The sequence below is a fragment of the Vidua macroura genome, chromosome 2, assembly GCF_024509145.1.
Source record: "Vidua macroura isolate BioBank_ID:100142 chromosome 2, ASM2450914v1, whole genome shotgun sequence".
In the NCBI taxonomy this organism is placed as follows: domain Eukaryota; kingdom Metazoa; phylum Chordata; class Aves; order Passeriformes; family Viduidae; genus Vidua; species Vidua macroura.
This window is the reverse complement of record NC_071572.1, coordinates 64,217,389-64,289,477: the sequence shown is the minus strand read 5'-3', so window position 1 is coordinate 64,289,477 and position 72,089 is coordinate 64,217,389.

Below are 72,089 nucleotides of genomic sequence, written 5' to 3'. Positions count from 1 at the left end.
AAAGAACAAGAGCAGTTCTGCTGACTGTACTACAATTCAACATAAATGTTGAAGTCTATTTCTTAGAAACAGGAACATATGCACCATATAATTTTTCCCTATGACTCAAGAAGAATAAAGGACTGTTGTGGCCCCATTCACAGCTATGCTTCAGAACTTGTACTTGCAGTGCTATGTTACCTTGCCCAGAGATAATTAGTCTTTTTCTTTCTGAGCTGGATCAGCAAAAGGAACAAATCCCCAAAGCATGTTTCTTCCAAAACTCCACAAACTAATCTCTGCTAGGAAAATAGAGATAAAGCAGCAAAGATGTCTCAGAATCAGCATCATTCTTTCTCTGATCCTTTCATGTGTAACATCCAAGTCATAGAAAACTTCTGTCATGTTGCCAGTTCAATTTCTCAAAGAGCACACATTCCAACCCCATGACCCTCATTATGAGACACCAGCTTTTCTATCCTGCACAAGTGAGAGCCTTTTAATTACCCATATTTTGATGAACTTTTACAGTTACAATGATAGGCACATCTTTGGAGCATGGTCAGTTTTCTTTGCTGAATGCCAAACACCTAGTCTGGTAAAGTATCAAAGTGCCATAACTTGTAAGTGAAATATTAACATATTATTTTTCTTTAACAAGCATCAAGCAATACACTTTCCTCGAACCTTGTTACATAAAATGATTGAATTATGTTATCTGAAATTTTCACACAGCAAACACACACACAGAGTCCAAGGCAGATTCTCAGGCTGAAAAATTTCATTGCTGATTTAAGTTTGACAAAGGAATAAGCAACTGAAAATGGAATCCCATCATAGAAAGCATCAGAATTCCTTAACTGTAGGCATCACTATTATCTCTCTTTTTTTTTAATTAACACCATGGTTGGATCTCTCAAGTATTTGTTTGCCTATCTGCTCAAGCACTGTCAAAATCTGTAGACACAATGAGCTCTGCTTTACACACTTTGAACCTGGGTCTGTTGTTTGCCCATGTATAAACTTCATTGACAATATTGGCTTTAAGTATTGCCATTGGACTGTCCCACCCTAGTGCAGCAAATCCTTCTGAATCTGAGCTGAAACAACTCGTTCTGCATGCAGAACAGGACTTGTGTAAAAGAATATTTTGGTCATGGTATGTTTCAGCTGGCTCAGCTGCAACATGCTAGTGGAAAAAGGGAATGTTAGCAGACTAAAGTCAGGTTCCATAATTAAAACTTCCAAATATTTGGAATAATGTGAAATCTCTTAGAGCAGTACCCCTACCACCTCCTATTCCAGTGTCTGATTGAGCTGGCAGGGGGTATGGAGCAGGTGTTTGCTCCTCACTCCAGGAGGTACCATATTCCAGCAAGTCCCTGCCATTCTCAGAGCTGTGGAACAAACCTTCACAACCCCAAGCAGCATGAGATACTTACAGCATACACCCTTTCACTCCCTCAATTATGGCAATGGTGTTATGAACTCCAGACAACCCAACACTCTCACAATTATTTGTTCACAATAATTTTAAAAAATAGCAGAGAAAATTAAGAGAAGAAACAGTGTGCTTTTTCTCCCCCCCAATCCAGTAGTCTAATTTATATGCAGAACACAGACAACAAGCCTACGTTATGCAAAATAATAGCACATATTAAATTCAAAGTTTGGGGGCTCTGTAGGTCTTGTGTACACACATTTCCTCCTGCATATTGAAGTTAACTCTAAACGGGAATGATTTTTTTATTAGCAACATTACTAGTGTTGTTTGTAACACATTTTTTTCCTGCATGGTGAAATATTTCTAACACACAATTCAGTGGAATTTGTCTATATTGAACTTTCTTAAGGAACCCTCATCATTTAAGGAAGCAGAACTCAAAAGCAGTTTCAGGAGGAGGTAAGATTGCCTGACAAAGGGTTTTTGCATAGTTCTTTCAGGAAAGTAGTACTCAACAGCAAACACCGGGTCACCGGGTACTGTTTCTAATACATAGCAGATATGGAGCACTATGACTTTCACCTACGTTTTGAATCATGCACCATTTTTGTGGTTCAACCTGAAGTGAAGCTTTCTTGCAGCTACCAGAGAATTGGCCCTGCATATTTGTCAAGTATCCATTTTTACAACCTCTTTTCCACAAATAAATTTACCAGAAGTACAGACTGCTACAGGTATAGGTCTGACATGGTTGCATGTTCACACAGCCCTTAGCATCTGGACAAGAAAAAAAAAAAATCCTGAAGAAAGGTCTATTTTGCAATAGTACAGAGAGTTCATGCTGCTCCCTATATAATACAGACTCTGTTGAATAATATGGTAAAATAAGAAGGGAAAAGCTCCCTACTAGGAAAAAAAAAAAAAAAAAAAAAAGAGAATATTTTTGCTAGCTAATTACTTTTGGTAATTCAGACAGAGGCTGCTATTCAGATACTCTAGTAGTGATGGAGTTAAACATGCAAGATCTGTACACTAGGAATAACAGATATTAATACACCTGAGTCTATTTAAAATGTTATCACGCTTCTGCTTTTGCAATTTTGCAGATATCTTGTCTAAGATACTCAAGCTCTGTATTGGCACTGACCTATCTCATTTTTCTATTTTCCATTTTTCAGTAATGGGCACATTCTGTACCTGGAAGACTTCCATTATAATAATGGTTAATTACTAATATGTAGCTTAAGCAATGACGTGAAATGAAGCTAATATTTTCCTGCCTTCAGAAGATAAAAATACTTTTGTTGCAATTTAACAGCTAGTAAATTGTTCTGCAAAAATACAGCTCTGCAGCAATTTTCATTTTATGCATACAGGTTACTGAGAAAGAAATCTTGACCTTGTTGACACATAAACCAAAATTCCCACTGAATTCAAGAGGACTAGGATTTGGTCACACAATTTTACAAAAGAGTGATTTACACACTCATTTGTGCATTCAGCAATCAGATTTTGCATCTCAATCAACAAAGAAAATAGGGAAATCTAGCTGGTACAGACCCAGTTTCCAAGAAAACAAAACAAATCAAATCAGCAAACAAAGAGGAAATAAGTAGAAAACCAAGAGAGAGAGAACAGGAAAGGCAGATGTTCCATATAATACTGGGCTAAATCCTGGCTTGTAAGCATTGCTACATCAAATACTTCAGTATCTTTCCTTCAGCTATTTTGTGCCCTAATTTGTTGCCCCAGACACCTGCTCATACTGTTACACTCAGGCACCCCACAAACACCAAGGACCTCACAGCCAGAGTATTCCACCACGCTATGAAAGCCTTGGATTCTCCATCTTTACCTGCAGTGCACATTTCCCACCCTACTGACATAAGGTACGTTTTTCTCCCAAGGCTGGTCTTCACATTTCTTTCTTTGTGTTGGTTAGAAATTCCCTGTACTAGAAAAAAGCCAAACCTACCATATTTTGGAGCATAATATATTAATAAAGGAAATGTCAGGCTGTACACTTAGATAATTAGCTTATGCTAATTGAAACTTCCATAAATAAATTGAAAAAATCAACTGCTTGGAAGTTCCCCTATGGTTAGAGAACTTGCCAGGGACAGTAGGAGACTGGGATTCCTGATCTTGCTCCAGTGCTCCAGGGAAGTTTCCCAGCCAGGCTTTTCATACTCCCATTGAGTAGTACTCTGTTTTGTAATGGGGGCTATTAACATAATTTCCCTTTTCTGTTAATAACTTAATGTTCACCCCTTTACCATGGCCAACACTGGCAGGAGCCTGTTGCTTGCTAGGCTTTCAAATACAGCTAGTCACAAAATGTAGGCGCCTACATGATAGTCGGTGGGTGGGGACAGATGCTGGCCACCAAGTGCTACAGTTTCATATTTGGCTCCAGTGCAATATAAGGAGATTTTTCACCTCCTTAGTTGCCTGCCCTTACCCCTGCTCCTCCTTACTTCTGTCCTGCTGTATGATCAACCAAATAACAGAGCTTATCCAGCTGAAAATTGCTTTTTTTTTGCTGGTTTGATTTTCAGTCCAGAGGAGGTAACATGAATGCATGAGTAAGCCACCAAAGAGAGAGACAGATCACAAAAACCGCCTAGGTCAACATCACTAGTGGTAATTGTCCACAAAACTAAAAGGGGTTAGTTTTATGATCTGCTGAAGGTCACCCAGAGTCACACTGTCACCAAAAGGGGTGTGCCAGTCCCCACTTCTTGCCACTGTTAGCATGCATGACAATGTGTGGTCAGCTGGACCTGGGAATTCACAGATACACAGACCCACCAAAGAGGTGTCAGGTCACCTTCTTTCTGTGAGGATTTATATCAGCTTAAACCAAGTATGATTATCCCAAATCTTTTTTCAGCCTTAGCTTATGTGTACCCATCTCCTTACAGCTGAGCTGCAATATCACTACATCTCCAGGCCTGAGAGAACAAGAATGGCAGACACAGATTTTATGGGATAATTGCACAATTTAATATATAAACATCTGTAATATTCTATAATTACCTGTTTCTTATCTAGCTAGAATTAAAATAAATAGAAAGACTCTCTCTCCATAACCTAGCATTTTTTTAAAACAACTTTCAAAAGAGATTTTATGCCAGTTAAAAAATAAGCCACATCTTTTAGTACCTAGAATCCTGGCATACCAAACAAAATATGTTAATTACTAAAAATCAACTGTCATATTTTACTCTTGATCTTTGCCTATAAATGGTTACCTAGTTTTTTTCTAGTATAAGATTAGATTTTTTCTGTTCTATTAAGCATTGTTAATATTTGTATGCATTGCAAATGCACATATCAACTTTTAGCAGCACTGTTAATAAGACCACCTTCAAAGACATCACCTTCAATGTCTAAACCCATCCCAAAGGGCCCTACAACTTTCTCTGTTGTGTTCCAGTTGTGGATGACATACTGCACTGCCTCCTTATGCCCTGGCGACTTGCTCATTCATTCTTCTGAGTCCTTAGAGAAGAACTTTTTCCCAGCACTTCTGGGGAACAGGAACAAAGAGCACCTTTTTAAACAGCACTTCAGTAGACATCCACCTGTACCTCCATCTCTAAACTCTTCTTGAGTCTTTTCATTCTTAACATTTGGCAATAAATTCTTCCATTTTGTCTTCCTTCCTCTACTAGCTATGACATCTCCTTGAGCATTTATTCCACTCCTTTCTTCACCACACACACATACATCTCCACTCTCAGAGGTAAGCCCCACTTTACAGTAGTGTTATTTAATGGATTTCACTGTGGAACAACATCTGTGTTCAGTTCCAGAGAGCCTGGAGATTACAGGTGAAATGCTTGCAAAGTGTGCCAGAACTCAAAATAGATGCAGCACGCTAGCAGAGTTTCCAGACAAAAGACAGTTTATGTTGCTTTCCAAAGGGACTGTAGGATCAGGCTTTAAATAGGTGAGTATTTAGGACACTACTTTAAATGAAATTAATTGTCAATTTTGCTCTTTTGTACCATCAAAGACTTGCTACTATTTTGCAGCTTTACTCTCTCTTTTTGTTTCTGAGGGATAAGCTTCATGAAAACTCCTGTCAAATGTATTCTGCACCACCAAACCAGTACTATCTCTCTGTTCACTTGTGGCCTGTAAGAGAGACCAATAAGGAACACATACACAGCCAAAACCTGAAAAGTGCATGCTTAAGGTCCTGCCAGCCACAGAAGCTAGAGACTGTTTCCTCATCTGACTTTTCCTGTAAACAGCTAAAAGCTTTGAGAGAATATACTGGGTCATTTTCTAGGAGCTAAGGTATGTGGTTCCCAAGGCTGTTGAGGGGATTCTTCCTGCTCTCTTTCCTATCAGAAATAATGAAATTAAACATAATTAGTAACAATAATAACCACTAACTTTATGGTGGCCCTATGATCTATCATTAAAAAAATTCTTAGGTAAATTAATCTTATCTAGAAAATTCCAGAGTTGCTGAGGCAGGGTACATTTGTCTCCACCTACAGGGCAAAAAGGCAGGGGAGCAAGGGGGAACTATGGGATTTAGGGAGGAGAGCTACATGCTGCTCCTCCTCCCATGCCTTTTTCCTAAGCATCACCTCTGGGCTGTCACAGTCTTGGGCAGGATACTGAGCCAGATGAAAAAAATCAGGTAAACTAAAGTACACATTTATAATTCTACATGGCCTCTAAATTACAATAAATTAACATGTCAGATTTTCTAAGTTATTTGCACCTGTTTTGAAAGAAGGTGCTATTCCTCCATTTTTACAAAGAACTGAGAGAAAGGGAGGGTAAAGATTACTTGAAAGTTGCCCCAAAGGTCTGTTGCAGAACAGGATCCACACCCCATCCTAACCTACAGCTACTGTAGGACTTCTTCCTTCATCAGGTGTGTTCTTTCCTGTATCAAGTTAGATATCTTTCTAACAGAAGACAATAAAATGCAAGCCAAAATGCATCATATTTCATGTCAATGAAGAGCATGAGGTCTCAGTCTCTCCATACTTTAATTTTTACAGTTTTCTAAAAACAGAAAGTATCAAATTTGAGAGGATGAGGGAAGGGACAAGGAAGGAAGTCTGCAACCTCTCCAAAAACTACACTGGTATGCTTGTTCTGTAAACAGCTAATATTTCTGAATCCTTTGAAAACTTATATCTCACTTCAGCCCACCTATGGTATGACAATCTAAGTTTTTCAAGTTTAAGGAATAGATAGCAATATTCTTCACAGTTCCCTGTAGAAGACCTTAAATGCTTTACCTTAATATCAAGATAAGTCTAAGAAATGTACAACTTGCAGAAATTTGCTCTAGACATAGTTTCTTTAGCAGCACTCCATTAGTTTTGCACCTCCATTTCAGAAAAGCCATACTCTCCAGTCTGAAGTAAGGCTGGAAAGAATATTCTTTTTTCTTCTCATTTAGCCTCCTTTTCAAAGGGCATTACAGTACGGTCCAACCATGGGGTTACAGTCAGTTTTATAACAAACCTGCATTTCCATTTAGTGAGCAGTGTACTTCAGCACCACAGCCAGTCAAGGTGCACAGGGTGAACGTTTTTCCAGACCCTTGCATTCTTTGTCAGAGAAATTGGAAGAGAGCACACTCACTTAAGCACCATTAACATGCACTTAAAGACCACTAACATTTTTCTCCGAATGCTGATGCAAGAAAATAATAAAGATTTAACTGTCTTAATCAATCATAGGATTACCATCAGCCAGCAGTATGATATTGGCATAGAAAAAGGTGAATATTTACATTGTGTGGCAGATAGTACTGATAATACCTTATCTCAAATTCTGTAGGGAGTTTAGCATCAACTGCAACTGAAATGACAATGAACAGAGAGGAGGGCTACTATATACTTAAGGAATGAGATACAGCAAAATAAAGGTTAGAAGAAAAAAATTTTTTTTTCCATAAATATATCATAAGGTGAACATAAAGAGTAAAACCAACTACTTACTACAAAAAACAATATCTGTACTAGTAGAGATATAAATACATCTAACAATTAATGTCTAGCCTTCTAAGGCTAGAAATCAGACAAAATATTTTAAATCACCAGTATTAGTGGTTGGTGCTGTAGTATCTTTCTGAAAGGCAAAGTGCAATTTATCAGTTTTAAGAAATGTCTCCCTGTGATAGAAAGGAACAGACTTGATGAAGTTATTTTCCTATGGCAGCCTTATCATAAAAGTGGCCAGATCCTGCCTGGAGGACTGGATTCAGCCCACTGCTGTCAGGGAATTCCTTTAGGTTGTGAAGCAGGATATTTTAACAAAGCTTTTCTACAAATGCTCACATATTGCACTCACAAATTTATTTTTCATTTTAGGAGACCCAGTATAGAGCTTCTGTGTTCTAGTTTAAGACTGTGATGTACAATTACAGCTGCAACTGAAGTCACAAGGAGCTGAGCTTTGAACACAAAATACCTTTCAGTGCTAAGCACCCAGAAAATATAGGCACTAATTATCTCAATGAGGGTATCCAAAATAAGTGGTTGTATCTAGCTTCATACCTGGGCATCCAAGCTCCACATTACTACAATGGAGATGAATCTGAACACCTCAGAAAATGCTCTGCAACACAAGAATTTTTGCACAGGGCACATCAAAGGTGCCAGTTAGAAAAAGCCTAGGGGAAAAAATGAATAATGTGGATATGAGAACAGACTTTGCACAGCATGTACTGAATCAGGCTTGGGTCTGAACATTGACTAGCAAACAGGAAAATATAGCAGCTGAATTGCTGTTCTTTCAGTGTGCACAACTCCTCTGTGCTCTGAACAAGGCAGAATCCAGGGGGAAACCCAGTGTGTGATTATGTAATTAAAGACTATATAGTGATGATGATTAAATAGTAACATGAATGAGCTGGCTGCTGTTACTATGTAGGGGTGGATGCAAATTATTCTTCTTTTCAAAATCTGCCTTGACTAACTGGGGAGAGGGATGGGAAACACCAGTTCTCTTCTGTATTCCACAAGGCTTTGATTTCCCTTTGTAACACTTATGCTCCCTTCTCTTTTACTGTCCTTGAATATCTTATCTTTCTGTTTTTGAGAAATAATGCCTTCAAGAAATGTAACTCAAACTTTATCTTTTAATTGTGTGTGCTCAGTCTTAACAGAGTAAAAAAGAAAGGGATTAGTATACTATGAGTAAGGGGTTAGTATTCTGTGAGAAAGGGGTTACTGTGAACACTGTTGCACTTATCAAAATTCCTGTGAAGGCATAGTGCTATCATTTATTCTCTTTAACCTTTATTAAAAAAATATAAATAAATCTATATAAAAGCCATTTTCATGGCATGACATTGAAAGGATTTTAGTTGACAACTGAGTTGCCTGCAGGCTTGAAAAACTGTATATGGGGTTTTATTTTCTTTACAAATTTAATTATTTAAGAAATAGTGTATATGTCTGAGTATATGCTGGGTTTGGGCTGAGGAAGTAAAAATCTCTCTGAAAAGTGTATCTCATTTAACACAGTCAATTGCAGGAGTGAAGAAAGATGTGAACAAGAACAAAGACAATGACACACATAAAAACACACAGACATACACACACAGGGTCAGAACTAGGCCAGTTAATCTATCCACACCTACTGCAGTGCACTCATTTATTTTAAATGTCTCATTTGGACATGAGTTCAAATTTGAGTGAAGAAATAATGGTCTTACTTTCAGAGATGCAGAACACAGGATTCTTGGTGAACTCGGTGCCAGGTCTTGATGTTTTATCACACCTACTCACTGATTTCATGCATGTAGGATTCACTTGGAGAAACACATACATTATTTTGTATTCATTTAGTTAATTTGGAAGATGATGATGTACTGTTTTGTTTTGCCATATAGAGCTGCTTAAAAAAAAAATCAATTCTATCCCAATGTTCAGTGTATCAATCTGTTTTTCGATACAGTTGTCCAAACAGGCTTCTCAGTGACAGCTGAACATATTTCCAATGATTATTTCTATTTTATGGTGTGAATTAGCCTTTGACAATGTAAAGTTTTTTTCAAGAAAAATTATTCTGTCATAGAAATTTTTCGGGTTTTAATTAAAAATCCATTTCAAGCATTTAGTTCAGCCTGAGCCAGGGAAAAATAAATGCAGAAAGAATACAGGAAAAAAAGCATAGAGCAAACTTGAGCCAAAAAATGCTGACAACCCTCTTAACTGTGCCAAAATGATAAAGGGCATGAAGGTTTACTCCACAGAGTGAGCTGCAAGAAATAAAAGCATTTACACTTTGGCAGGAGGATGCAGGGGACATGGATCAGGAAGGAAATACTTGATCAGGGGTCACAGAACAGGTGTATCTTTGTCAAGCAATCAGAGGAATCTGTGCTTTGGATGTTAGTACTGCACCATGATTGAGAGTGCAAACTGATTAATATTTTTCACTGTTCACATCAAAAACAAAGTTTAGTGATAAAATCCAAAGGCCCAAACCAATCTAATGATACTTCTAATTGTACCCACAGAAGAGACAAGGTGAGTACGAGAGAGCAGAGAAGTGCAAGGCAAAGGGATAGGCTCCAAACCTCAGCACCCTTCACAGGGATTGCTTCTGGCTGGTCTCTTTTATTCTCTCCTCAGAACACAAGAAAAAGACAGCTAATGTAAACAGCAAGTAGAAAGATAGTGACCAGAATAGCAATTCATCAGACAGAAGCCAAGTTGTGAGGTTCATACCACTAGTTTATATCTTATAACACAGGAAAATTAAATCCTTTTTCTTTGCTTTCTCTCCTTTGTCTACTCATTTGTCTTGCATCTTGTTCCTTGAGATGTTTTTCTTTTGCAATCACAAATATGCTTCCACTACTTCGCATTCCAGAGCACCTGGGGAAGATAAAGATATCTGTGCTACAAATTGATAAATCTGTCTGTTCAGTGAGCATTGCTACTGCCCAGTGAGCTGGGGCAATAGATAATTTTAGCAGATGAATTTGTCATCCAGTAAAGGAACAATATAAGAACAGCAGAGGCAACAAGCCTCCAGGCAAAGGAATAGTAGCATACTCAAAATTAAAATCTAAAAGGGAAAATTGCAACAATAAGGAGGATATTAGGAAAAAAAATAAAGAGTATGTAATCAGTATAATCCTTAAATGTGGTATGGCTGCAATTCATCTGACCCACATATTTTGGCTCATTCTAATAATTTATACTTGAAATGAGCTGAAGCAAAAGCCATGATGGGAGTGTAATGCACTTGCTTCCCCTCTCTACCATTTGATGGGCAGATGTCAATATTTGTTTCAACTTCTATGAGTTTTGTCAGTGTGAAATACTTCTCAGAGTTGGTCAGTTTTGTGTTGATACTTGTCAAGTGATTGGCCAATGCTCTGAACCACAACAAAACTCTGGTTAGTGTGTCCAGTGGTGGCTTTGCTTCACTTCAGCCTTATGACAAGTAGGGCAGACCTCCCTGTATCATCACCCAGCTGGGCCCCCATTCTGTGCTATGCCCTGTGTGACCTTATGATGGACTGTTAAGAACAGCTGCTTTTAGAGATGACATTTCTTATATGTGGTTTCAGAAGAGCTCTGTGGCTAACGCTTTCCACTACTTGGTTCTTTGCTGCAGAGCAGCAGTCAGTTACAACAAATGAAAGAGGGCATCAAACATATAAAATTATGTACAGTGAAAGTTTCTGTAAACCCAAGCTCACAGAGCAAAGGATTGCAGTGGGTTTTCTACAGTTACTTAGGCAGTTACTCAGCCAAACAAGGAAAAGAGCAAGTCTAATATATTAAACCTAATATTGTCTAAAATTAAGAAGGCAGAAAAGCAGTGGTGAAAGTTGTAAATAGTTAAATCCCATCACAAAACATGGAATTGTCATACTTCCCTTAAAGGATCAATACCTGATTGGTATTGACAAAAAAGCTCCCAGCTATCGAAGCCTAAGACAGGAAACAGAGCTAAATTATTTCTGTGTATTAGAAGATGTGTTAGTCATCACTGGAAAAGCCATAGTCAGAACACAGAATATACAAGAAAAGCCTCATAGAAAGAAGAAAAAGTAAACAGCCTTTCTCTGTATAGACAATGTGACATCAAGTCTACAACACAAATGTCTTATGGTCTGCTTCAGATTTCAATTCTTGTGACAAGCCTTAGCTGTAAAACTGTTCCAGAGGTGTTGCAAGAGAAACACCACAAATGTGCATCAATATGCAAACATCCATGCAAATGTACTTGTCATTGAAACTGCCTATACTAGTATGACAGAACAAAAATGTACATGGCAAACACACAGGAAGGGAGCAGCTGACATCATCGAAGTCCCCCAAGCAACAGAAATCTCTGCCTTTTGAGGATGGGGATAAACAGTGTGATTTTGCAGCAGTGATTTTTCCTCAATGAATGCATGGTCAGCTGTGACACCATGGGCTCACACAGCCCATGGTGAGCATGAAGGGCTGTTACTCTAGACTGGCTGACAGGCTGATAATTAGGTACCCAGATTAATTTACAATACCCTGCTTAGGCAGCCTTGAAGGAGAAACAGTGCCAGCTGCTGTAATTAACAGAATTCCTTGTAATACTTTTTTTGAATTGGTCTTTGATATTTTTAGAAGTAGACGACAAAAATTTTAACCAATATAGGATTATTACACAGATTATCCCTTTAAAATGAAGGTGAATGTTTGATTTTACTGAACAGAGAAATAGATTAATATATGTGACTTTGACAGAATCAAACATTTTAGTTTTTTTCTGAAGTACCTTGTGCTTTTAGGGAAATTGAAAAAAAAAAAAAAAAACAACACAAAAAAAAAACCAAACCAAAAAAAAAAAAAAAACCACAAAAAAAAAAAAAAAAAAAAATCCAAAAAAAACCAAAACAAAAAAAAAAAAAAAAAAAAAAAAAAAAAAAAAACAAGTATTTCTGTCTAGAATACCCTTGGACACACAACCTGTGTTCAATCCATGCATACTAGGAGACAACCATAGTGTTAAAGCATAACTGAAGTAACTTATGCTTGTCATCTAGAATAAGAGGACTTGTTTGAGGTCTTCATACCCTGCTGCACACCCAGTTATTTACCACAGCTCAGGGACACAGAACTAAGCAAGATACATCCTGGGATCCTGAAACTCTGATTGCAGATCTCCAATAAGCACAGAGCAACTTCAGGAGTCAAAGCACGTCATGTGAGCCCCCCGTATCGCTGCACGAGTGCTTCCACCTGTGGTGAATGTGTGTAAAATGCTCCCCCCTGCAGGTCGGCTGGCTGCTGTCAGCTAGTCCAGAGTGTTCAGTTCACCTCAGAACCTCAGTCACAGGTCTCAGCCCAAAGCACTGGTCTAGACTGCTGCTTCTGCTGTGAAGGAATTTCATATGTGCATATCCAAGCAAGTTTTAATCTACTCACTAGGTATCACCAGCAGCTAATGCAGGAAATTAGGTAACATAGTAAGCTCTGCAGCTGGATCCAGACCAGCCTTTCAGCTGTACAGTTTATAGTGCTTAACCTCACTGTTTCTGACCCCACCTCATATGCTGTAGTCATTAAAGTGAGAGTAGTACAGGTAAATCCTCAGCTTCAGCAATAGAGCAATAACTGAGCTTTGTCCCATTTTATTTAAATGCTTTGAGACACACAAAATCTGGAATCCTATGCTATTGCTCAAGATTACTTCTCTGACAATGAAATCCTGGCTCTCCTATCATCAAAGCACTAAAATACACTATACCTCAGCAACACTGATGAGAAACACAGCTGTAAAAGAAACATACAAACAGTATTTGAACTGCTTGGAGGAAAAAACCCAAAGTCACTGGCCTCTCTCCATCACTGAAATGCACTAAAATATTTTCTACACAGTCTCTACCATATTATAGCCCTAAAGGATATAACTAACAAAAAGCCTAAAGAAAATCACCAAAACTGCTTTTAGGCTATATAAATGAGCAGTAGAATAATTTCCTAAAACGATTACCAACTAATGATAGCTTTGAGGTGATAAAATATGAAGTCAGTGCCAGATCACACTCTGGAATAACATGATAATTTCTTCTCTATCTAGGTAACTGGAACAATCACACCATTTATGATAATGACTATATAAACAACCTTATGTCTCCAGACTAAATATTCCCTGTAGTTAGAAATGGGAGGAGGGAAGGGGTTTATTCCACTTGCAGAAATGCTGAAAATATATGCAAGGTACATCTGTGCTCTTGATCCTACCTATCTAAAAAACAACATGCAACAGTTTGTGTGATATTGACAGATACTAGACAACATCACTACATAATCATGTGATGATCAGATTTGTGCCCCACTTAGGAATTCATGAGGGGTAGACACCTGTGGGCCTCCCTATCTTCCAGGAATTGCATATGCATAAAAGATAATCACAGCTTTCAGTTATATTTTTACAAAATTTCTATCCAATTTTCTGTCAGAGATAACCTTGAAAATGCAAAGGAAATAAAAATGATAGACAGATTGCTAGGTTTGAAAGGATTGAGAGCTATATTCAGTTTCAACCAGAAGGCTGGAAGTGAGAAACGCTAAAAACACACACCCAAATCCAAAGAACTCGATTAAACTTGATTTATATCAAAAACCCATACACAAAAAAAAAAAAAAAAAAAAAAAAAAAAAAAAAAAAAAAAAAAAAAAAAATCCCAGCTCTCCCTTCAGATTATCTAAGAAAGCAAAGCAAGGAGACTTTTATCTGTCTAAAAAGAAGAAACTGCACCTATGACTAGTTGGAAAACAAGTGATCTGTGTCTCATAGCAATGAGGAGGGTACATAGCAATCTCATTTTAGCCAGAAAAGACTAGACAAGAGGCTGTCTTGCAGACCCCTCCCAGTCTCAATTACTATACTGTTTCTTATGGCTTATCTCTTTCTCCTTGAAGAGTTGCCCTATTTTCTTGACATAACCCAGCTTGAAAAATATTTCCCTTTTGTCTTCATATTTATGTGCCAGGGAGAAAACTGGGGAGAGTGACAGAGAGCTAGCTTCAAGTACATAAAGTGATGTTATAAAAAGAACAGGAATCAATTACTCCCCTTAATTAATGAGGACAGAAGAGGAAGTAATGAACTTAAGCAGCATCAAGGGAAATTTAGGTCAAATATAGTTACGGCTTGAAGTTTCACAGAATAAGAGGAGTTAGGCAAATGAACCAACCGTCAAGGGAAGTTAGAGTTCTCAGCAGTGGTAGAGAGCCAAGGTTAGAAATTTCCTTGGAGGACAACTGAGGAAAAATGAAGCTATCCCTATTCCCCCAATGGGAGAAGGGACAAGACGTTAAACTCAAAGCTTTTCTTTGGAGATTCACACTTCTCCTTCCCTCTGCTGTTCTTGTGTCCTCATCAACATCTTCCCCTATGTTTTCATGTCGTGTGAAGTGTTTTTCATTGGACAGCCCACATTCTTTCTATGGTCCACAGGACTATTATATCTAATGTACATATTATATGCTTATATGTATTTTGCATTTTTATTAATTAGTGCTTTTTATTAAACATATTTCTTTTCCATGCCTCATGGGTTTCTGTTGTCAGGACTTCTAATAGCAAAGAAATCCAAGAATTTGTATGGTGGAGATCCCTCATTCTTTCTATGCCTGCAGATGGAATCTAGGCAGTACCCAGCATTTCTGAGGTTTCTGAAGTTAACTGAGAAATATGTCCAGTTTGAGTTCCAAATTACTTATCACAGCTCTAAACTCTGCACACACAATCAGTAAGGTACTGCTTACTCCTAAGGAGCTTACTGTCCAGACAGGTCAGTGAAGACAAAGCACAGAGTGATGGTGTAACTTAAAGAAATTAAAGCAGGGCAAAGACAATAAGACACATTACCATGTCAATTAAGTGTCTGCACCATTAGAACACAGCAAAGTAGTGGAGAGAGTGAAGGTTCTTGTACCCTGCTTGCTTCCACTCTGAAAACTGCAGGCCTAAATGCTAAAGATAAAATATACTCATCACTTTAGGTTACTGCTGCATAGTTACACAGCTATGATTTCAGCTATCTCCCTGCTATAGCTTTAATTTAGCTAAAGAAAAGGGCTGCACAAGGGGTGGAATCCACTAACCATGAGACATACCTGTACTAACATATTCCACAATGAAAATATCACTGACCCATTTCACCACTACTGTTGACATTGTCATCTTGGTTACATATCCATCATCCCATCCACAATGACATTCTGCACTCAATTACAGCCTAGATAAAAGTACACAGATATAACCATATCTTACCTTTATTAACACAATAGTCCAAGGCCAGCCTAATGGTTAAAAGACCACAGAATTATATCACAGTTGACAATCTCACTATACTTTTCCAAAGTTGAAACTGAAATTCTGAATTTGTCCCACTACAGGACTCCAGTGACTATATATATTTATTTTTTAGAACAGACTTCTTCTATGAATCAGAACTTCACTTCATGCAACCAAGAGTCTAACCTTCTGTTCTAAGAATGAGCAAATAATAAGGACATCAAAGCAGTCATTGTAATCTTTCTTCTGTTTGTCCAAGTTTAGGCTTTCAATCAAAACCCCTGAAAATTCCAAATTCAATAGAAGGGCTTAATCAGGCAGAAACTTAACTCCTATCTTATGAGTTTAGAAAGAAAATATATTAATCAAGTATAAGTCAATCCCTGATTGATGTCCCCATTGATAGGAAGACTTTTCCAGTGTTCATATTAAATTAGGAAAATCTAGCTTAATAAAATAAAACTTAGAAAGCCATTCAGAAGCTCTGCATTGTGCAGTCAGGGAAGGTACTAGAAAGAATCTGCACCAAGTGACATTGTGTTATCTGTTCATGTTATCATTGTGGAAAAGGGCAAAGAGCTTTGAGAAAAGGAAGAAAGAATGGGAAATTTAAAGTAAATCTAAGAAGGAGACAATGAGAGGCAAAAGAGAGAAGACAGGCAGAGCGTGAACAGACATGAAAGAAGATTCTCCACAGGAAAAAAAAAAAGGTGCACAGAGAATTTAAAACTGAAGTCAGAAGACTGAGCAGAGAAGTACCAACAGGTAAAACAGCTGGAGAAAATTCTTGCTGACAGCAACAGATCTCTCTGGCACAAAGGAGAAGCAATACCTTGTGAAAAGCCAATTTAGGCATCAGAAAGTGACAGAAAGCAATTTCAATATGCAGCTGAAGGCAAGAGCATCTGGACTTGTCCAGTTACTCCATAGTATGGGCTGTACTGCAGAGAACAAAATCTGAGTCTATCTCTATGGCAGTTATTGCTTTCCTAGAAAAAAGAGGAAATCTGTAAAGGAAGAAAGTTATCACTGAAGTTGTGAAAACAGAAGCAATTATTATATCCAGCAAATTGTAAGCAGTGGTAAAAAGCTATCACCAGGCTAGAAATATTTTAATTGAATCAGAGTGAATTAATGTTAAAACACATTACAGAAAAAAATATTCCAAGGTCAAACACTGCCCTGGAAAATTAAGATATCTGGGAACTTTTAGTGTCTTCTGAGTTGTGTGACATCTTTCTCTTGTGTGGCTTATAGCTATATTAATTTTAAATTACTTTACAGCATGTTTGTCTCTAGCAGCACAACTAGTGGTCATGCAGATGATTATGAGAAAAAAAACAATAGATGCAACTCCCACTTGTGGATAGTAACTTTTTTGAGGAAAAATTAAAAACACTACTTTTACACAAATATTCCCAACACTTAACTTGTGAACTGTACCAGAACTTTTATTTCAAGATTCTGTGCAATCTGTGTAACACAGCAGATGTGCCCAGTTTGCTTTGAGACCCCTAGGCTGGGTGCCAGGCACGGTAAAGCTTGGGGAGTATGGGGTTAAGCAGCGCTGCAAAAAAGGTAGAGGATTTGTTCCCAGTCAGGACACTGAGCTGACACAGCAACATTGCTATTACTCAACCCAGCTCATTCAAAGCTAGGTAAGCTGGGGTGTCTCTGCATGGTTTAAAGGCAATCAAAGTACAGTTTGCCTAAGGAAAAATATTCTACAGACTTTTCAAAGGAGGCAGCAAGAATATTTCTACATTTGGACTTACAGCTTAATTCCTCCCTTACCTATGTAGAAAAAATGGCATTTGGAAAACCAAATTTGAAGGCTTATTTTTAAAACTCCTTTTGCAGGAGAATGATAAGTAGCTTCTTTAAGCCCATGGAGCTACATATATAGCCAAAAATACTTCTACATATTAGATACAATAATACCTATTATAGGTATTTTTAAATATATCTTTCTTCATAGCTTTACTTCATCTATACTTAAAATAATCAGTTCACCCTGCTGTTTTAAGGCCCTCATGTCTAAAAATTCCTCTCAGCATTCCACGCTGTTGTTTTTTAACAGACTTTACAATACATTCTGTCTTCCTTTCACTTGCTTTCTGTCATATGTTAGTGTAAATAACAGCAACAAAACCAAACAGTTACAATCATTCTCACTACTTGAATTAAATTTATTGCAAAACATATGGTTCATTTGCCTCAGAAACAAAACTGCACAGGCTTTTCAAACCATAAATTAACATCAGCATCATTCTAGCACAATGAGCAGAAGTATTCATACATGTAATCTTACTACTTAAAGCAGTTTCTAACTTACTGAAGGAGGAAATCTAAATTTCACAGCAGTTTCAAAACCTGGTGATAATAAAAGTTCAAACATTTTAGTTTCTCTGTTTTATTTGGATATTGCTCTTTTGGTGGAGGGTTTTTTTCCCCTCTGATTCAGCAAGCTTAGATCATAACTGGCTAGTGTTGATTTTGACTCCTGTTTGGCTATGACAATTTACCATATGGGAAATAAAATTCTTGGTAAAGCAACATTCATTCTTCTGTGTTGGAAAACATGTTGTCTATCTTGCCTTCAATGAGCTTGTTACAAAATATAAATCTGTGCAGAAATGTAAAAGGAACGAAAATATCAAAAGACATCTGGGTTATGAACACCAATCAGACCTACTTTTAACTCAGGTATAAAATTGCAGATTCAAAATTCACAATTTCTTCTAAGAACATTGTTAAATATTTAAAATGCACCTTGTTCTACCATCGGATCAGAAAAGAGCGAGAAAGCATTTTATCAGGCAACCGAGCCCTATTAATATTTTTTCTTCTGATTTTAAAAACATATTTTGTGTCACTCAATGGATGGAGAAACAGTGATAGAAAGTGCTGTCACTCTGCCAAAAGCACACACAGAACAAGACAAGTGAGAGCAATTAAATTTCTGATCAGGATAATAATTTAACTGTAGATCTAGAGACTATAATCATCTGGAACATTTGAGAAGCATAAAATATTACAAGGACTATGTTCCATAAATTATCATACACAACTTGCCACCTGAAGGTACTTCACCTGAAGGGGTGTAGCATTTTCCTACCACTCTGCCAGAGATGCTATTTCTTCTAACAACAAAAGCCTCAAGAAATAGAAGGTCACCGAGCATATAAAGAACTGTTTATGTATCTACTCAGAGCAATACAGAGAGAATTCCCAAATGCAGGGTCATCATTTCCCTAGCTTCCTTTGGCAGGGCAGTGCCTTTATTGCCCAGATACTTGATTTATCATGAAAGGAAAAAAATAACCTGATGCTTCGAGTAATCCCTTGTCCCATTCATGTACAAGTGGACTGGATGTCAGTCTCCTCATAATACATTGAATTGATACTTCAGCATGATGCAGATAAGGTAATACCTTATCACCCTATCATTACCCTAAGGTAATACCTTATCACCTTATCATCTGCATCACCCACCATAAGGCAAGTGTCCCATATTCAGTCACTGGACAATGTCATGCCCCTAACAACTCAAAGATTCAGCATAGTATTCAAAAACATCAGCAAAAGGCCAGTCCTTGAGAATTAAAGGCACATTTTTATTGACATTTTAGTACATCACAGATCTTGCTGCTCACTTAGGAAAAAGTGGTAAGTGATGATTTCTTCAGCTAAGAGAGAAAAAACAAGGCTACTTGTTAATGCATCAGGTGCAGCTGCTTTATCACAGCCATTCTGAGGCAAATAATTTGGGGTGACATTCATCTCAGGTTTTTTTAGCAGTCTAAAAAGGCAGGAGTGTAATCTAATCTATTCATTTAGCTCCACTTGAAAGTCAGTGAAGAAAGCCAGATGCCTCCAGCAGACAAGTCCTCAGTGCATCCTAAAGCAGCTGGATGGATTGTCCTCCACTAGCAAAGGAGAGACACATCATCTGTTTAGCCTCAACATCTTTTAAATTGCTAGAGATAGGCAAGATTCATCCAAATGCCTGAAGGATATTTGTCAAGTTATTTATACCTCATGCTCTCACAGAAATCTTACTTACTAGAGCTTTATTTTCTTGTCTTAGAGAAACAAAAGGAACTTAGGGACTCAAATTTGTTTTTAAAGCTCGCACATGCTGACTTTATGCATTTACTGTCCACTTGCCAGATGAGGCCAGTTGCAAGAGCAGGTAACAAGGATAAGATTGCAGGACTCTGCAGTGATCTTCACATCTGGAAGCACTTTGATTGCATATGGTGGCAGGAAGTGATAAACTACCCTCAGGCTTGCCACAGCCCACTCCAGCAGTGAAGTGAAATGCAAAAGCTTCAGAAGTGGGGTGCAGGGAGTTTCCAAACAGCCTGTAAATTCAGTTCAGCAGTGGTGAGTAGTGATTTGCTGCTTGGAATCATCAGGCCATGCAGTTGTTTTCACACAAGTTTCAAAGGACAGCTTTCTTGTGTAAAACAATGCTGCTGCAACATGGGGACACTCACAACTTGAACTTGAGAGCTGTGGGTTTTTGGCAGGAGATCTTACCAGGCATACCACTGAAAAAAACTAGTTATCACTTATTTTGATCTATTGTATGGAGCAAGTTTTCCAAGTAAATAGCATTTTCTAAGCTTGGCTATTTCCACTTCTAAAGAGCACTTCCACCAATTTTATGTGTTCAAGACTTCCATCATATTTTGCCAAAAGTGTGGTGTTTCTGCTATATTATACAGCATGTGGATCCCAATCCAAACTCAGTGAAAGACAGCAGCTCACTGCATTTTTCATCATAACACTGTGTGACAAATGTACTTATCCTGCCTTCTGAGTAACAAGACCTATTTCAAATTTTTAAAAAGTACTGTCACTACAATTTACATTTAACAATGTCTTTCTTGGCTAGTACTGGGAAAATACTGCAAGGGGAATTCACAAACATTAATTGGACTAAAAGTACACATTTGCTTTGACAGCATTTGCAAGGGTCGTTGTTTGACTTGTTCAGATATTCAGTCTGTATTTGTCTCCTTTTTTTTTCTTTTTTTTCTTTTTTTTTCTTTTTGTGAAATCACTTGTAGGAAAGCTATACCTGGGCAAACAGATAAGAAGGTTTATGAAAGAACTTTTCAGGTAGCTATGAAGCCTCTCATTTTCTTCCCTGATGAAAAAAAGGTTTATAGAATCATAGAATGGTTTGAGTCGAAAGGGACCTTAAATATAATCTAGTTTCAACCCCGCTGCCATGAGCAGGGACACCTTCCATTGGACCAGGCTGCTCAAAGCCTCATCTGACCTGGCCTTGAACACTTCCAGGAATGGGACATCCATGACTTCTCTAGACAACTTGTTTCTATGACTCACCACTCAAAGTAAAAAGAATCTTTCTAATACCTAAACTGAACCTCCTCTCTTTCAATTTAAAGCTCTTGTCCTTACACTATATGCCCTTGGAAAAAGTCCTTCTACATCTTTTTTTGTAGGTCCCCTTCAGAACCTTCAGGTACTGAAAGGCTGCTATAAGAGGCTTCCCAGAGCCTTCTCTTCTCCAGGCTGAACAGCCCCAACTCACTCTCTTCACAGGACAGGTGCTCCAGCCTTCTGATCATCTTCATAGCTCTCTTCTGGACTAATGTTTCCACACCTTTCTTATGTTTGGGGCCCCAGAACTGGACTCATCATTCCAGGTGGGGTTTCACAAGAGCAGGGCAGAGACTTGTGGTCTTGACTTGTGGTCACTCTTCTTTTGATGCAGCCCAGGATATGTTTGGCTTTCTGGGTTTCAAAAGCACATTGCTGCATCATGCTGAACTTCTCATCCACCACCAGCAAGGCTTTCTCCTCAGGGATGCTCTCAATCCATTCCTCACCCAATTTATACTTGGGATTGTCCTGACCCAGGGGCAGCACCTTGTACTTGGCCTTGTTGAAGTTCATGGAGTTTGTACAGGCCCAGCTCTGAAGCCTCCCAGAGTCCCTCTGGATGGCCTCTCTTCCCTCCAGCCTGTCAACCACAGCTTGCTGTGGTCAGAAAACCTGATGAAGCTGCAATCAATCCCACTGTCCACATTCCCATCTAAGGTGCTAAACCACGCCAGGGGTTGCTGATACCAACCCCTGCAGAACACCACTCATCAATGGGCTCTACTTGGACATTAGGCCCTTGACCACAGCTCCTCAACAGTGGCCATCTAGCCAATTTCTTACCCACTAAATGGGCCAGCTATCAAATCCACCTCTCTCCAGTTTTGAGACAAGGAGGTCATGTGGGATAGTGTCAAATACTTTGCAGAACCACAGGTTCATGGTGCCAGCTGTTCTTCCCTTTCTGACCAATGCTGAAACCCTGCCAGAGAAGACCACCAAATTTCTCAGGTACGATTTGCCCTTAGTAGAGGCCCAATCAGCTCTCACCAAACAACTCTTAAATTTCCATGTGGCTCAGCATAGTTTCTAGAAGGATTGGCTTTGTGTCTTACTAGGAAACAAGCAAGGTGAGACTGACAGCCTGTGAGTTTCCAAGGTTTTTCTTTTTTCTCTTTTTAAAACTGGGGGGTTCAGTTTCTCCATTTCCAGTCAGTGAGAACTTCAATGAACTGACACAACTTTTCAAATATGATGGATAGCAGCTTAACCACTTCATCCATCAGTTCCCTCAGAACTTGGGCTGTACAGACATCAAATCAGCAAATAAAAATAATTCTGCATGACAAAAAATAGAGATCATCAAGTAGATATACAAGCTTGTAAAAGAAAATAGTATAATAACCCCTTCATAAAGAACTACTTAGCCATTTGTCTGAAAGAGCTTTAAAATAAAGCTCCAATCTGCTTTAGTTAAGCACAAATTATCAAACTCAGTATGGGAGAAATTAGATGAATTCCTACTATATCTGCATCATAAAAAAGATTAGAGTAGGTGATCTAATAGTCCTTCCCGCCTAAAATCCTATCAATAAAAAGGAAAAGATGCTGCATTATACACATTTTCAGCAAATATTGGAAATATATAAACCAAGAGAAAATAGGTTATTTTCCCCTCAGTCAAAAGAACACTAAAAAAGAACATTCAGATTTCTTGATTCCCACTGTAAAAGAACCTTCTTGTATAACCATAATTTTTCAAAGAAAGAGAGGGGAAAAAGGGTCCAAAAGGCACTCATACAAAACATTTGCTGAGCAATTTTGAATAATGAACAAATTAGTGGGGAAAAACCTGTTTATGGATAATTCATGAACAGAAAAGAAGAAGACATTGATCAAATAAATTATTTGCTGTAAATAGTTCATTCAGCTCTGGCTTCAACACACGTTACATATTAAATCAAACAGAGCCAAACACCACAGCAATTATTTAGAAAGTACAATCTGGCCACTTGCAAACCTGTCCAGATTGCTTAAATTGTTTCTTTTTTTAGTTGATAAGTCATCTTTCCCCTCTCTCAGAGTTAGGCCACTCTTGCTTACCTAAAATACCACTCAACATTTTTCAGCTCTTCAAGCATATTTTCAAAATTGTAAAAAGTAATATTTTCCAGCTAGGACTGACCTGGGTAAAAAATTTTATTTTCTTTGCTAGGACTTGTTGTGGATGCAGGCCTCAGAGGATGCAGGTCTTGACGTTATAGGTAAATCCATTTCCATTTTCTTGTTTAACCTTATGCTTTTTTTCCTAAAATGTCTAGATGTACATTTAGGTTTATATACTATAAATCAGGTCTGCCTTTTCTTTTCCAGAGTTCAAGCAATTATTTGTATTAATATTGGTTTTCATTTCATTGAATTCAAGAAATTCTGAATAATAATTTCTGCTTAATTTCAGTCTCTAACCTACAGACTAATCAAGTCTCTCTTGTGCTCTTTATCTCAAGTCTTATTTCTTATATTCTGTAGTTCAGGCCACTTCTCCACAAACTGAATTATCTGTTTTGCAGTCTATTTCTGTCAATAAATATGAGCCATTTCACTTGTTACCCTTTCACATTGTTGAAGAGGATGGCAACAGAAGCAATCCAGATGTGTGGGTATGAGCACAAAACTCTTTAGAACTTCAGGCATGAGCCAGCTTTGCTCTGTCAGCAAAGAGAAGCACAACCCTCTGTCCCGTGTACATTCATCCCAATAAAGTAAGGTCAAAGGGTCAGTGAGACTCTGCAAATTATCTGAAAGTTGTGTCACCCTCTATGACATTTTTATCCTTAATTTAAGTATTCAAGACCTCCATGAAGAAAGCTTCCTACTTCCATATGGATCCCACCCGATCTTCACAATGTTCCCCAGAACCACTTAAGATCTTCTATAGATGCTTTTACTTACTGTATTCTGCCAGCTGGGCTTCACTATCCTATTGGATATTTTCTAATTCACATTCTCACCTTCATCTAGATGTTTGGTTTCTGTCTTTCCTTATTCTCATTACATGTGAATGTCATTTTGAAGGTGTCTATCATCCTGTGATGCAATTTCTTTCAGTCTTGGATGAAGACTTTCTAGGAGAGTTACATTGCTGCACCATATGGGTAGAACCAGTTTGCTGGAAAAGCAAGAACTAGTAATCAAAACAGGTAAATGTACAGACCAAATAATTTTGCCCTGAGTTCCATCCAGTGCAAACAAGGCTTTGCCTTGATAAAAGCTGCAACATCACAGGCAGTATGATTTGATATGGGCTGTTCTGCATAAAAAATGTATTTTCTATAGTGTTTCTTATATTTCAAAAAGATTTTATTCACTGCAATTATATTTGGAAATAAATCTTTAAAATATTTCTTCCTCTAAGTATATTTTTGTAAGAGCTCATATGCACATATATAAATACACACACAATAAATACCTAGCAAATCTTGGAAACTTCTTCTTCCTTTTACTTTACTTGCTTGTTAACAGAAAAATCCAGATTCCACATAGGGAATTGAAGATGATTTTTCCTTATGGTACAATTTGATGGAGTTGAAAGAATTCTTTAAGTAACAAAAAAAAAACCACCCAGGTTCACATCATGCTACTAAGTAGATAAGCAGACAAGAAGCTGAGAAGGTGAGATTGCTCCATTGTATTACTGACTGCACCCATCTAAACAATGTGACAGGTATCAGCAGGGCAAGTGCAAGATCCTAACCAGGCTCGGTTTTTCAGTGAAGATTTAAGGGCTAACATTTATAGCAGGTTGAACATGTCACTGCTATGTCCTTTAGCATATGCATAATTCAGAAGTCAGTGCAACTGCTATGTCTATAAGTCTGTGGTGAGTTCTAGATGTGGTGACACAACATTTTCCTGAACTAAACTCCAGGAGAGGATGAAAAGGGCATAAGATGGGGGAGGAGTTGGGCAGCACACAGAAAAATTCTTCCCAAGTATGAGAGGGAACAATGACCAAAAAAACCACAATTGTAAGAATAAATATGCTCAAGGCTGCACTTTCTCAGAACAGAGAGCTGGGGGTTATTTTGCCATACAAAAGTAAACCTTAAGATCAGTGACACTCAGTAGTTATTCAGGTGACAATAAAGATGCCTGAGCTTAATGCAGTAGAGAAAGCAAAAGCAGCAGAGGAATAAAGTGGACAGAGAAGGTGGCCAAACAGACAAGAAAAGCAGAAGCACAGCAAACAACTTGAGATGACATGCTTAGGAGACAGCAAGAGGAGACAGCCTTAATCAGCTTGAACATAGATAAAGAGAGGGACAAGTGCTTTGAGAGCACAGGCTGAAAGATCAGATCAGTAGATCTCAAAGCACATTACCAGCTCATTAATTAAGCAGCTCCATACCCCTGGAATCTGGGTACATAACTTGATAGCCATTACAAAAATCACTAAAGGTTGACAGAGAGCAGTTCAGTGACTTTCCACAAGGTCATTGAGCTGGGAACAAAATTCAAGGAGTACAAATCCTCCAGCAGCTGCTCCCAGCACCAGCCTGTCCTTTGTGCTTTTGGAACAAGGGAATTCACTTTATGAGTCCAACTGTAGTCATGATCATTGCAGCAATAAATAACCATTCAAAAACTTTTTTGAGTGTTTAACTGAAATAAATGTTACACAAAAGGGCATTTTTTCACAGCTAGCAAAGACTATCTTATACCAAACTGGTGGCAGAGCTAGAAGATAACCAGTCAGTGGCATCATTCACATGTGTCACAAATGATAAGGTAATTAAGTCACAGATTCTGCAAAACTTCCAACAATTCATCTCAGAAGAACAGAATTTAGAAGAAAAATTAAAAAAAAATGAAGAAAAGTTCTTCATTTGGTCCAACCAGAGAAAAATAATTAGTAGAAGTAATGTCTTCTCATGTGACAACAAGTTTCTCCAACTTTTCAAATTATAGTATGAAAAAATCCTTTTTTCTGTATCAGTTGTAAGGTAATTCATTATGCTGCAAACTTGTCAATCAGATCTTGTAGATCAACAGATCCTTTTAAAGTCCTAATCAAAGTCCTGATCAAAAATTCAAATCCAATTATAGTTCAGAAATGAAGTCCATTATTTTGAGTGCAGTTTACTCCAAGGACTAACCTAGACTGAGAAGTTTAGGCTACAGTCTTGAATAAGTGCAAAGTAACAGACACACAATAAAACAGATTATATGTGACTTATAAACAGGGAATTAATTGATCTGCAATCATTCTTGGAAGTTTTTTAATATTAGCTGTTTTGATTCTTTTTTCCAGAAAACTAAATTTTCTATTTCTGCAAATAATACAGTATGGCAAGGAAAAAAATGTTTTCTCTGTATGAGAGAACTGCTCCTGTCCCAAAGAAGAAAGTAGAATTAAGGTTGAGTTGTTTAGGATTATTTTGTTGGGGGTAGGTGTGTGGGTGTGCTGGAGTTTTTAAAAGCTTGAGAGTTTAGGCCTCACCCAAATTAGTAGGATTTTCTCTCAACTGCCATTCTTAACAGTGCAATAAAGCGTATTCCTGATTTTTTTTTAAATGTAAGTTGTCCACACACCATTTCTATGTTTATTTTTTTTTTCTTTTTTGAAAATCTGTCCTTCCTCCCCCCACCCAAATAGAACATCAGTAAGTTCCAGAGTCTAGCTGGGTAAGTAATATTTGTTTTCTTGTTTTTTTTTTTAATTTTAAATTTATGAGCTCTGAAGTTTCATTATACATCACCTTGTACACAAGTCTATTTAGGAAGGGATAGTTTTCAATTTAATTTCAAGCAGAACCCCACAATATAATTTATCTTCTGTACAATATATATTTTGTAGCACTGAAGGTTCACTCTCTTTTGAGTCCAAAAAAAGAACCCAAAAAACCCCACATCTGCATAGACCAAAAAATATTCAAATAATTAATGGACTTTGAATAACTTTTCAGGAGAAGCTTCAAAAACATCATGCTTTGGATCCGGTCCCATTTCTAATCTTTCACAGGGTTAAAAAGACTAATGCATTCTTAAGGTACGTGTGAAGCTGAAAGGCAATATTACCCTTGCTCAAAAGACTTTTAAGAAGTTACTATTTGATTAGCATAGCCACTTCTGGTTACTGGATCCAGAGTAGATCATGATCTTCCAGACCACACATCTGAAGACCACACACCTATTCCTGGATCTCAAAACTTTTATAGGAGCACAGACACAAAAATATACAATGGATCTCCAAACTTAAAAAAGTGTAGTTTTTCATTTACCAGGGGGAAGTAAACTGCCAACATCCAAGTAATCTTAATGGCTCATGTAGTCACACAAGCAATTGTTTCTCTGGTATTATCTAGCAGCATTCTTATGCAAAATATAAAATAATTTAGAAAATAACATTAGGTAAATACAGTAGTTGCCTACTTATACCAGGATTTCCCTGGCTGGAGGGCAGATAGATAAGCAAATCCACAGCTTTCACAAGTATGTGAAAAAGGACAAAATACCTCCTATTCTGTCTAGGAAATTATTTCTGTTTATTTCTCAGTAAAGCAACACACAATGTAATTTATCAAAACATGGAAAGAATAACACAGAGAAGCTCAATATAGCTAATGCTTTTTTTTATGTATCCTTATTTGGTAATCTTTAACATATTGTTTCCTACCCTACTTCTTCAAAAGTCAGTCTTTCTAAAGTCTTTTCCTCCCTTTTTAGAAAGCAGTTAAATGTTACCTTAAATCTAGACATTACGAGGCTCCATAAATCTCGAAAAGACTTAAACATGTGTCTAAATTTAAACACAAGACTTTAGAGAATCAAGGTTTATATAAAAGACTGTAATCTACACCAGAAAATGTTCACTGCATTGAGTATACCTTTATTTTTTCCTCTATAAAAGTCTTTATTTCAAAATATATAGGTTATACTCTCTATGTAGTATTCAATTTAAGTGGGGTTTTGTCGTTGTGTACCCAACCTGTTTCTATTTTTTCTCAAAATCACTCTCCCAGCATTCTGCTTTTCTTCAAACACTTCAAATGCATTAATCAAGCTGTCAGATTCACTTTAATACTTTTGCCAGGACAATTCTGATCTTAATTCTGGCTTGCAATACTTTTAAGGTACCCAATAAAATACATGGAGCATTTGTAATCATTGTTTCATGGTTTTTCACCTTCCACTGTGTTACAAAAATTAGCCCATTAATCATGTCAATCAAGTTTATGTGTATGATTCTCAAAGCTTTTTTCCAATCCCTAACTCCTTCAGTATTTATTAGCATGCAAACACACTTGTATAAATAGAAGTGATTTAAAATCTCTATGCAAAAGAAGATCCCAATTTTTCAACCTCTGATTTTGTCCTAAAATGGAGACAAGAATATTTGTTTCCTCAAATCCAAGAGTCTGAAAACCATGTAATGGCAAACTGAATTTTCCATATGAGGCTGGGAACCACAAGCCCCCTCTACTCCTGTGGTCCTGATCCTTGATGCATTCCACACATCCCAGAAAGCACATGCAGATGCAGCAGTGCCTGGGGAAGGAGAAGGAGGAAAGAGGTGCATGCTCCTTTCTGCTCCTCATCTAAAAGGGAGAATAATACGGACCATAACCACTACTTCAAGTGGTGGAACTTCAAGGTAGAAAAATTAATTTTGTTGGTTTGTTTGGTTTTTGAGGTTTTTTTTGTTGTTGTTGGGGGTGGGTTAGTTGTTAAAAGAATGAAGCAGTTTCTATTCAGATTAAATACAGCAAAGAGTAGAGTATTTTGTTTCAGAATTTACCAGAAATTATTTTTTTAAAAATCAGTAAAATAAATGTAAGATCAAATTGCTTTTCATGTGGAGGATTACAAAATATTTTTGCCACCAAATAACCCAGGGATCATGTCTCCACCACCTCCCTGGGCAGTCCATTCCAATGCTACACAAAACTCTGGGCAGAATTTTGACCTCTCTGTATATCTCTTGATAATCACAAAACTTTTCTGGCATTTACAGAATAACTGAGAAAGCATGCTGAAATCTTATTTGTATTCACAAGACATTCTGTCAGTTCTGAGGAGCCTGCCTGAACAAACTTGGGACAAGGAGGAAACAGAGCAATTACCTTGCTTGGAGATCTGCTTGGGAGTTGGGACTGGGTAGACTTTTACAGGTGGCTGATGACATGCAATGACTACTCTCAGAGGCTCAGCTGTGAAGAGAATGCAGGAGGTCAGTACTGAGTAACTCCTTATTCATGTCAGTCTCCTGTCAGGTATTTTCATGCAGTGTCTGAAACATAGGACATCCAATCCACCATAGTGACACAAATCTTGGCTATTGGCCCACGACACCCTCCCAAACTGCTTTCTAAGGTACTCATGTATGACTACAAGAAGAAGTGGTAGAAGTTTGCAGTGGCCTGCAAAAGATTTCAGACTTGAGTATAAAGGCACAAGAGGGCAAAAAGAACAGAGGAACAGCCCGAGGGAGGGGGCACAGGAGCTCAAGGATACCAGCACTGTCTGGCTCAAATGCCTCTAGGCCAAATCAACAGCCTATGATGATTGTGAACTTAAGGAAAACTGACAGCCCAGAAGCTGGACCTCAAAAAAGAAGTCTGTGATGCAAGATTTTTCATTTTAAATTTGACTCACGTTTATCTTTTATTTATCAGTTTACAATATATCTGGTTTTGTATCTGGACGCACTACATTTATATTTGTCCTAAACTTTACATTCTCATCCTTCAATTACAATTATATGCCAAATAAACCTTGTGTTGCATGAGAACACTCAAAGTGGTAGCTGAAAGACTAGGGTTTTTTTTCTCTAACAGATGTAAGGCAAAAAATGAGCATATGAGCCTTCCTGTATGCTTCCTAGAGAAGAAATTGCTCTTCTTTACCAGTATGGACAGTTAAGGCTACATCTCCAAAGGGGCAGCAGGAAGTCCTCACAGGCTGACTGAAAGGCTCATGCTTTAATACACTTAATACACTGCTCAAGGCCACCTGAGGACTTTGTGGGGATAGTTATACATTTGCTTCTATTTCCAGAGGCATGGTATAGGCATCCATTCCAGTAGTTCTGTAGTGTTCAATTTGGCTGTGCAAGGAAACTGCAGGACATTTCCAAAAACTGTCACACAGTGTTGTAGTGTGTTTTGTTTAACGTTCATGTCCGCCCCCTGTTTTCCTCCTTAATCCCCTCCTCTCCCAAGCTGCCAATCTTCCCAAGGTCCTCCCTAACCCCCCTCGATTCCAAATTGTCAGTCCTCCCTTTCCCCACCCCTTTCTCCAGAATGTTCCTTGTCAATCCTCCCTATCCCTACCCTTCCTTCCAGAGTGTTCCCTGTCTATTTTGTTATACCCGACACCCTATTTGTTACTTTGTGTTATTCCACTCCCCTACTTCTCCTGATAGGTTTATAATAGTTTAGTCCCACCTTAGACCACTCCCCAGCTTTGCCCTCATTGGTTAATGTTCCTGCACCCCTCCTCCTGAGTTACTGTATAAAATTTCTATTCACCCCCCCCAAGTCTGGTCTTGGGGCTCCATCTTGTCCATCTGATAAATACACTCTGGTTTAGCCCAAGAGCTGTGTCTTTGTTATCTGTCCCTGCGCCGAACCTGCCGATAACTGAGACTGCAGAACTCGCAGGAGGACGGTCACGCCCCTGCACTCGCCGCCCAGCACGCCCCACGACAGTGCGCTGCGACAACACAGGTGCTGGCATGAGTGTGCAGCTGGTAGCCAGCATGGAAAGGCTGAAGTCCAGGTGAGAACCAGCTGATCTGCTGCCAGTTTACATGACAGGGCCAGTACAGGCATCTGGCACCCTGGGAGGTGTATAATTCACAGTCTCAGTTTGGCTCCTGCATGTAAAGCAGAAAGACCTGTGGTATTCTCACACCAGTGAGATCAACATCAACACAACTAATGCTGGCATTGCATCTAAGGGCTGTCATCACTCTGTTTAGTGAAACCTTTTTTAAGCAAGCTGCAGTTTTAAGCAGGTAGCCTCACTGTGAGGAGTACTCTAGAAATGTTAATAGTAGTAAAGAAAACTGTCATAAATTTGGCATGTAGTTTGCTTTACACAGGTACACACACAGAGCATTATAGAGTACATCTCATTGTTGTTACACTTACTCTATTATGAGCTTTTCTTTTGTACTTTGCGAGCAGATCGCTAAAAAAGTCCTTTTATCCAATTTTTCTTGCAGAAGGATAAAATAAATTTGTTATGCCATAAATAAAGTGCACTTGATTTTGGCAAGATGCTATTCAGGAGTCACAGCAGGACACATAGGCTAAGGCATAGGGTCCATAAGATTTCTGTGCTCCCTTTAGTTATCTGAGCTATGATTATTAGCAACAGTTTACCTGGTCTAAACCACATAAAGCGTGGAAATCAAGAAAACATGAGAATAATCCCAACATAAATTAGTTGATATATACATAACCTGGGTGTTTTCACTGCAGTACTAATATCTGTGTGTTAATAGTTTACCAATGTGACAAATCACTGACAAATCCAATGTGTCTACCCACAGAAAGTTACATGTTGTCTTGACACATCAATGAAGCAAATTCAGTGAATTGAGTAACACGAGGTATTCAGTCTGTCATATTAGTTAACAAACAAGTGCAGGATAAATTCCGTGGAATAGAAAAAGTTTCTACAGCCACATTCCATTTGTAGTACTTCAAGTTTTGGAAGCTTTTAAATTTGAAATTTAATTAATAATTCACGCAGTTAGTGGGGCTTAAAAAAAATCCAACCCAAAACATACAGCAAACCATTTATGAGCAAAATGTTAGAATTTTTAAACCAAACATGATATTTACTCATTTTTTGAACAATGATACCACTCAAAAGCCCCAGGCTAGTATCACACCACACTTTGCTAAGAACTATGCAAATAAAACAAAAAAAAAAAAAAAAAAAAAAAAAAAAAAAAAAAAGGTGTTTCCTTGACATAAGTATATAGGAAATATTTCAGTGGATAAGAAGTAGTAACCAAATTTCACAGAATATATAAATTTAGATATTCAAAGTGTCTCTTAAGCCCTCAGATCAGCTGGATGAAGACTCGGTCTGAAGACAACAAAAAACTCTAGCAAGTTTAACAAAAGCAGAATTTCACTTTTTTTTGTTTGTAAAGCGCTTTTAAAATACAAGTCTGTAATGTCTACAGAGCCACAGAGTTCAGAAGATTAAGGCTGTTGAGTTTTCAAATCACAGAATACCCCAGAGTTAAGCCATGGGAAAGTATTGAAATTCATCTGCAGAGAGTCTTTTCTTCTTGGAAAAAAACCTACAGCAATTGAGTCTTCAATAGACTTCCAACTATGCTGGCAGACAAGGGCAAAACCTTCATCCTCTGACACTTTAAGGAACCTTAACAAAGACTGGATGATGGATAAATAATATGTCATAGTTCAGATGCATCCTACCTGACACACCTCAGCACACTGTGGTCGAGTGCACTTGCACAAACCCAGTCAGCAAATCTGCTGAAAGCCCCACAGAAGACAGACTGCAGTTTACTGCTCAAAACATTTATCAACAGCCCATTGTTACAGCAAGAGTAACCAGTAGCAAAAAAAAAAAAAAACATAAAACGTGGGGTTTGTTTGTTTGCATTCATCATGTCAGCTCACTCCTGTGTACTGCCAAGACTGAACAGAATTTGCTATTTTAGTTTCCCAGCTCTTGTAAATAGTAAATAATATATTTTAATCCCTCAGTTATTTAATCCATAATGTGAACTTGGTGACTGTGTCAAAACTCCAATGTATAAAAATATTTTCAAAGATCTGGGTAACCAAGAATGAAAAAAAAGTCACATAGGAGTTTCTGAACAGCATTTAAGGCAGATAAATTACCTAATTTACTGGGATTTAGGACATATCTGCATCTGGAATATGCTATATGCCCAAATAAGCTTCCAGAAGCCAAGACTTGTTCTGGACTCAAAAGCAGAATAGTCACTCCAGCAGCATAAAACAGCAATGTTAATTGCAACAAATTTGGTTTCTATTTCATAGCTCTGGTGACACATTATTGACAAAATCTCAGCAATCCCAGCAAGCACATACAGGGTCTTCATTCAATTCTACATTTTTAAAATTCTTCTCTATAGAGTTTGAGCAATAAAAATCTAAAATTAGGAAATCAAGCTCACATTTAAAAAAACCCATGTATTTTGTGTTTATAATACCCAGCAGTAAATATTATCTCAAATTTCTACAAATACATTGTCTACTCACAGATTTTGTAGAGGCAACTGTTAAAAAACATTCCCAGAATCATTTAGGTTGGAAAAGACATCCAAGTTATCAAGTCCAGCCTTTCACCGATCACCACCTTGTCAACTAAACCACGGCATTAAGTGCCACATCCAGCCGTTTCCTGAACCCAGGGGTCATGTGTCCAGCACCTCCCTGGGCAGTCCATTCCAATGCTTAACAACAGTTTCCATGAAAAAATTCTTCCTCATGTCTAACCTGAACCTCCCCTGACACAGCTGGAGACTGTGTCCTCTCATCCTGTCATTAGTTTTTTGGGAAAAGAGGCTAACCCCCACTTGGAGGAGAGAGGAGAAGGGAGAGAGGAGAGGGAAGAACAAAGGGATATTTACTAGATTCAAACTCTAAAAAAGTAGCTTAATGAAAAACAAGAAATGCAAGGACACAAGATGCATCTTAATGTTGTACAACTCTTCACTCCATGGTGAATTCCTTTGCAGAACAGAAAATAAGGAGAATATGCATGCTCCTGAACATGGATATTCTCAGTAAGCCAGTGTTTTCATTTAGAGGATTTAAAACTCATATCAAACCCTTGTAAATTACAAGATTCTTTCAAAAATTTGTACGATTGCCAGAACATGAGTTCTGTGGAATTGTAAATATGAAAGAACCGCCTTTGCTTTGCTGGGATTCAAATTCATGCTTTTAATCTCTTTCTTCTTTGTAAGCCATCAGTTTGCTGGTGCCTGGGGTTGTTCAGTGCCTCTAACAATTAGATAATTAGATTCTGCCCCTAGAGATGAATTTAGAAGTTTAGAAATATCTCTATAGACATGGGATTTCTGGACAATGGCCTAATAAGTGTTAGTTCTTTGATTTCTCCTTCATACTTTACATGTTGCAAAAAGTGAGCCCATTTCAAATCTATGTGTGTAAAATATTCATTGCAAAGGCCAAAGTTCAATACATGTTGGCTAGCCTTTGTTTGTTTGTACAGATTTAAAGATGACTCTGAGATCTAAAGGATTGGCATCATAACCTGGATCCCCAAGTGAAAGGAACTGTTGGATAATTTCTCTTTTCACATAATTAAAACACATAGATTGTAGTGGTAAGTCTCAGACCCAGACAGAAACTTTATGAAATCCAGAAACAGAATATCTGCATCATTGTGATAACGGCAAGAGAACAGACCCAGGAATCTCCTTATTTCCAATGTTGGCAAAACCAACCACAGTGGTCTTTTCAGATACAATAATCATTGCTCTCTAACAGGGTTTCCTTATACCACCAACCTAAATGGAAGAAAAGATGATGCTCAAAATCATCAAGGCTATGCCAAACTCTACTTGCTCCTTCCTCTTTCAGTCAGTGTTTCTAGACATCACTGTTGTTATTTTCTTCCAGTTCCCCTCAGCCCTCCAGGTTACAAGAGCAGTCAGCAGCATTGCCTGCCTTGATGACTTATGGGTATGACTCTCTCTTACTGACAGCAGCCAATTGTACCATTAAAGGGCAATATGTTGCCATGGCAAAGAAAGAGTATCCAAATGTCTTATACAATATAAAGTCATTAATATGCAGCTATTGCCACTTGCACCTCTTAATGCTGACAAAGTAAGACTGCTAAAAGCAATTATGCTTTACTCCAAAAGAGTGACTGATATTTTAAGAGACAGGAGTGTCAGAACAGTAGCTGGAGCTCCAGTAGCAGGTGGGAAAGAGATAAATAGATATGCACAATTTTAAGTGAGATTGCTGTATCTGAAAGGAAAATAATTTATTCTTTTATATATAACATATATAAAAATAGAGTCTACATATTTTAGTCCCATATAAATAAAAATAAAGCAATAATAAATAGCCATAAAAGACACTCTTGGGGTTTTTATTGTTATTGTTGTTGGTTATTATGCATTTTAGCATGCAGATTTTTCAATAATAACATTCAGTGGTGCTATATGGCAAGGCAGGGATAAAATACTCCATACATGAAAAAACACTCAATTCTAAAACTCTTTTCAAACCCCAGTATCAAACAGAGGTTATTTTTACCTCCTCTGTGCCATTTTCACACTGCACTCAGAAAGCACACACCAAAACAAAACACCAAAAAACCCAATTTCAGCCACTACTTAGTTCCATTGCTGGAGAAAAAAAAATATATACATAACTAAAAAAATGCATTACGGAAAAAAACAAATTCAGACTTTAATAGCAACCATGTTTATTTCAATTTGCAGAAATTCTTTTATATGCTGACATCCAAAGGCAATATTTTGCCCTTGATCTGCCTCAACAAAAAGGCTCTTTCAAAGATAATTGCATATACTTCACATATTTCATTAAATACCACTAATCTCCCCTTTATCTGCCATGATTGAATGTTATTTGTCTCCTGTTTTTTTTCCAAAGCCTTTATTTTAACATTCTCTAGAAGCATGAACCGTTTTTACTCCTAGAGATCTCCTAGTTTGTCTAGAAACTGGCTTATTCAGGGATAACTGTGGTTCAGAAAGAACTCTCAAGACTGAGTATTTCAGACTATCTTACACTTTTTAAGAATATATTTCAAAGTAGAAAGAACTATTCTGTATCAAAGAACTGGAAATTTTTATTTCATAGTGTTGGTGTCACCTTCTTATAAATCAGAATAAAATATGAATTCTAAAGAACTATTCCAAAATAAGTATTTGTTTTTCTATTCATATCCCTAATAATTAGAGCCTTTTAAACCACTTGTTTAATTAAAGAAAAAAGTGGTAGATAAGAAAGGGACAACATATATAAAAATTAAAAATGGCATTTAACATGGTAAAATTTTCATATTTAATAGTATCAAGTGACTAACAACTAAGTGTTAAGCTAAAACTTAGGGCATCATTTCATATGGCATTTATAATATAGTACAAAGAACATACATAATGGAAAACATAGCTGTCACACCAAGTCTCAGCAAAACAAAGTCATGCTCCAAAATCCTCTCAAAGTTTTTTCTTTTACAGACATTGTTGTGTTTTCAGCCTCCCCTTGCTGCTCTACGAGGGAAATATATTTTGAAAGGTCATACTTGGTGGTCAGAGCTAAAAATACTATCCCCACATTTGAAAACATCCACATAAAACAGATCTGTAATACTTCAAAATGTATTGATAGCGATGATGAGAAGTGTTTTATAAGGTTCCGGAGAAATCCATAAACCCTTGATGTTACTTATATCTGAAGGACCCTTTAAACCCATAACAAAATATTCTCTTTACAAGCTACTCTTTATCATACTTTACACAAAAGAATAATCTGATAGACTGTATTCTATTGATGACAGTGTTAGGGGTTAAATGATCCTTCAATTTCCATTTTTTTCTAAAAGTGAAAACAAATTTATCCTGCTCTTCTTTTTTCTTTTAACTGGTCATATATGTAATCAGTTTTTCTACATTCATTTATGCCAAAAATAAATGTGTTACTGAGCACCTGTTATTGCTGTTGTTAGTGGAACAAAAAATATTTTAAATTTAGTTTTAGACTGACTTCCAGTTATTCCAGCTCCTAACCACTGCTTTTATTTTCAAAAAATATATCAAGGGTGGGGAGGGGAAGTATAGCCATTGTAATTACACAATAAAAACAAATTTTACTGACTACTCTGAAAAATGAGTCTTTCTATATTCATCTTTCACAAGTTTTTTTAAATATGTTATTTGTGTACATCTAGATCCTTTAATGGCATGTGAAAAACATGCTTTAAGTGTTACGGTTTTTCAGATTTGTAAGGTTCCATTAACACCATTAAAGCTTTTTGTCATTAAAATTTAAATCATATATATCTGGTATTTCTGATACATAGTACACCAATTCTGCATTTTAGACCTCGGCCCCGGCAAGTGCACAATTAAATAAAACACTTACATGAACACAGTCGTATTGAAGCTTTTTGTGTTGAACTTTTTTGTTAAGGTGGCAGCATAGCTGGTCCTAAAAATTAACAGAAGGAAAAGGAATGAGTCAAGTTAAAGACTGTGATAAAGTAACTGGAGTTTGGCCTTCAAGAAATATTAACAACTGCATTATCTATTTCAGTCTCCATGTTCACCCTTTGCTTCGTGTGGGGTAACACACCCTCTTTCTCCCACTGCATCAGTGCTTTTAATTTTAATCCCAATTGGTGAATCCATGGAGATAAAGCACTGGATTTCATTTCAAGATTAATATATGTTACCTTGATGCCCTTTTTTCTGAAAAGGACAACCTACTGCCTTTCATGCTGGCACATGCATCCCGGCACTCAGTCGAACCCTCCAGGAGTCCTTTGGCAGTGGGGCTGTCTCCATCCGGGCCAGGCTCCTGAAACAGACTGCCAGGGAAGAGGCTGAATCATCATCCCTGGAAGTATCCAAAACCCGAGGTGCTTACAGGCATGGTTTAGTGGTGGCAGCACTGATTTAATGGTTTGACACGATGATCTTAGAGATTCTTTTCAACCCAAACAATTCTGTGATCCTTCACACACAGTCCTTAAACAATTGTATATTGAGCGATACTGCTTGAAAGTATTCCCTAATAGGTTTTCATGGAAAACCTAGTTATGATTTTTGAGGAAATTTCCAAAATGTCTGTCTTTTTTAGAACAATGTAATAAATTTTGAAAAACATCTGCCCTCACTGATTTTTTTCATCAAAAGGCCAACCTCCTGAAATCAGAAGTCTTTAGATTTTTAAATGTCATCCAAATGTTTGCTAAAAGTGAGTTTTGAGCACCTTGTGCCACTGTTCACATTTCTGATGGACTTCATTCTCTGTCATTGACTGTACATGGATCATCATTTGTAATATAAGAGATGAGCTGCCTGTCATGGGTTGTTAAGCCCATTTATTGTTAGCCCAATATAGAGGAAGATGTTGAAGAATTAGTAAGAATGTGCTCTAGATTTGTTATTTCACTGGCCTGCAGTCTGCATAATCATTCAAGCAAGCATAAAAAGTCAGTTCTTTTAATTCTCTGCCATGTTTTTCCTGGTTTTATCACAAGAAAACATCTGCTTTATTTACATGGCTGAATTTGCTGTAGTATCAAATTTTTATGCAAGTTAGTTGTTGTATTTTAATGAAAATTACCTTTTTCATTTCTTGCTCAAGACTATAGCTTTCCTCTTGAGATTGCCAATAATAAATGTCTCCTGCAGTGACAAGAAAATGAACTGGAGTGTTTGGGAACTACACTTGCAGGTATTAAAATATTTCAAAATCTGATTTGTTTGAAATCAGACCAGATGCACAAATGTAGAGATTGCCCAAAACAAAAATACTTCTAAATATGCACCACAATCTATTATTTCCATTTTTATATTTCTGCTTCATTACATTAAGCTTCAATTGATATTTTTGTGTAAAAATTTAACACACAGCATTTTGTCATTTACTGATCACCAGCATAGCTGTCTCCTAATAGCACCAAATAAAACAGAAATATTCAGGGTTAATACTCAGCCATAAAAAGCAGAACATATCCAGTTAGAGCTCCTATAATAGAGAAGTTAGAAGTTCAAATAAATATAGGTTTATTTTGTTGAAAAAAAAAAGAACATTTCAATTTTGTTGCAATTTTTTTCCCCCTTCCAGAAAAGGGTTTCATTGCAGGCTAATCAAAATGAGGTTTTGCCTTGACCTCATTGCATTGCTTTTTCTCCCTTTCATCTGTTCGATCTGAATACATAAATGCCAGGTCATCTTGATTTACTACTAAACATGACATCATTTGTACTAAAAAGGCAAATGATCAAGTCAAAGCAATTATCTGCATCATTCTTCAGCAGCACCTGGGATAGAGTGATGCATGCCCTAAAAATCTGGACTAATTCAATCATTTTTTCTTCCTGAATAGAAGTATTTCATCAGGACAAGTTACCCTAATCTTAGGTAGAGTGAAAACAGAAATATAACTGCTTCCTCTGTTTCATGGTCAAAAATTGTTTTCCCAATTTGTATCTGTTAGTGCCTACAGAACGAGAAATGTGACCTCATGTTTATATTTCTTCACTTAATAAATGCTGTTTGATATTTTCAAAGGCATGCTGGGGATTAGAATATGCATTAATTCTGATTTTAAATATAGCCTAGAGCTCTTCAACAGCCTTAAAAATGCTAGCTATTTTCTATAAAAAACTACAAAATCACATGTGCTACTACATATGCATACTCCAAAAAGCTGTATGACTTAATTTTTGCCTTGGAAAATGAAGCACAGTTATTAAAAACATATTTCCATATATTAAATTCTTTTCTATGGCTTAAAATTTAAAACAACCACTGTAGTTTGGTTTTGGTGAACTTCATTCTGACATCACTTTTTTTTTGTTGTTTTTCCCCTGAATCCTTCCATGTAACCAAAATTTCCTTATTTAAAAGTAGTAGTGCACAGGTATTTACATCCTATATGCAGCAGGCTAGCCAGTCTAGATTTAATCACCCTGCAGTCTGCCAGACATCCAAGTAGATGTAGTAGTAAAGGTTGTTACGCAAAACTTGTAAAATGCTAAATATTAGGCTTTAGAAAAATTACCTACAAGACTACAGAAAATCAGCCCTTAGGTTGTTTTTTAAAGTCTTCAAGATGATGTGCTGATTCACCTTAGGTACATAAAGTAAAGAAACACTTTTATTATCAACTCAGAGAGATGAAGCCTGAGAAGCCACTTATGACTGATTGATATGTAGCAGATTATGAAGGAATCAGCTACCCCACCAATTTAGAATATAACATGCACTTTGTAATCCACATCCATATGCTTGCCTCACAGTCAATCTGTCATTACACACACAGGAAAATTTCTATGTGAAAGAGGACTCCTGCAGTCTTGTTCCACCAGGTAGAAAACAGCCCCACAGATTTAATGTTTCTATTTCATGATTTTCCTCCTAGATTTTCACATTGGCTCATTGGAGGCTCTGAATTTAAGCTACAGTGAAAAATTTCATGAAGTCAAGGGTTTATGTTTATTCACTCCACTCCCTTGGTGGAGTCTTCAGCACACTCCCAGAATTGCAGGAGACCTCTGAATCTTCAAGGCTGAATTCTGCAAGATTCAGACCTCTGAATCTGGCAAGAACCAGAATTCCTAGAGCTGCAATTGTGCAAGTCTACATTTTGATGGTGACTGTTTGTCTAATTAGAACTTTTCATGAATGAAAAAACCAAATCAAAATAATTTCACTGATTTCAAAAAGGAATCATCTCAGGAATGCTGTGCAAATCAGCACAAAGAATAATGATAGGGAAATGAAATGTATTAACCAGATTCAGGCAGAAGACAACAGTGTAATTAGGAGGATTAAAGACAGCAAGAAAATCACAGGAAATGCTGAAATGTGCAATTAACTTTATACCTTACTGGAGAAAACCAGAACCTAAATCCTGAATGAAACTTTTGAATATCTAGTAATACTTCAGTGATAATTTTACACATATAAATGAGATTAATTTTAACAAAGAAGAGGTCCACAAAACAAAGGCATCTTTTTCTCCTAGAAAAAAATCTCAGTTTGTTTGTTTGGGGTGTTTTTTAGTCTTCCAGCAAAGCCTAAGACCTTCACAGACTGTAGTAAATCATAGTAAATCTGGCTCTACTCAGCTTTCACAACATGAAGGCATTGCTGTCTAAAAGGCAAGATGTTCTTCAGCTGGCCTACAACTGAAAGCCTCTCTAGGGCTTCTCTACTTTAAAATTGAACATTTATTTTTGCTCCGAGTCAGGAAAAAATCTGAAAATAATAGATCACATGCAGAGGTAAAAGACTTGAACACTTTAAGGAATGGTTTGGGGGACATCTTCCAGGAATTACAAAGTTTTACTCAAACTTGTCTTAGAGCAGAGAAAGAGATTAGGCCAAGATGAACAAAAGCTTAAATGCAATTTTTTGGTGTGTATAATATTAAGTATACCAATAGTTAATACCAAAATTTCAAGTCAAGAGAAAATAAATCAATTGTCAAAGGTTAATGTTTCAACTGTTTTCCGTTCAAAGTTTGTCAGAATAATTCATTTCTGCTAACATTTTAACTTCAATAAAAGCACAGTTTTGATGAAAAACTGTCAAAAAGAAATCAGACAGCTCTTATAAAGATTATTACAAATGACAGTTCACACCTGTAACCTTTTCCCTGCCAGCCAAAATGCGAATTCCCTCCCCAATGCACATTCATAGCATTGTGGTGATTTATAAAAGGAAAGTAATTATATTCAGAGGAAAAGAGCATATGGCTGATTTCAACAAAGGGATTAACATCTCCCACCTCAAAAATATCATTACCAAGAGATTCCAGATGAAGAAAAGTTAGTAATTAAGGATGTGTATCCTAAATATTTTTGTACAAAAGCAAATGACTAACAGCCATGCATTCCTTTAGTTGAGACTTACCACAATAAAGTGGCTGCAAGCACGTTATGAATCAGAAAGTGGGAGACAGAAAAATTAGAAGAGTTCTCAAAGTTAAATATTTGAGAGGGTGAGTTCAAAGGAAAATCACTTACCCAAGCAAACCAAGCCAGATTTTGCACAGATCCTAGACACAATGGAGGAGAAGCAGCCTTTAGAGCTGCTTGGGCTGTGCTTTCATTCAGGCAGGGAGCAGCTACCAGCAGGAATTTTGTCCAATTGGTTGGGATGGACATTGCTACAGGATACTCATAGCAACTGTGTGGTCGCTCCACATGCATTGGATGTACCCACACAGGGATTTGGTGGGGTCTGGACAGCACTATGGATACATCCACCCCAGCTTCCTCTACAATACCCTCCCTGTGAACTTGAGGCTGATTGCTTATCAAAGTACCAAAGAGTTCTTTCCTAGAGTGTAGCTTAAGTCACTCTGCTACACTCACCTGTAATTCCAGCATTCCTCAAAACCTGACAATTTCCATCTTTCTGGACTGCCCATAGCCCAATCCATCTAAAAATATATATATATATATCTATTCAGAGACAAGGTTTTCAATAGCATCACAAATGCTTCTAAACCTTCATTTCACTCTTCAGCAAGTATCAGTGTTACTTGTTTGTAACAAGCCACAGTAGAAATTACTCAGAAAAAGATTGGATCCCATTTTAAGTCATCATATATGCTTTCTTTTCTTTTCTTAGGTCTAATCTTCAGTGTACTCCAGTAATACAGAAACTTCCCTAAGGAGTAAGTGCACACAAATATTTCAGTAAAGTATTTGTGATATTTAGGAATTTGCACAGGCTAGACTCTCCTTAGGTTTCTCATGTAAGAATAATATATTCCCTTCCTTGGCTGGGGGACTCCAGCATACAGTTCTGTTCTCTGATTTTTCTTAATGTTAGAAATCTGTGTGTTTATGCAATATAAATAATGCAAAGCTGACTGAAACAGACCCCTATTCTCTTTCTCTCCTGAGGAAGAAGATTTAAGTTTACTCTTGCAGATAGCAGGACTGTAGGCAACAAAGGGTTAATGCATTTGATTTCAGAAACTTTGATAAGACAACGAAGCAAGAAAGGGCTCAGCAGAAAGAGCCAAATAAATGTTTTAAATATACTCTGAGAATTAACTCATAACTCTGTAAAAATAGATATAGTACTCCACATGTTGAAAAAAAAAAGATGGAGTGAGAAAAATAAATTGTTGAGTTGGAGCACTTGCATATTTCAGAATAGAATTATAATATATGTGGAAAAGCAGAAATTCAACTAATGCCAATGGAGGTAGGATTTCCTTTGAAGTCTGTAATTCAGGAGGATATCTTCTTTTCATTCTGTTTTTTTTTTTTTTCCCACATGTCAAATTTGGACATTTTAATATGTTACGAAATAATGAAGCATACAGGGAGTGGCAATTTTTGTGCAGGTATGCATGTTATGAATTTCTCATATCAAGAACCATTTCCAAAGTGATAGAGTTTACTATGATAAACTCACAGTGAAGGTCACATTAAATTGAAATGTGATAGCAAGACTACACTGTAGTTACAGCTACATTTACTGAACTTGCAGGAAACTGTGGTTCTGTAGTAGCTGTAGGAAGTCTGTCATAATGAAGACCCTGAATGGGAAAGACTAGGCAACATCTTTCTGTAAAGATTAAGCTGTAGCCTCATCACAAGAGAGAATAAGATCAGCACAAACCTCAACTATTTCAGAGACTTATCAATGTCTCTGCCTTTTAAAGATCTAACTAAGTTTGACCTGGAAAGATAACAGAGAAAATTGATATTAAAGTTGGATAGTGTGATACAAAAAGCTGGGAGGGATGGGAGGACATGGCACAGGCAACAGCCAGAAATCACCTGACAGGCACAGACCAGGTAATTTTGCACACACAAGGAGTAAGTGATGAAATTTCACTTCTCCTTGGCCCCATCACTGCAGAAATCTATTATCAAGGAACAGAATTGATCTATTCAGTCTCATATTTAAACTACAGAAAACAAAATTGCTGTATGGATTTCTCCAGCTTAGACCCATGTCATATCTCACCCTAGGAGTTATAACTTTACAGGCAAGCCATGAATGAGTGGAAGGCAATGAGAAAACAAGAGACACAAAAACTCCATGATTTCAAGCTACAGCAAGTCTGTAAGAAATAAACATTCCCCTGAGGGTCAGTCCATACTATGCAACAGAGAAAGGCAAAATCAACTTCTCCAGTAGGTATAGATTAAAATTTTATTATTTACTTACAATTAGAATTTCTTATATATATTAAATAAACAAAGGATTACAGAAAATTTCTTTGAAATCAGAGTGCAAGCCTGTGGTGTCTAAGGTTGAGTGTTCATAGTAACAGGTGAGTGAAGTCACATCAGCACATCCCTACTCTCCACAAGCCTTTCATATCCTAGAATTGTTTCTACCAACACAATGCAACACTTTCTAGCCATAGTCAGAGGTATTTTGACAGTCAGGGATAGAGAGGTGCCCAACATTTACATTTAATGTGCTTATGAGGGCGGGGGCTAGGGGGAAGAGGGGTGTTTTTTGGTGTTGGGTTGTGTCTTTGTTTGTTTTGGGTTTTTTTTGCTTTGGTTGTTTGGTTTGGTTTCATTTTTGTGTGTGTTTTTTGCCTTTTTTTTTGTTTTGTTGTCATTGTGTTTGGTCTTAGGTTGTTTTTGGGTTGTTTTTTTTCTTTGGTTTTTTTTTGTTTTTTTTTTTTTTTTGATTGGGTTTTTATTCTGGTTTGGGTTTTTGTTGGGGTTTTTTGTTGTTGTTGTTTTTTTTTTTTTCCCTAAAGTAGCCAAACAATTAAGGTGTACACCTCACCATTGTAATTTCTAGCCCTCAACAATTCTTTTTAAAAATGCCGACAGAATTTCCCTTTGACAACAATGACCTTAGAAGGTACACCAGCAATCCAGTTTCCATGTTGGTCAGGGTCAACTGCTGAAATGTTCACAGGAAGAATGAATGGATTTGAAACAAAAAAAGTGGAGATTCAAATAAGTATTCCTGGAAAATATCCTGCCTTCCTCTGCTAGTTCTAATGTCAAGCAATTATCAGCTTCCAAGTGCTGCTGACCATCATAATTTCCACTTTTGAAAGCAACTGACAGCATGTAGTAATATTGTTTTGACTGAGAAGTAATATGATAATAATTGATTACCCTACACTCTGCCAGCCTCATCTAAGCAGATAAGAACCTGCAGAATCAAAGTGATAGCACAAGGTGCCAGAAAATCTACACCAGCTTCATAAAAGTGCATTGCTGTGCCCATATGCACCCTGACAAGTTGTTTTTAAGAATCTCTCAACAAAGTAACTGATAAACAAGTGAAAGGTCCTAATTGAGAGAGTTCATGGTTAGAAATCCCTGAAACTATTAGTTAACCTATAAATTGGACCACAATTCTTTACCACTGAGTATCAACAATACATCACTCAAGCCCAGAATAGTTTCTGTACCATACTTACAGATTCTAAAATTGACCCGATTTCTACTGTGCCAACATGCTGTAATCACTACAGGCTTATTTGTTAGTTTTGGTTTATGCCAAGTCTCTTGCAAACACACCAATGCCTTACAAAATTAGGATTGGCCCCAGTATTTTCCAGGACCCAAAAAGTATGTGAAGTGAGGTGTCCTAATGGTATTTTTTTGTGCCCATCAAAGAAAGGTGTTTTAAACTAAATACCCATATACCACTCCCATAGAAATGCCTGGTAAAATATTAGAACCACCTCTGCCAGAGAAAAACAAGATTATATATGCACATTGTTGTCTGCATTGGCAGAGAGGAGCTGAATTGCTCTGGATGAGATATAATCATGGCAGGGACCTAAGTGCCAACATCTTCGCTTAGAATAGAAGGCTTGTGGAATTTCTTTTTTTGAATGAGGGAAAAGTTATGAGGATAAATAACTACAAACTGTTTTTTCCATTCTCTCTGCAGTGATTTACACAGTTCTTGCAATTTTACCTGCTCTGTAGGGAATTCCTGCTAGGGAAATTCCTATTTCACTTGATTTGCTTGTTTCCCTACTCTTATCTAGACACCTACCTTATGACAGCTTAGAACTTTCCTTTGCATGTCAATGTATGCTGACAATTTACACAGCTTAACTCACTTGGGAAACTGTAATTTGCCTTGGTACATGCACCCTTAAATTGTGGTTTGGAAAACATTAGCCTTTCAAACATAAACAAGCTGCAGAATTAAATCGCATTTCTCAAGTATACACTATTTGAATATTAAATTATCTCTGAATGGAAAACAGACTTATCTGCAATAAGCAAAGACTCAAATATGATGTGCTAATAATACATTTCATGGGAGAAAATATGAGTGAAAATAAACACCCTATGGATTTACAGTGATGAGTTGGAACTCATCTAAATTAAAAATGAGGTGTAATATAATTAAAATTAATAGGAAGTTGGTGCAAGACTATTTTTTGTTTTAATAATACTTGGAACTTCATTGCCTTTTCAAATTCCCAGAGCCTTTTCAGCTTGAAAAGTCACTCAAATAATGGTTTTATTCTGAATAAAGTGTAGTTTGATACTATAAATACACCTGCTTTAGACACCTGGACTGATTCTGCCAAGTCTTCTGCACGTCTTTACATTTCATAGATGCATATACTTTGACTCTACAAGACCTTAAAAATTAAGCACCTGCCTACATATAGACATCTTTGTAAAACTCCTCTGCAGAGTTTATGAATATTCATTTTCACATCCTTAGAGAGAAGGAAATGACATAAATGGGCTTTAGCATATGTGCTTAATTTTACATAAATAATCCAGTTAACTTCCCTGTTAATATTCATGTGCAAAAAGCTAAGAACACAGATATTTGACAGATGGGGACCTCTGTGATTGGCGTTCATCTGGGTCCATTTGTATTTTACTTTTAAATGTTGGCATATTTGCATCATTGCTCTGTGGAGAGTCATCTTAGAAATGTGTGATGCCTATTGGATCACAAGAGGGAGGTGCATGTTTTAAAGATAATTAATGTCTCTCCAGATTAAAAAAATCATTTTACAAAAAAAAAAACCACCATGGTTTAAGTGGAAATCAGGCTGAATTTTAAAGCCAAGCTTTTTTTTTTTTTTTTTTTTTAAGTGTATCAAGGTGAATTTTAAAGCTGGACTTTTATTAAGAAATTTAATCCTGTGTAGTACTAATGCAAATCAACCTAAAGTTCAACCTCATAACATAATGTATATGAGATTTTGAAATTACACAAAATAAAATTAAGAAGTCCTCCACTCTTGCCCCCTCCAAAAAAGCAGTAGTTATCTGAGGTTATTGTGAGGACACCTACACAGGACAGCAATACTATTAAACCTCAAAACAGTACATACTTGACCATTACCACTACAGTGATACAAGATTGCTCAAAAATACTCTCCTTTTTCTTATTTTCTGCTGTAGCATGATAATTTTTTTACACGGAAAAGGAGTCAAACTCCTTTTTCAGCATAAAAAAGCAAATTACACCAGAGCCACAGCTAAAGAACAAAAAAAATGGGACTCAAAACCTCATTCTATCTCATACCAGCAATTTAGTTTGTTCAACACCCTGTCAAACCTATTTGACATAAAATTCCAGGCTACTAAAAGCTATTTTGTCCTCTAATTTATTTGCATTTGTTTTTATAGCACTTACTGTTTTGATCCCTCTTTATTGTGCCTGGGAGGTGAGCTCCATCACATCATTGTTAGAGGAAAAATAAAAGCATTGAGAAATATTTTACTGAACCACATTTCATGTTGCAAGAAAACACTGTGACATTCCAAATTCCATGCACATACAAAATCAACCTATTATGCTCCTCTTCCAAGCTTCCTAGAATATAAAACCTGAGCCTAGCTACATAACAGAGATGTGACATTTTTTTCTCCCCACACACTTCTTAGAGGTTGAAAACATCACTAAAGGCAACCAAGCCCCAAAACGACTAGATTTTTCTTCCAGGCCTAAAGGTACAAATGTTCTCAATAGCACAGATAGTTTAATACCAAGTCAGACATCCACAGGGGAGAACAGTTTCAAGAGGTTATTTTGCCAGTGTAGAGATACAGATTGTGGAGCATCAATGTCCCAGGTGAAAGCTCCTGCCTTCACAGCAGTGTTCTGATGTCACCACAGTCTGTAGCTGGGTGACAGCAAATGGAGATGAAAACATCACAGCAGTGCTGCTGCATCACGCCTTCTCCTCACCTACAGTTTGCTAGTCTGAGGCAAGCACACAGAGACAAGGAGCCTGCGAGGTGTGTGGCTGTATGGCAAAAAAAAACTGTCTTTGGTGCGTAAGACTCTTTTCTGTTCCCATGCCGTGCTCCCCTTCCTCCCCAGCCCAAGGCCGTCCCAGAGCTCTCTTCAGCAGTGCAAGAAAAAGGAATGACTCAAGACTTTTGAGACTATTAGGCATTTTGCTTCCCTCACTTGCCTTTCCCAGTGTATCAAAAATAATAATACCTGGACATCATTAGCTCAAGTTCATTCTGCTGCCAGGGTGGCAACACATATTCTCTTCTAAGAAAATACTGGAAATCTCAGAGCATCTCTAACAAGTCAGGAATGCTTCGAGAGAACAGGAAGCTTAGGCTGTCTGCAAAAGCCTCCCTACCCTTTAAGTAAGGAACTAGTTTTGGGATCTTCATGGGAACTTTATTACTTACAAGGTCCCAAATAACTACCCTACACATAAAACAAAACTGCACAGGCAAGAATGCATATGCTGTTAGTCAAATTTTAGCAATGTCCTATTACAGAACACTTCTTGTTTGTTTATGTGTGCATGCAATTCCACATGCAGTAATTTTGCCCATGAAGACACATGCTTAATGAAAGAGAAAGCAGTCATTATAAATCTGTTTCATATTGATTGAAAAATATAATCTTCTGAGAGAGGAATCTTTGTGATGTTTCAAATGAAAAACCAAATTATTACATGTTCAATATAACCATCACAAGTTTGTTGTGTTTTGTTGGGACTTTTGGTTGTTTTGTTTTTTTTTTTTTTGGTAACAAATATGTATTGATAGAAATGTTTGATGAGTTATTTGGCATGAATCATTGAAATTTTTGTGGGGAAAAAAATCATTACAAACAGGATAAACTACTAATTCTGTAAAGTTACACAAAACCAGAAATCCTTTTGGATATTTCCAGCCTCTACTGCACCCCAAGACAAGAATCTGCAAATTTGATACTTTCAGGCAGGAAGACTGGGAAATGGAAGTATTTTGCTGATTTCAAAGAGAAATAGCACACCCATTTGGAAACTCATCTAAGTTTTAAGGGTTTAAATACCTTCAAAAGATAATTATTTGAGGTTTGTACCAAGTGTTTTCTGGAATCACAGCAGTTGTGACTGAACGTTGCATTACCAAAAGTATCTCAGAGCCTTGCACATTCTGTCAGTGTGAGCCCTTCTCCCACACACAAACACAATGCTTAATTTTGGTCACTAGGCTAAAGAAATCCATTACTTGCACCACTCTAAGAGTTTTGTTTTCCTGTGACATCAGGCTGCATTGCCATTTCTGCTGTAAGTGTGTCTGGATGTGTTCGTGCTGAATTACATACTGTGCCCATGGTTGCCTGTCTTTGTTACCAGTCTTTCACATCTCTTATCTCTTGCCAGTTTTTGGCATTAGTTTTCAAATGCATTCACTAAGTCTATGATTCATTCTGCATTGCTAGCAGTAGTGCAAGAAAAGGATGTTTCACAATAATTCCATGTTCCCCCTGTTCTTTCTCTGAATAATTAGGTCTGATAGCTCCTTCAGATAAGAAACTACAAGAAAGCTTCTTGGGAAAAGGAAACGCTCTTCTTCCAACAGGTGAAAAGGGGCTATCATCTTGAGGACAATCTGTGAACATCAAAAGAAGACAAGTCTCCCAAATAATGGTTCTACATGTATTAAAAAAAGCAAACAGTGAGAATCCTGCAGGCACAAAATATGCTGCCTACACCAGTAAACTACAAAGAGCTTCTGTTGTGTATGCCAAAAAGCTCTTTAAGAAGGACAGCCAGTTGCAGAAATGACGTCTTTGTCAACTTTGTCATAGGTAAGGACAGAAGGAAAAAGTTTGTATGTATCAAACTCAGGAATCCACAGCAACCCACATTTAACAATTCAGAAAAATACTCTACACTCTCCAGTAAATTCTACATCACACTGACCAAGGAAGAGACAGAAAGAAGAAACTTCAGGTTTTGTCTAACTTGCACTGCCAAACTGCTACTCTTCAAGATTCTCAAATCTCATTTTTCTCTCTCCCATTATTACTTCAGTTCTGTTAATATGTGTTGTTGAGCAAGGAGAGAAACAGAGGCAAGCTTTTTCAGAAGCAATTCTAATTGTCTGCATCACAAGAACTTATTCAGTATTTACTCTTTCCCACTGAGTAAAGCTTCAGAGGGCTGAGAAAATAATACATTTTTCAAAAAAGTCATTTGTTACTAAATTTAAACAAGACACTGCAGATAACTTGATATTTGTTTATATTTTAGCAATGTCCTTTTTTTTTTTTTTTTTTTGTAATTGGAATTTGAAACTGTAAATGTAAAGAATACAAAGTAAATCTTTATCTTATTACAATTTTCATGCTTCCCTGGACATAACATTGAGCAAGACACTTACATTTCAAGAATATTTTATTACAAAAGTAACCATTCCAGCCATAACTTGTAATGTGGGATAGCTAGGCAGGGAACTGAGGCTGTAAGCTTTTGAAAAGTGAGAGGTCACTGAGAAAGTAGATTCTTAATTTAAGTTTTAGCAAGAGTGGAGAAATAGAAAGTGTCATATTATTTTGACTAAGTTCTCTCCTGAGCTAATGCTTTCAGAGACAATAGTTTAATTTTGAATTAAAACTGGTTTCTGAACTGTTTCACATCTTCAGCACCAACTAAAGGTAACAGGCATCTCAGCAATGCCACTAAAAAAACCCTGGTCTCCATAAAATAACAATAATAATAAAGTAGTCAAAAATTTAAAAAGACACTTTACACAGAAGATAGAGTTGTCACGTCACTTCTCCACTGTTCCAATATGTAGCTATGGGGAAAATTATAAACCTGAGGGGATGAAAAAAAGACTGAAAAGAATAAATTATATGTTCTTCTTATTGTCTTTGACCATTGTGTTATTCTCACTATAGTATAATGAACATTGATATGAATGTGGGGTTTATTTTCCTTCATTGCCCTCTGGAAATGTAAACAACTGCTAGGGCCGAATTATAACATTAGTTTTCAGCTTCAATATTATCTCTAAGTGTTACCAATACATAGCCTCTCCACATGCGAACTTTTTTTTTTTTAATCAAGTGACTGATGCAATACTTTCGACTTGACAGCTTACATGTGTAAATGGTTTGAATGTTCACAGAAAGCAGGGGATCCAGTTACAGAGAGTTATCTGAAAGAAATCTAATTGAGATCACAATCAGCTTGGTATGAATGCCCTGTGTATGTGTACGCACATACATATATATGTATACATCTATACATATTTATACTATCTATGTATACTATATTATCTATATATGTATACATCTAAGGTTTTCTAAGGGTTCCATCTGTAAAGAAACACTGCTCACAAGTCCAGGGAAGTTATGGCCATCACATGTGTAATCTGTTGTCAGCACCACACGTATGCACTGATTCGTGAACTCAGGTTGTCTGGCCCAGACACCTACATCTCAGATTTGGAGGTTTGTATGCTAGTTCTCTAAAGATCACTTATTCTCATACTTAATTCTCCAAAGATTGCTTATAAAAAGACTTCCTCTGAGAGCCTTCAATAAAAAACTGAAACCCGCACAGTTTATTGCAAGTATCAGACAATGTCTCCCAGGAGTTTGGGATATTTCCACCCCTCCGAAGTTATCACAAACAGCAGCATTTCACTAATGGAAAACGATGATGGTTTGCTCACCAGGGATTACTACACCCAGCTGTGCAGAGAGCAGATACAGAAATGCTGTCTAAATAAGCCAATATGGCCACAGAAACTAACCACCATTAGAAGTGGAGACAGAGATCAAAAACAGTGCTTTGCATCATTTCACCATTCCTGCCCACATTAGTAACTCACAGAGATGAGGCCCTTAAATACACTCACCTCCCCTGGTGGGAAGGAACAGGATGCAATGTACAGTCCTCACCTGTATATCTTCCTCCAAACTGTGTATTTGTGTGCCCAGTGGGATGATATTTTTTGATTTGGTTGTCAGGAAATAGAACTTCATATTATGCTCCTGTCTTTTTCTTTCTTAGCTAGCAGACTACAGTGAATAAAGGTTATTCTGTCATTTTTTAAATTGTTTTTATGAATCTAGGAATTTTTCATACCAGACTTCTCCATTATTCATAGGAAGCATTTTGTTGTGAAGGCTTGCATTGTGTTTTAGAACCATCAGTTTGAGGACAGGCATTTTGATTCATCTCTGACTCTCATCCTGCCTCTATCTGAAGATATCCAAATCCCACCTGGATGTGATCCTGTACGACCTGCTCTAAGTGAATCTGCTTCAGCAGGAGTTCTAGGATAGCTGATGTTGTGGATCCTCCCCACCCCAATAATACATATAATAAACATATCTAATGTATATAACCAGTAATTCTGTGGTCATATACATCTTCAGACACCCCAAGGACAAGGAATGTGTGAGAGTCAATAAGATGTGTCAATTAAAGTACTACTACTTCTTCATTTTTAGCATTCATCTCTGGTTGACAAAAAAGTACCCTGCACTGAATCAGGAGGACAAAGTATATACTTGAAATGAAAACTAACAATTAAAAAAAACCAAAACAACAAAACAACACATCCTTGCCAGTAGAATATCCAAGCATATATTGCTCTTTACCTGTGAGTGAAATTATCACAACTTGTTATCTTCCCTCTGTGGAGCACAGTTGGCTTGAGGGGCACTTCAGAACATCCAGTCCTAATGGATGCTTCAAACAGGCAGCCAACCCCCATTTCCACTGAACTTTTTAAAAACTGCCTGGATATAAAATTCAGTAATATTTCAAAAGTTATGACTGCTTTTGAGAAAAGTTTAGTTCATCAAGTTCTTAACAGTTTTCCCTCGTAAAATACCTATTATTATCACTGATTTCAAGAGGTGATTTGCCAAGTGTGGGAGGGGTCCCCGCCCTCCCTTGGGAGGCAACTTCAATATAGCCAGAAGTTGTCAATCACATGCTGTTTCCCTCCCCAGTTGAGGCTGTCTGTCAAAGCTTAACACACTCCCCGGTTCTAGAAAGTTCTTCTGTTCTGTTAATCCCATTGGACCCTGTTAGAATGCCACTCCTCTCCTGTATCCCGATTGGTTCATTACATGTCACCCCATCCCGTCTCCTCCCCTCTACCCGTTACCCATTGGTTGGTTTGTGCCCTAGCCACTCCTATCCCTCTGCCCTTATATTCTCGGTCCCGCCCTTGCACTAGGCTCCCTGAGTCAGTTTTCCCTCCGAGAGTGTTGCTGCTCCTTGCCTTCTCCTCGTGCTCCTTGCCTTCTCCTCGTGCTCCTTCTCTCTCCTACAATAAACCTCTCGGATCCTGCTGCTCGGGAGACGTCTCGTCTTTATTTGGTGGAGCTTTCCGGGTTTCATCTACCCCTCCCTGCGGACCAGTCAGCCGAGGATCACTCTCCGGACTGGCTGGGAACCCAGGGAACCCCCGGAGGACCTAAATTTTATACAATTGGCGCCTCGAACACGGTGATCGCTGCCCCGGTCTCCGACGAGCGTCTCCTGCCGTGTGAGGATCTGTGACCCTGCGCTGTGGGATTACAAGCGCCGTTCGCCGCCAATCCCAGGAGTAGCTGTTCTTCTGTTTTAAGAAGACTCCTATCTCCTGGATCTGCTGACAAGTCGTGGATATCCGACCCTGCAGCTTCAAGGGAAGCCCCGGATTTCACGACACCAGCAGAGCTCCACTACCCCACCTCAGCCTTTTCTTTCGCCGCGTCGTAGTTGGGTGAGTGCAGCTGCTCGAGGAGAGCAGCCGACGCAGGCTCTTATCCTTTCCTTTTTTCCTTTGCTCGGGTGGGGATTCCCTTCTGCAGTGAGGAGATGGGTAACTGCCTCTCCCCTGCAAGACGAGACTTTTATTGCCAAGTTAAAGCTACCCTTCAGTTGGGGAATGTTTCTTTTAATAAGCGGGTCCTTAAATCTTTTGTTATTTTCATTTTTGATCATTTTCCAGATGCCTCTACTGAGGATGTTCTTTCTATTTCATTCTGGGGAAAAGTTGGGCGTTATATTTATGATTTACAAGTTTCTGGGAATTTTAGGGTCGGGAGATTTTTTCCTATTTATGATATTATTTTTAATTTAGTTAAACAAAAAGGGGAAAGTTCGGGTCCCAGTTTTCCTACCCCTTATTCCGCCCCCCTCGCTCCTAACCCCATTTCCCCTAAGGGTGGATCGGGAGATAGATCCTGCCAAAATAAGGCACAGGGTTGCCACCGTCTCCCTGCTGCCTCCCGTTCCACTCTGTCCTTCTCTTGTGCTGGGACTGGCCACCCCAGCACGAGCCCTATCCATTCCCTCGATCCTCATGCCCCCAACCCCAGTTTTACTCTCAGTTCCAGTTCTGTTTTAATAACACCTCAAAATGGCGGCGGCCTCGTGGCCGATTGCCCTGAGACACAAAATGGCGCCGCCTCCTCCTCAACCCCTCTGGTTCCCGCCACTTTACCATCTCCGCCCCCTTCGTCGGTTGCCGCCCCTGCGTCGGGTCCCGCCCCCCATCATGCGTCGATCTCGGTGACGTCGGGACCCTCCCACCCTGCCTCCCTAGCCACACCCCTGGGCGGGCCCCTGGTGGGTGGGACAGGCCTACCAGAAGGCCACGCCCCAGTGGGTGGGTCAGGCCATGCCCCAGTGGGTGGGTCAGGCCACGCCCCCTCTCCTGCCACTTCCGGTTCCCACGCTACCGGAACCGGAAGTAGGCTTTGCCGGAAGCAGGCCATCTTGGCCTGCAGGGTCTCTCATAACCAGGACCCACCGGCAAGGGAGAGGCTTCGAGCCCTAGCCTGTCCTGCCTCATCCTCGGAAGAGGATGAGGACAGTGACGACCCCCGGCCAACAACCAAGCCAGGGGAGGGCTGGGCCCGGATAAGGGCCAAGGCCATTAGGGATGGGGACCTAGATCTCGCCAGGGATCTAGGCCCAATCGCAGCACCGGTTAGACTCAAGAGGGGGAAGGAACCGCGGTGGGAACAGCTGCCATATACGGAGGTGAAGGAATTGAGGAAGGCAGCCAAGGACTATGGGAGAAATTCCCCGTTTTTTAAAAACATATTGGACCTTACTTTTACTGGACATACTTTGGTGCAGCATGACATTCGATATATAGCGAAGGCTCTGCTGTCCCCCACAGAATTTCTTCTGTGGGAAATACATTGGAAAAAGCTATTAAAACCTATTCTAACCAAATATGACCTTAAGGAGGTGCTGGGAGATGGCGCCGAGGGCCTGGAGGCGCTGGCAGGGGAAGGGGAATTTAGTAAACCAGAAGATCAGATCCTCCTTCCCGACAATCTGCTAACTGACATCCGAGATGCTGGGAAGGAGGCCCTACTAAAAATACCTGATGGAACCACCCCTCTCCAGAACTTCACATCCATCCTCCAGGGCCCTGATGAGACTTTTATTAAGTATATTGACAGGTTAAAGGAGGCTATAGACCGGCAGATTGAGAACGTCGAGGCTCGAGAAGAACTGCTGCGTAAGATGGCCTTGACCAACGCCAACCCGGAGACAAAGAAGATCCTGCGAGCTCTCCCCCAGGATCCGGAGCCGACCATCGCCAAGATGGTCGAGGCGTGCACAAAAGCGGCATCGATGGAGCAGACTGTGGCGTTTGCGGTGAGCAGAGGTGTGGGGGAGGCAATGGTGGACCTCATGAACACGCGCTGCTTTGGCTGCGGCCAACTGGGCCATATACAAGCCAATTGCCCACACTGGCCGCCAGAGAGGTCCTACCCTCATTATAACCCCTCCCCGAGACCCCCTTACAGGAATCCTCGTTATCATCGGCCGGGAAACGGGAGGCGGAGCGCGCTGAGGGGCCGCGCTACGACAACAAATGGCCCGTCCCAACGCCCTGTGCTGCCATCACTCCCAGAGAACCACTGCCCCAACGGCACGTTTCTCCGGACATCCGCAGCCAGGAGGACGGGCTCCGGCTCCTCAGACGGACTCAACAACTGAACAGTGCCCGCCGCCAAGTCCTCCGGAGTTCCATCCATATCATGTTTCCGGATGAGGACTTGGTTCGTGTCCCGGTAGGATTCCTGCCGCCACCATACTGCGACCACCCAGTCACAGTGCTGTTCATCGGGGACTCCATCAGCACGCCGGACGACCTCACCATCATCCCGGAGGTCGTCTACTTCGAGCCAGGGGCAGAGCTCAACGTCTCCGTGGTGTGCCATCATCCTCCGTTCTCTCTGCCGAGAGGGTCTCCTTTAGCTCTGTGCTACATCTTACACATGCACTTCAGGGACACTGGTTGCAACATTCTGTCGGACTTTCCTACGGATCATATGCACTTCAATGACACTGGCTGCAACATTCTATCAGGCTTTCCTACGGATCAAGACCCTTCTGCTTTCTTCATTCAGAACGTTAGCAGACAAAGACCAATTATTAAAACTACCTTTGTCTTTCAGGGGAAAAACATTTCGTTGGACCTGATGGCAGATACCGGTGCAGACGTTACCATCGTCCCTCAGGCAGAGTGGCCGCGCGACTGGGAGTTAGTGTCCCCTTGTGGCACAATCTCCGGCGTCGGAGGAGCCGTCAATTCCCGACGCAGTAAGCACCTCGTGTGTGTGGAGGGGCCGGAGGGCCAGGTTGCCACAATTCGGCCTTTCGTAGTTGCATCTAACATCAAATTATTAGGCAGGGACGTATTGTCCCAATGGGGTGCCCGTCTCGACATCCCTAGCCCTGCGTGGGATTTTTAGTCTGGGCCACTGCGGAGCGCACCTCCCCACCGCTTAATTGGAAAACTGATACACCGGTGTGGGTGGGCCAGTGGCCCTTGCCAATCGAAAAACTTACTGCGCTCAACGAACTAGTAGAGGAGCAGGTGCGCCTGGGGCATTTAATACCTTCCACCAGCCCCTGGAACACACCTGTCTTTGTTATTAAAAAGCCCGGCAGAGACAGGTGGCGCCTGCTCCAAGACCTACGCAGGGTTAATGATGTTATTGAGGATATGGGGCCCTTGCAACCAGGCCTTCCCTCTCCCTCTATGCTGCCCCGGGATTGGCAGCTCGCAATCCTTGATATCAAGGATTGTTTCTTCAACATCCCGTTATACCCCGGAGATGCTCCCAGGTTCGCGTTTTCGGTTCCTTCTCTCAACCGAGGTGAGCCGTACAAACGGTATCAATGGACCACTCTGCCACAGGGAATGAAGAATTCTCCGGTGCTCTGCCAAACCTTTGTGGCACAGGTCCTTTCCCCAGTTCGTCGCCTTTTTCCAGAGGCCATCATCCTTCACTATATGGATGATATTTTGATTTGTGCTGCTAGCTCAACATATCTACAAGCAGCCTTGGACAGGACCATTAAAGCCATTAAAGATGCGGGGTTTCAAATCGCAGAAGACAAGATCCAGCTGTCGTCCCCCTGGAAATACCTGGGCTTCCTAATTACGGGAAGGACCGTCGCGCCCCAGTCTCTTGTCATCAAGGACGACCCACGGACCCTGCGGGATTTGCAGCAGCTTTGCGGTACCATCACCTGGATTCGACCTCTCCTGGGACTCACCACAGAGGAGCTGTCGCCACTTTTTCACCTGCTGAAAGGCGACGGCGACCTGGCATCCCCACGACATCTCACACCGGATGCTCGTGAGGCCTTGGAGAGAGTCGCAGCTGCTATCAAGTCCCGCCAGGCGCATCGGGTCGCGCGGTCCCTCCCAATCCAGTGTGCCATCCTGGGTAAGTCCCCCAACTTACACGCCCTGCTATTCCAGTGGGACGACAGCCAGAGAGACCCACTCCTTATCATCGAGTGGCTGTTCCTCCCCCACCAACCCGCCAAGACAGTAACAACATTTCCTGAACTTATGTCTAAACTAATCATTAAGGCCCGCCAGCGCCTCCGGACCCTCGCAGGGTGTGACCCAGCATGCATCTATTTACCATTAAATTTGGACCAATTGGATTTCCTTTTACAAACAAATGAAAATTTGCAGATTTCAGTAGATAGCTATCCTGGTCAAATTCGGATACACTATCCCAAGCACAAATTATTTAAAGACACTTTATACCTGGCTCCAAAAATTTTTAAAAGCAAAATACCACTAAAAAATGCTCTCACAGTGTTCACTGATGGGTCGGGAAGATCCCACAAATCAGTGATCACTTGGAAGGACCCGGACAGTCAGAAGTGGGAATCTGACGTCCAAATAGTTCAGGGATCCCCCCAAATCGCTGAACTTGCAGCGGTTGTGAGAGCCTTCAGAAAATTCCAACAACCTTTCAATTTGGTAACTGATTCGGCATATGTAGCCGGGATAGCAGAGCGGGCCGAACATGCCCTGCTCAAAGAAATTCAAAACAAAACGCTCTACAGCTTGCTCTCAGAACTAATTTGGCTGATCTCCCACCGAGAGCAACCTTATCATATTCTGCATGTTAGGTCACACACCGACCTGCCAGGTGACATCACTGAGGGTAACCGGAGAGCAGATACCCTGGCGATGCTGGCCACCTCCACTTCTGTAAACCAGACAGTTCTAAGACCCACCTTGCCAGATGTCCATATGCAGGCTAAGATGAGCCACGCCTTTTACCATCAGAATGCTCCAGCTCTATGCCGCCAATTTAAGATCTCTAAGGAGCAGGCGCGAGCCATCTTAGCCACCTGCCCCAACTGCCAGTCCCACGCATTACCATCAGTAGCGACGGGGGTTAACCCCCGGGGACTGGGAGCATTGGACATCTGGCAGACAGACATTACTCATTTTCCTTCCTTTGGGCGGCTCAAATATCTCCACGTGTCGGTGGACACATTCTCGGGGGCAGTGTTTGCCTCCACACATACGGGGAAAAAAACCAAAGACATTATAAAACATCTATATATGGCTTTCTCCACTCTGGGTGTCCCAAAAACTATAAAGACTGATAACGGACCAGGGTTTGTGTCCAAACAGTTCATGGAATTTGTGCAACTATGGGGCATTGACCATGTTACTGGAATTCCACACAACCCTACAGGGCAGTCAATCGTGGAACGGAAACACCAAGAGATTAAGAAATTATTAGAACAACAAAACGATTCGGCCATCACCACGAGCCCTGTAGAGAGGTTGTGCAAGGCCCTGTATGTTCTCAATTTCATGAACTGTTCAGACCGCGAGCCAAACCCCCCGATCCTGCGCCATTTCCATAATAACACCAGGGCGCAGTTGAAGGAGAGGCCTCCTGTGCTCATAAAAGACCCTGAGTCTAAAGTTATCAAAGGTCCATACCCTCTAATAACGTGGGGGAGAGGGTATGGATGTGTTTCAACAGAACAGGGCCCCAGGTGGATCCCCGGGAAATTCATCAAACCGTACCGGGAGGACATCTCTACAGAAAGCCAACCCCCGGAACACTCCCCCGAGACACCAGCTCCATCAGAAACCACCGTCGCGTGGAGTCGAAGGAAAAGGAAGAAGACTAGACCAGCCAGTATCGCCGTCAGGACTTTAATAACTAACAGGCATTTCCCGCCGGCTTGGACTGCTTATCCTCTGACCCCATCCCCTACCATCCCTCACCCTTTTCCGTCCTACCACTTTCCTCACCCCTTCTTCCCTCATACCTGACCTGATTTTGTTTTCCTGTTTTGTTACTATTTCGATTTACACGGGGGAGGATGGAGATTCAAAGGGGTCACTATTCTTCTTAATTTCTGTTGCGTTAAGAAATTGTTAACTAGGACAATGGGAAATGTTTTTTTAATAAACCAAAAAGGGGGAGTTGTGGGAGGGGTCCCCGCCCTCCCTTGGGAGGCAACTTCAATATAGCCAGAAGTTGTCAATCACATGCTGTTTCCCTCCCCAGTTGAGGCTGTCTGTCAAAGCTTAACACACTCCCCGGTTCTAGAAAGTTCTTCTGTTCTGTTAATCCCATTGGACCCTGTTAGAATGCCACTCCTCTCCTGTATCCCGATTGGTTCATTACATGTCACCCCATCCCGTCTCCTCCCCTCTACCCGTTACCCATTGGTTGGTTTGTGCCCTAGCCACTCCTATCCCTCTGCCCTTATATTCTCGGTCCCGCCCTTGCACTAGGCTCCCTGAGTCAGTTTTCCCTCCGAGAGTGTTGCTGCTCCTTGCCTTCTCCTCGTGCTCCTTGCCTTCTCCTCGTGCTCCTTCTCTCTCCTACAATAAACCTCTCGGATCCTGCTGCTCGGGAGACGTCTCGTCTTTATTTGGTGGAGCTTTCCGGGTTTCATCTACCCCTCCCTGCGGACCAGTCAGCCGAGGATCACTCTCCGGACTGGCTGGGAACCCAGGGAACCCCCGGAGGACCTAAATTTTATACAGCCAAGTCTCTTAATTTTAGTGTCCATGCTGTGTATTCTATGAAACATTTTGAATTTCTGCAGGGCAGTGATCATGATGAACAGCTTATTCCACTTTGCTGTAAATATGAAAAAAGGAAGTACTTATCTTAATATTGTAGTCTGTAGTTTATTAAGTATGGTTTGTTATTTAGGCAAGAGATGTAGATAATAATTATATTTAATGTATACATAAATCTGTAAACGTTTATATCAACACATATTCACATGTTCTAATTTTTCCTGTACTGCCAGCAATACCAAAAAAAAAAAAACTTCATTGCATTTTAAAACAGTTTATGATATTTCACAACATAATTTGTTTCTTTTTATGTGACCTGGTAGTTCTCAAATGCATTTACAGGTACATGAACCTGCACATGTGAAAACCTCTCTAAGGCTTTCCAAGGGCTCCATTTGTAAAGAAACACTGCTCACAAGTCCAGGCTTCCATACGCCATAAACATCCAGTTTCATCATTTTCTTTCTTGCCCAAGGGCTTCCCTTGTGAATGATCAAAGCAGCAAAGATCACAAAATTTAATGTGTCCAGTTGGACCTTAAAGAACAGGAAAAGCAACAACTTTCAAACAAACATAATTCCAGTCTGTCAGCATACAGACAAATCTCCCATTTTAACAGAAGTCTATATTCAGCAGCTTATAATAAACATAACTGTTCTTGGAACAGAGAGGATTTTAGATGAAAGTACTCAGGGGGAGTGTTAATCCTAGCTCCACAATGCTCTAGAAAAAAAATATATCTTGCAGTATAGTCAGAATAATTACTTGGACTGTATTTAATTATGATCGTTCCCTTCAGACACTGAAACCAAAATCATAAATGTAGATGGAATAAATACAACCTAGAGTGGAGACCATCAAAAGTCCTAGGTTAAAGAAGAAGGGAAACAAAAGGAAAATAAAAGAGAAGAAGTAGAGTTAGAACAACTTGCTTTGAGTTAATATTACCCCTCAAAAACCTTTCTTCATGCCAGTAAAAAGGTAAAAACTGCTCACAGAATGGTGAAAAATCTTCAGCCATCACTGTCAGCAAGTCCATAAACTAGGATAGCAAGGAAACAAAGTAAAGTCAGAGCAGAAAAAGATAATTGCCAAGGAACAAATTTTCATCACATCAAAATTAGACAGTCTGAACAATCAGAGTTAGTTACAGAGTTGCTGTTTTTATCAGACCTTTAGAAGTCATTCTACCAAAAAATTCTTATGCTTCACAGCTTTTTCCTATCAATCAAAGATAGGGGAAAATAATCAAGTAATACTACAAAAATGTTACAAAATTCAAGTATGCCTCAAAGCTGCCCCTCTACCTTGCCAATTTCCCAGTGTTACTAGTTTTTAAGTAAAGATTAATTTTTTATATAGTATCTTTTGTTATTTTGTGCCCTTCATCCCTGACTCCACCTCTTGAAACAGTGTGAAAGTGAATTTAATTAATTTTGCCTTGACACAATATAGGAAGATTCTATCCTAGTTTTTCTTATTCCATAAATTTCCTTGCCTTATATTTTCTGATGAACATTAATGGATTTTCCAACTTCTTTCTCCTCCTATTAACAGTGCATTTGCTCATTTTTTCAGATTCAAATGTCAGCCAGTCCAGCTGACATGTAGAGTTCAAGTGAAGCAAGTGAGACTTGAAAGAGCACAATAATCATAGGAAACAAAGGACAGATGGAGCCTCTTCCAAACTGCACCTTTAGATGTTGTGTCCTGTAATACACATGAAAAACTGCAGCCAGCCATAAAGGACATTTTCAGCAGTATAGATAAAAGATTTTTAATTCCATGTGTATAAAATAACAGACCATGAAAGGCATTAGAATGTTTAGTTGCATGAGGAAAGCAATCCTTGAATGCTGAGTTACCAACCATGACATTTCAGGGCACCTACTGCTGGCACCTGTTCTATGGAAAGAAATAGAAGGATCCGCCCCCTGGGCTAATAAACACTCATTCTTTCTTATTCACCTCCTCCTCACATTATCTTGATCTGAGTCACTGTGTCCCCTAAGACAGCATATATCTTAGATATGATTTCTCATTTTTCCACACATTACCAGAACTTCCCATGTCTTTTCAATCCCTACACAAAATCTGAGTTCTTACTTTCTGCCTTCTCTTTTAACTTTATCCAAGTAGTACAGTCTGCCACTTGAGCACACTGCCTTTTACACCTTGGGAGTTAGGTCAGGCCACACATGCACTGGAGAGGAATTAGGCTCTGAACCTGGAGCAAGTCCTACAGTTTTTAAAAGTGTTAAAGAGCTGATATAACTTTCCTTAAGGTACAGTCAGCAGAGAAACTGAAGTCAGGGGACACTGGTGCTTGCACATGTATATAGATTGAATCAGTCATGATGTGAAAAAGGTATGACTGTGAACAGTAGAACTACACTGTCCCAACACTGTCTTGAGGAATTGTAATGAAATCTGACAAGAAATAAATAGTACCAGAGGTCAGAGAATTACTTTCTCAGATCCAGCAAACACAGTTATTTCTTCACTTTTTCTACTTTCATATTCAGTGCAACGGAAGAGCATCTTTGTGTTACTCCCAATTTACACCAGGGGAAACATCAAAATCAGATCCAATGGGAAGAGAAATTGCCTCTCTTAAAAGGTGATTTTCTGCTCTTACCAGAGCAAATACAATGCACTTTTAGCAAACAGCTGCTCTGTCTAGAACTCTTCAATCACAACTTGAAGGTACAAGGATATGTTTCCTGTGGAGTTTAAAATGAGAGTGACTTTTAGCTGATACTTGTCAGCAAGCTATTCCAAATCCCTCCCATGCAGAATACCTCTAAAGGCTAATAATGGGCAAGCTATGCAAAAGGACTTCAGTATCCAGAAAAAAAAAAAAAAGAAAAAATGGAAAAATGCCAATTTTAATGATGCCTGTATAACAGATACATGACAAAATTCTGTGTTTTTACCCAAGTCCATCTGCTTCCAACTTACCTTCAGACTACTGCTATAGTAATAATGCCTTACTTTACTCTTCAGTACTTGCTCACTGTTACTCACCAAAATTTGGTCCTGCCTGTCTATAAATATAATGCTCACTGACATGGGAGCCTTTGAGAGAAATTAGGGAACCACACAAACCACAGAGTATTACTTACATCAACATCTTTTCTTTAAGCTTTATAAATTTGTAACACTAATCATCAAAACATGGGCTGGACAGTGATTGATAAGATTTCCCTACCGTGAGAGCAAGACAAGCCAAAACTCACAGGAAGTTCATGCTGAGTCCTGGCACGCCTGCAAAGAGCCTGTGATAAAATCCTGCACAGCAAAAGGAAAGTCTGGGAAATAATTAACTCAGAAACAAAGCAATCAAATTAGGGAAAGATGTAAGATCTGTACAGGACACCCTTCCCAAAGTCCATAACAAGAAAAAGAGAAAAAAAAACAATTAAAAAAAAATACTAACAAAACACATTACACCCCCACACCACCAGAGCATACTGGCATAAAAGATAAACTGTTTGAAACACTGTTTGAATAAGAGACTGGTTTAAGGCCTGCTGTAAACAAGCAGAATAATTTATGCATTTAAAAAAATGGAAGAACTCCGTAAGGAAAGAGGAATAAAAGAGATATAGAACCTATACCACAAGAAAGAATAAAATCTGTAAAAAGTTCATATATAAAACTTTGACTGAACTTATGCACCTTTGGGTTTCACATACCAGTAGTTATTTCTATGCTCATATAACTCACAAATTAAACTTTTATTAAGTGCATTCAGAACTTTCTATTTTTGCACATTCCAGACACTTCACACTTTCCATAACTGGCATCTAGAGAAGTCTCACTCTTGAAGTACAGTGGGAGAAAAATGTGCATTGTCTGTAGATATATAATACATGATGGCTGAACCTTTTTACCACATTTATCTTGGAATTCTGATGACATGAACAAACCACTTGAGTCTTACTTCACTGGGGTTTTATGACCAATGCATAACCCCTTGGTTAAACTTGCTAATGACAATAATTAGCAAGCAAAAATATTCCTGTTCTTTTACCCTTGAAAATAGAATGGCAACCTGTCACCTTGTGACTGAATGCACAGTATCCTGCAGAACATCATGCAGCCAGCCAAACATATTTATCCTAAAAATCCTTTATCCAAAACATCCCAAATAATTTTTATCAGTATTACTAACAAACTGTATGATAAATTGGATTTTTATAACTGCCCATAGCTATTTGCTATGGACTATAACTTATTTCAGAAAGACAGAGAACAAAGCATCTATATAATGTTTCATAGAAGATGCAAAGTATCAAACTATATAGATTTTTCTTTTTTCCAGGTGATCCAAATTATCTAGTTACATGTATACATATCTATATTTATCTGTAGGTCCAGAGTTTTTCACTCTTGCTTTTGCAGTTTTAGTTATAAAACAGTTATGGTTGAATATCAAATAGCAAAAGTTACAAGCTAAGAACTTGTCTTATGTATTCATTCCTTTGAACATTGCAATCCATCGCAATTTATTCAGATTTCTGACCACTGACAGGAGAATAATGTGTCATACTTCAAAGCAATTTTATCAAAGAATTGAAATGTAGTTTGCAAAAAGACTGTTGCCTGTGTAATGTGATTGTCAAGCAACATATTTTTGAAAGTATTTTAATCAACTCTCAGTATATTTCTACATTAGACATTTAGAAATCAAATGTTGATTTCAATGTATTTAAGATACATTGAAAGTGTCTGTTGTGAACATTTAGCTTAAGTTTCTACATTGTTTTGAAGCAGAATTTTCTAAAGAGACATTTTTTCTCCTTCATAACATCAAAACGTAGATTTCACAAAGAAATGGGATCACATTCTTTCAAACTTCAGAAGCACATACCTACACTGGATGCAAAGAAACAAAATGGATTATTTGGTGACAGTAGTACACAGATACCCCTGTGCAGAACAGATCTGAATAACAAAAAAAATATTCTGTAGTAATTTATTTAGCAGCTGACAAGGGGGAACAAAACAGATTTTCTATGATGAATATTACTGATCCATATATAAAACTGGTCATATAGGGAAAATATACATTCATAGATCATTTCATCATCAAGTAAAACAACTTGGACTGAATTTCTGTTCATAAATTTTCTGTTCACCACTTGTGCCATTCCTTTTGTTCTCTGAGCTACATCATTTCTACCAAGAAACAAGCAAACCAAAGCAAAATCATTTTCAAAATCTAAGGCTTACACAGTTGGAAATGTTAGTAGGTATTTGTAAAATCTACCTCTATTTATATGTAAAAAAGACAAAAATTTTGATAAAAATGAACAAGCACAAAATCCCATGAGAACACAGTGCCACACAATTCCTTTCAGTGCCTGGGGTAACAAACACTGTGCTTTTAAACCCAGCCTCTGCAGGGCTGGCATATGCCCTGGCCTTTGAACAAAATGTTCCTAAATTCACAATGTTCACAGCCACAGCACAAAGAATTGTAAAGACTCTTGCTGCAAAGTCTTTTAAGCTCACAAAAAAAGGTGCTGCATGGCTTCTGGCACAGGAAGATATAAAAGTCATTCATGAGTGACTGTCACACCTTGTGAGAAAATACAAAGCAGCACAGACTTCAAACCAGCAAATGAAACAGAGACCAAACACTCAAAATGTTTTTTGCTGGTCAATAGAGACCTGCTGTGACCCGAAGCTCACAGATAGCCTTCAACTGGCTGCTGGATCTACTACCAGTGCTAGAGTAAATCAGAAACAAATAGATTTCCAGTAATTTCAGAAGAAAGCTGATCCCAATGCCAGTGAAGCTACACACTGCTCGGTTCCTTCGGAGGAAGAACCCGAGGCTTGCAGAGGTGGGCTCCTTCCTACAGAAGGTGGAAAAAGCAGCAAATATTAGCTGGGTGTTTGAACAGGCACTGAATTCTGAAGAACAGGGGCAGGCTTGTTCCACACTTTGGAAAAGTCCACATCACCACACAGGCAGAGTACTAGAAGCTGGTGAGATTCCCTTCAGTTCAATGAGTTTGGCATTAGCTCAAAGTCTCACTATTTATATTCATTGAGTTCACAAAAAAAGTTAGGTGGAAGGAGATATATGACACCTGATATTCACAATTAAAAGGTTATTTGGGCTCCTTCTATAAGCTAAGAGACACTTTGAAATGCATATCTAGCATTTCTAAGATAAATGATACTTAACTTACTCCTGCAAATGATTCTTGCTTTATCCTGATTAGTACAGCCCAGTATTTAACTTCTGGGTAAGATTAGGCCACTGATGCCAATGTGTCTTTTTGACCTGCTTTTATTTTTTGGTTTGTTTGAGGTTTGTTTTTTTTTTTTTGTTTTTTTTTTTGGAGGACAGGATGTTGGTTTTCTTTGTTTTTTCATGTTTTATTTTGGGGTTTTTTGTTTCTGTTTTGTTGTTGGTTTTGGTTTTTTAAGTAAATTATGTTGTGTTATTGAAAGCAAAAGCTTTCAATAAAAATATATTCCACAATATAAAAAACATATTCCACATGTTTTTTGACAGAAAATAATGTATACCTTTCTATATGAATGGAGGTAGACAAACCAATAGATATAAAGTCACATGCACACAGGTTAGGTAGTTCCAGTTCAGGTTGACTTAGGAAATTCCTGTCTATATAAGTGTTGATTAGAAATAGAATATTTTTTTTCAATATTCCTGTATTGTCAACAACTCTTGTTTAGATGCAGTTACAGCATTCTTACTGCACTTTTGGTGACATAACTTCTTTGGTTGAGCAACTCAATGTAAATTACTTTAATGGTAGTGATTCTGGCAGGTATAAAGTGCTTTTACTAGAGAGTGCAAGTATTTTAACCTTGTCATGTAAACGACAGTATTAGAGAAGTAGGAGGAAAAAAATTAGTATCTCAGTAGGTAAAAAATAATTTGTGTTCATTCATGGTGTTAATTCCTTCTATTTTTCCTTTGTGACTTATATTTAATGATAATATTTCTAAGAAGTGCCTCTTACTCCCTTTCTTTTCTTTCATACTGGAAGACAATCACAACCGCAAGCGTCTTGTATGAAAGTTTAAGAGAAAATTTAGAAGTTTCTCCAAATAAAGGCTGAAACAGCCAAACCAACAGCTATAGTTATGAAAGACCTGGAGTTTTTTCTTCCCTTGAACAAGCAGACCATCAGAAATTCAGGTCAGTATTAGCTTACAAGTGCCCATACATCAAAGGTCTAATTGAAGTGGTAAGAGAAGCCAGCTGCCTGTTGTTCTGCAGGTGTTACTGTTGGAGCAATACCAGCTGAAGGAGACCAGAAACAATCCCACACAGCACTTCACATGCCAGAACAGACAACTTTTGACCAGAAGACCTTGTCCTGGAAAACAGAAAGCAATACTGTTCTGAAGTCTCTTCATAGACACAAACTTTGCCAATGCTAGGCCTATTCTTGGGCCTTTGAAGAAATTACTTGTACCAATAAAAATAGCTTTACAGGGAAAAATAAAAGCAGCTCCCCAGCCAGAAGAAGCATCAGCAAACCCAGGGTCCTTGGTCCTTGCAAACCTCAGCTCATGAGAGCTGGCAGGAGCAAGGAAGGACAGGGCACCTGCCCCCCACCTGGCCTAGGGCTGTCTACACCTTCTAGAGCTACAGGAGCCCTGCTTCAAAACCCAAGGAACAACAAGGGTAAGAAAAAAACAGAGCTGCCTTTCCCAAAGACAGTACAGGATTATAGAATCCACTCTAGAGATGCTAGAGACAGCTCTCAATCAGAATAAAACCCCTTCTTTCTCAATTCCCTGTAGGCCAAGGGTAAAACCCTTGTTCTTCTCCCCTCTCTTTGGAGGTATGTTCACACTGGAGACATTTCATGGGGTTCCTATGCCTGAAGAACTGAATCAAACCAAAGCTTATCACAAGACCAGCACATTTCTTTATTTACCACATAGCTTTCCCAGCTTCATCTCCATGTAAAGCAGGCACTCTCCAGAACAGAGCTAGCAATTAACTCCTTAGTAATGTGCACAGTACATTAGAACATAACACAAAACCTTACTTTTTCAGTAATAAAAGTAGTCCAATTTGCTTCAAGAGCAAAGAAGCACATCTCTGAGAGAAGAAAAACCACACATGTCCACAAATACAGCAAATACTTGTCTGTAGCTTTCTCTTTTCTTTCTTCTTGCACACAAGTTGATGAAAGCTAAAGGGCAGCATTCAGTCATACACACCTCAATACTCTAGCCCACCTTCCCCTTCAGAGAACTGTAAAATTCAATAGCTCTTCAACAATGTAAGCCTTATAAGGCAAACCAAAATACTCTTTTTCTGGAGGTATGCACCAAAGAATTGCAAAAGAAATCAAGGCATCTGCTAGAAGAGCAGTAATTAAGAGCCTAGCAGATATTAATGATATAGGTAACCTTCCCCCTCTCTCAAGTGAGCCCTGCAAAGCAGAGAGAACAAATACACTGCTGAAATCAATTCTTTATTCAACAGATGTTTTAAAATCACAAACTGACTGATAATTATATGTACTTTGTTCTTTTCAAAATTGAGGGGTTTTTTTTTTACCTCTCCTTCTGTTTCCTTTTTGCCAAGTGGGTACAAAGAGCCCAACTCTATCCACTCCTTATTGTGAGATATCTGTGTACTTGCAAAAAGCTGAAAACACTTGAACAGCTAAAGAAGAAACACTGAGCCAACAAATCCAAGCTGAAACTCCATAACAGTTCAAAATTCAGTTTTGATTTATGTTTTTCTAATTGCTTAGGTACTGAGGCTTTAATGCAGAGATAGATTTCAGGCAGACATTTTCTCACCACTTTAAAAAGATTTATAAATATTTTACTGTCAAGATGTTTATAAAGGGAGTACCTGCTGAAGTCAGAGTAGAGACTATTTTAGTACTCCCTCTACTTATGGTTAGGAAGAAAGGCAAGAATCTGTCTTCACAGGCCCCCAGCCAGGTAATAATTAGCATTGACTCCATGATTCTCAGAAGGCTGATCAATCACTTTATTATATTATACTTATTAAGAAAACCCACCGCTCTTACAGACAGTCACAATACAAGTGGACTCAATTGGTCCTTCAATCCAAACACCATCACCATTGGCCAATTAAGAAACCACCCTTTGGTAAACAAATTTCCATAACATATTCCACATGTTCACAACAACAGGTGCAGCAAGAGAAGATAAGAATTGTTTCTCATTCTTTTCTCTGATCTTCTCACAGCCTTTCCCAGGACAATGCCTGGGAAAGTCTGTGCCTGCTCTCTGTGGCCAGATAGCTGCTGCCACAAGAATCAACTCCCACAATTTCACTCACCCTCTCTCACTATTCTCACATCCTAGTTTAGAGTTGATGTCCTTCCTTTCGCTCACCACATCTCAAATTATTTTTGATTTGATGGACAAGCACAGTCACCAGACTCTATTTGCAACAAAGACCTTGTGGTCCTGCTAGACAGAGCCATGGATTACTATGTGTAATGTTAATATCCACGTTCCGTGGGGTCAGTGGTCGGAGACAGGGGTGACATGCACACACCAAAGGTTCATGCAACAAACAGCCTCAAGTTTATTCCTCCAGCTCCTTTTATAGGAGCTCCAATTACACAAGAGATTGGTTGAGGTCTTAACCCCATGCAGCTCTCTGGGCAATGATGCATCTTCATTTGGAACTGAATGATATTGGCTGAAAGTCCCTGTGTAGATTGAATCCAACCTATCCTTTCTAGCCCAGGAACTCCAATGCCACAATTATCCATACAGGCCCTATTTTGCTATTTTCCTGGCTGTGACTCACAGCTATTACTTTTCCATATACCATGATGAGCTTGTGAAATCCTAGATATAGATAATAGATAAATCATTTTATACTGTACAGTAAATATCCAGAAACACCCTTCCCTCTAGCTTTTTTCAATTACTGTTTCCTTCCAGTCTGTCATTGTTGTAAATGTTTGTGTATTAAAATTCCAATTAAATAAAGTCAAAATAGCTTCATTATTTATTTGCTTGGTTTTTAAATGTAAACTTTTTTCTTTTGTGCCATATTTTCCAGGAAGCTGTAACCTTGCATAGCACCTCATGGATTCCTTTTGGACTTGCCATTCACAAGAGAGGTAGGTGCACCTTCCCTGAGGCACAAAAAACTGTGTGCTTTTCCTCAGCACAATAATTAGGGGCCTACAGTCAAATTTCAGCAGATTTAGGTTTACAGAAACAGCTCTTCCTCCTGTAAGTAATGGAGGATGCAGTTAATTGTTAGGCTACGTTGTAGCCTCACTAAAGTATACATCAAGAAAAATACAGTTTCTGCCTGCTTTGGTCAGCCAAGCCAGTGCAGCAAAACTCCTACCAGGCTCAATCAATCAAGGTGTATAGAATGGGGGCACACATAGAGCTGTTCCTTTGTGTCCCCTTTGCCATCTTTTGCTCTATAAACTATTTTCAGATTAGTTATAGTTTTGTCAGCTGGCTGTAGGCAAAGAAACCATCTGGAAAATTCTAGATGAAAAGTTGTTGAACAAAATTAATTTTAAAAAGAGGGGGGAAATGGTTTTGGGCAGCAAGCTTCTCTGTATCCATTTACTCTTTATTGTATATGTAGAATATATGTATATGTATTTATGTATATAAAGAATATGTATCTATATTCTTTATACCTCTAGAAAGAAGCATTTATGTTTCTCTAATAAGTCACTAAAACTTTAAAAGTAGCATATTATTATGACTGAAAAGGAGAAGAGATGAAAAGGAACTTTACTAATGTTTTTCCATTCTTTTAGATATCTTCAAAGGCAAAAAGCTGAAACTAGGAAGAGAAAGGTACTTGGAATCTCTGGTAATAATAATACTTTCAAGTCTTCTGGTATACAAGTATTTCAAGTGTCACACAATATTTCCTCACAGATGTTTTTATTAGACTCTTTCCAAAGGTAAAACAAATCATAGTTCTTCATCTCAGACCAGAATAGCCAGCTTAAAGTGTTTGCTCTCCTGTCATAAAGAAGCTCCAGGCCCCATTTTTAGTATCCAGTGTTTTCTCCATTGCACATAGTGGCATTAATTGATTCCATGGCAAATAATAGAGTTATTCTGAGCTAGTTTGCTGTCAGTAGAAACAGAACAATGGAAACATTGAGAGAGAAACTGCAGTTTGGGTCTGTTCCTAAGTACCTGGGACTTGCACAAAGGAGGGAGATACTGGGGAAAAGGGATCAGCAGAAAAACACTTTTAGAAGAACAAAAACTGTCTTTGTCATTAAAAAATCTTACAACTCCCTTCTGTACTTCATCCTACCGCCTAGAAAAGGTATTTGGTAATACCAGGGATCTTTTAGGTTGACCTAACTCAGAACTAGACATTCACTTTTTTACAAAGGAAGAAAGGGGCACAGAGGAGAAAATAACATAGGGCAGGGGGAGCCAATTTAAAGTAAGGTAAGGGACAGCAGCTGGTCACATCACAGTGAGCATCCTGGGAAGGGGCAGTTTTGGGCTGAGGCATGTTTTAGGGCAGTTCCCTGTCAGCACGTGTGGTGCTGAGGCTTTAGGATTTCTCTTTCTCTCTAGAACAGTTACTGCTGAGGGAGTGTCTGAACAATATGGGAAAAGGGATTTGCTTTCCTGATGCCCACAGCTGCCAGGAAAAAAATTCAG